A 72,089-nucleotide genomic window follows, 5' to 3' on the forward strand; every position below is an offset into this window, starting at 1 on the left:
GTTCTACTTATAGCCTAGTCATGACCTTGTAGCAATCAGGTAGTGGCCCTTTGTGACTGTTACATGCGTTATCATTACGGTGAATGAATAAACGGCAGCCACGCTGACAGGAACAACGGTCGTCTGCGAAACTTGTGCTGTCTTCTGCAAGTGGTAAGCATTATTCTGCAGTGTACTAAGTACTATCTTCCAGTGTTTGTTGGCCATCGATTTGGCTATGGATATGGCCATGTAAAAAATTTGTGCTCTCCCTGCTGGTGCAACGGGGAGTAATTTCGTTCAACTTGTAAAAAAAATGTGGGGATAATTTTAAATTGCGGGTAATGCTTTGCAGATATGGGTCAAATGTAGGAGCATAACTACAATGGGTTATGATGTATCGCTGGATAGGATAACGCGCTGTTGGGTTTGACGTAAAGAAACCATTTTTGAGTGTTGCAATGAGAACCTTAAGCAGCACACATAACTATGTCGAAACCTAGTTGTCCGATGTGAAAGATTAAGAGATGTAAGAGAGTAAGAGATGTGACATATGCAGCTTCCGTATGAGGTATTGATCAAGCACAATATCCAATTCAGCAGAACTAGTACAAAACAGGACAGCCCGATTCATATTCGGTAATTACAACTGCATGGCCAGTGTCATTGCCATATGAGTAGAGCCCGGATTCCTGGGCAAATGCCCATTGTTTTCGTGTGGTTTTAATAATGCCTTTTACATAGTGGAGCACAAATTGGGTGATGAGAAATGTCCTATATCGTTTTCATGGTGCCTATAAATGCCGGCGTCCGTACCTATTTTCGCGTAGGTGCCGAAAACTCCGATTAAACATCGAAAAATCGCCCTTAAGCAGTGGTGATTCTCCGTTGTGCAGGCGAAATTGACATTGGTCACCGCGCACGTCACTTTGAAGCCATCGATATTGCTTCAAAGACGCGAGTATCTCAAAAGTACTAGAACGTACTCACGTAAAGCACTCCCCATTGCGAAGTAAGCTCAAGAACACATGTTTCATTGGTGGATAAAGGAGTGGAAGAGCGTCCTCTTGCGCTTCACCGCGACCAGCCGCGACAAAAATATGTAAGCCGAAACCTGCAATTACTGCAACAAATGACCTGCTTTGGTGGCAGATTTCACTCTAAAAGGTGTCCACTGAAGGTACCAGAAGGGGTAGTACCCATTTGAATGGCGACGACGCCGTGCTGTACATATTTTGTTTTTCAAGAAACTCATTTGGATTTTTATTTAAATAATGAGTGCCTCCCACTCACTTACACGGTGCGCAGCCTGTAGGTGGTATCGGACAGATACTTGTAAAAAAGAAAGGTCTTCGATTGGTGCACCCGTTCGCGAAGTATTTATCCCGGGGATTTAACTCAGACACCCTGTATATCGCTGGGGTGGAACCGCCTTCCTTATACCATGCCCTCCTTTACCGACGCCACTCAGTTTAAGAAATGTTTATGCGACCGTTCAGCTGCATGGTCATTTTTCAAAACTCCGTGTTGTACACTTGTGATCTCATTGTTCATCTAATCAACCGAAATGTTTCATTTTCTTTATATTTAGCTCCACGTATCAGTACAATTTGTTCTTGTGGACTCCGAAATACTTTGTATGCTGCTAATATTAACATTATATTATTAAGTGTTGGGCACTCCCCGCCGTACTTCCCACGGCCCAGAGGGCAAATTAATAAATACGTGCGTCTGAAGGTAGCACAACACGGCAATCATCCACCTTCCGAGTGTAAATCCTTTTAGGGTGCACTCTTAGAAATGAACATCACCACATACCACTCTCATAGCCAACCATCATTCCGAATGACAACGTTCTCGCCCCTGATTTGTCGAAAACGGGAAGCGCAGCCTATGTTGTGCCATTATGCACGTAACAGATAGGCTCCGCCTCCCGTTTTCAACAAATCAGGGGCGAGAACGTTGTCATTCGGGATGATGGTTGGCTATGAGAGTGCTATGTTGTGAAGTTCATTTTTAAGAGTGTGCCATAAACGAGATGCGTTCGCGTGACATACGTGACATACATTCGCGTGGCATGCGCGACAACTGAAGTTTATTTGTTTTTCCTTGCGATGGCGCGTTTAGGATGGTTGGCTGTCGTTTGACTTGGATGCAGAGTTCAAACGTCCAAGAACGAGACGCCGCGCTCTCAGCCAATTGCGCAGCAGGAGGAGAATCACGTGGAAAGCAGTTGGCTTTAAAAGGAGACGACAAATTAGAGCGTTAACCATGCAAAAGTGTCGCGCTTTTCCCCAGAGAGAGAGAGAGAGAGAGAGACTCATAAAAATTAACTTCACCGCATAGCAGGCTCTTAGCCAACCATCATGTCGAATGATATCGTTATCTGCCCTGATTTGTTGAAAACGGGACGCGTATGCCTTTTTTGTGACAATTATGAACAGCATAAGTGTCACAAAAAAGGCATACGCCTCCCGTTTTCAACAAATCAGGGCAGATAACGATATCATTCGACATGATGGTTGGCCGAGAACGTGCTATGCGGTGAAGTTCATTTCCAAGAGTGCATGATGACGATGATTTGGGGATGACTTCTGCTCATTGACCATAATGCCGCTTTTCTCAAAACGCCTGCACAACCAATCTAAAATCAATCTGCTCATGATCGACCACCGCAATTTATTCGTGGGCATTGTGTTGCCGTCCTACACATTATTAGACAAGCAACAGCAGTAGTGCAGAATTAACCGAAATATTGAACTTTGTTAACAGCGTTGACTGAGCCTGCTGAGACAGGTGCCAATTAATTTTTTGGCAAATCTCTGCGTGTGGTGCTGATGATCTGTTCGTGCCTGATAGTGAAGCGCGGCCTCTGCGGTGAAGCATGTTCCTATTTTGCTCGCAGTGTATAAGTTACGGCGCTCAGTGCGGGCAATTATTTAAGTACGGTGCAGAAGAAAAATGAAGAGCATTCCCCAAAGCAATGTGCGCCTGGTTGTGCGGGTCGGTGGCGACTGACCAGCTGATTTGCTAGTTACAAGCCATGTTCAACGGCACTTTTGGACATGGAGGGACTGGGAGAGTTGGATAAAGTTAAAAGCGGCACTCTCACAGAACGGGTCCACATCCGAAGGAGTTTATGAATGTGGCAGTTTGCCTCGATGACTGGCGAAGCTGCAACGAGTAGCATGCAGTGCACAGAAGAGCTTGGTCTAAGCAGGCCACCCTGGAGCACTGCACGGGCTTTCGGGTACGTCCGGCCCGCTTTCTCTTTGCGGGTCGGGCACGTACGTCGGCGGGCCTAGATTGAGCTCGAACCTGTCGAACCCCACTTTGTGCGAGCCACGGTCAACTTTTACAGTCCGCATCACTGGGTCGGACCGGGTAGGCTACAAATTGGTCGGCCTCGGGGCCGGAAACCTAGAAATTAATCGGGCTTGGTACGGAGTCCTCCGGCACCGAACATTCCTAAGCCAACGACGCTTCTCAGACGTGCACGTGTGACGGAGGTGAAGGTCATAAGCAATACACATGTTTCAGACAATCTTCAAAGTGCGACTGACAAAAAACGGCATAGATAGATGCTGGGTAGCTGGTAGACGAAATGGACTTGAGATGATGCCGCCATTTGGGGAGATTTATGTTTGGCCAAGATACGCGAAGAGGTTGCTATGCCGCTGCTGTGAGGTGGTTGCGAAAGGGCTCGCCGTTGTCCGCCTCACAGAGATGAACAACGGGCCGACTTCTAAGGGAACTGTGCCGACATATGTCTGAAAGAGTCTAAGGAAAACCCAGGGAAACCCCGGGCAGGACAGCCGGCACCGAGGTTCGAAGCTGGGTACTTCCCAGTCTGCAGTTTATGACGCAGTTATGAGGACTTGCCACCCCCCATTCATTTGGAGGGGGTGATGGCTGCTGGAGGCAGCAGCCACTGAAACACATGCGCCCGTGGGATACTGGTGGTGCCGTAGTGAAAGAGTAGCCGTCAAACAAGACAAACCCAGTCCGTGTCCGTCAGGAATCTTTGTAGACCGCTAACGGCAAAAAGCTGGGATGCTGGATTGTTTCAGGGCCGAAGAACTTTCAGGTTTAATGGGCCTGAGCTTGGGCTTACATGGAATGACAAAAGACGAACATCAAGCAGCTCAAGTCAGCAAATGACTTTTACTCAACACAGCACATAAATTGTATGCGAGTACAGACCGTGGGAAAAAGGGAAAGTCAAGCAGAAACCAAGGGCAGCTTCGAGGGCAGGTAAACCACGACTGATTCCTCACTGACGCAATACCCTGACGACTAAATGACTAAAGCTTCCCTCATCTGACGGTTCCTTTTTGCTTGTTGCAGTCTACCAATAACACACGTATCATTCCAAAGACGTTCACAATTTTACCACAACGTCGAGTGAGCAGCTATAATAAGTCTTTCTATGCTGGCCTAGTCTTTAGCCCTGACCAAGGCGATACAGGTATAAATAAATCAATGAACACCACCTCGGTAGCCATCTTGCTCCTAAGTCAGAGAAGAGACCTAAAAAAAAAAGACATGTTCTCTCAGTGTTGCTGAAATCACGTTTTGGTTGTCCTCGGTATACATATATAGTTGTAATTGAGTCTTGTCGTAGCAAGACAGAAAGGTGGGTGAACAACCTAAACCCAACCTACTACCTACTAACTAACTACAACCTACTTCCCACTGGCCGGGCGTATTTTAAAATTCTGGTAATATCTAGCATGTCCATCATTCTAATACAGCGCCGTAGCTGACACAGTGCAGAGCATCAACCAATCATGAAGGTCATTCTCCTGTTACTCCTCGTCATTGGATGTAAGTATCCAGGGCAACGTTTCCGAAACATGCCCAAATGTTTACGATGCTGTAATAATTCTATTGCAGTGGCAGCAGCTGATGCCTGGCCTGCGAGGACATATAGAAGTGCTGATCCCGGTGAGAACATCATTTTACACATCCATCTTCGATGAATACAAGTAATATGGTGGACAGCTTTTAATTAAAGACCCTCATTAGGTGATAATAGTAATAATCGATGAAATATCCAAGTGGTTTTTTATCTACAACATAAGAGCGTAGTCAGTCAGCACATAAGAAGTTATCCAGCAGACTTATCTATTTTAAAAATTGGAAAACAGTCATACAGCACCATCTCGCGTTTTCTCGATGTGAATCGAGAGTGTCCTACACACTAAAAATGAACTTCACCGCATAGCACGCTCCTAGCAGACCATAATCTCGAATGATGTTGTTATCTGACCTGATTCGTTGAAAAAGGGGGGCGTACGCCTTTCTTGTGACACTTATGCTGTTAATTGTCACAAAAAAGGCGTACGCCTCCTGTTTTCAACAAATCCGAGCAGGTAACGATATCATTCGCGATTATGGTTGGCTAAGAGCGTGCTATGCGGTGAAGTTAATTTTTAAGAGTGTGGGCTGTACTAGGCTATATTTTTCCTACTCACGTCCCGTGCATCCGCATCGCGCTTAGTATACATGTCAACGTTTCCGAAACATGTCCAAATGTTTACGATGCTGTAATAATTATATTGCAGTGGCAGCAGCTGATGCCTGGCCTAGGAGGATATATAGAAGTGCTGATCCCGGGAAGAACATCATTTTACACATCCATCGTTGATGAATACTAGTAATATGGTGGACAACTTTTAATGAAAGACCCTCATTGGGTGATAATAGTAATAATCGATGAAACATCCAAGTGGTTTTTGATCTACAACACAAGAGCGTAGTCAGTCAGCACATAATAAGTTCATTAAAACATCCCATTGGGCTTGTTGGTGGCAGATTTCATAACGTAAAAGCGCTGAAAACAGGACGAACACAAGACACGCAGAACACCGAGCGCTCGATGTTGTGCGTGTCCTGTGTTCGTCCTGTTTTTAGCGCTTTTACGTTGTGAAAACATAAGAAGTTATCCAGCAGACTTATCTATTTTTAAAAAATGGAAAACAGTCATACTGCACCATCTCGCGTTTTCTCGATGTGGATCGATACTGTCCTGCACTCTTAAAAATCAACTTCACCGCATATCACGCTCCTAGCGAACCATAATCTCGAATGATGTTATCTGCTCTGATTCGTTGAAAACAGGGGTCGTACGCCTTTCTTGTAACACTTATGCTGTTAATTGTCACAAAAAAGGCGTACGCCTCCCGTTTTCAACAAATCCGAGCAGGTAACGATATCGTTCGCGATTATGGTTGGCTAAGACCGTGCTATGCGGTGAAGTTCATTTCTTCCCTTTCACCGTCACCACCACCACCATCATTTCTAGGAGTGTAGGCTGTACTAGACCATGCTGTTCCTACTCACGCCCCGTGCATTTACATCGCACTTCGATCACTTTACATCCATGTCAACGTTTCCGAAACATGTCCAAATGTTTACGATGCTGTAATAATTCTGTTGCAGTGGTAGCGGCTGATGCCTGGCCTGGGAGGGGACGTAGAAGTGCTGATCCCAGTAAGAACATCATTTTACATATTGATCGTCGATGAATACTAGTAATATGCTGTACAGCTTTTAATAAAAGACCCTCATTGGATGATAATAGTAATAATCGATGAAATAACCAAGCGGTTTTGTATCTACAACATGAGAGCCTAGTGAGTCAGCACAGATTGTTGCTTAAGAAGTTATCCTGGAGACTTATATATTTATATATAAAAAAAACGGAAAACACTCATACCGCACCGTCTCGCATTTTCTCGATGTGGATCGAGACTGTCCTGGGATGTACTAGACCATGTTCTTCCTACTCACGTCTCGTATATTTACATCGTGCGTAATTGATCCCCTTGGGCTGGGCGTTCCTTTTGGTTGCGTCCGTAGAATACGGATAAAAACGTCATTTTACTCTCCGAGAATGCATCAGTTATTGCTGAATAATAGTAATATGCTGGAAAACGTTTAATGCAAGTACCTCAGTCTATTCACTCCGCCCTTAGCTTACACCGGTCCCATCTTTGCTGCGTTGGACGTTGTACGCGTCTTATCATAGCCCACACAATGCGATAGATTACGATCCACTAATACGCCCAAGCTACGCATCAGCACAGACATGTGTCTACTGCTATGAAGACGATTATCACATTACACTCTAAATCGTTTCACACCTTTAAAGGTGTAAAATATGTGTATTAACAAAGATCACACCCCTTTCACACCCTAATACTTTGTTTTTGAAGTTCCTGAGGGTGTAACAATGGTGTACAACACCATCAGGTGAAATATGGTGGTAGTGTGTCGCCAGGGTGTAGAAAGGGAGTATGTTTGTTTTCGTTCACATGAACAAAAGTAAATATACAGTCAACCCTCGATTTATGAATTCCCTCGTTTTATGAACAGGAGCACGAGGAACCAAACTTTTTACATGCATTTTCCCCTCGTTTTATGAACCTCGATATCCGAATAATGAATGGAATTTCTGGGAACCAACTAGGAGTTGCCCAGCGTTTTTGCCCTCAATTTATGAACGGGTGGTCCCGAGGTCAACAGAAATGTTCAAAGGGATTATTCCGTGGTCTTATGAATGATGCCGGAACGGACGAATCTTTTTCCAGGTATTGCACCCAGGGTTTTTAACCCCTCGAAATCCGGGTTTTCCAGGGACGCATTAGGGACGACCAAGTGTATAGCAGAAGGCCTGGTCGAAAGCAAAATTACACAATATATTGCATTATAAACCCAATCTCAACTCGCAAATACTGTTTCGTCACCCGATAGTACTGAATTTTCTATTTATAAATCCCTCGATTTATGAACGATTTTTCTGGGAACCGAGGGTGTTCATAAATCGAGGGTTGACTGTATACAACAACAGGGAACAGGAAGTTACATTACAAAAGTGCATGCCCTGGATCTACAACACGTCTACCATCTGGTAATGCATGCAGATTTAGAAGATCTGTTGAGATAGTGCTTAAATTTCTCAAAACACGTTGATGCTCATTGCAAGACAGAACAAATACATGATAGTGCTCATCATACTCAACTGTAGTTAATGTTTGTATGAGAAAAATGGTATCAGAGTTAATAACATGTATGCCTGCAGTCTCAATGAACACGGGTAAGTCCTCCTCGGAAGATTCTTTGGCAAGCCAACAGCAAATGTGTTATCATTATCAACTGCACTTTTCACATAGACTATAGATTCTGCGTGAATATCATGGTCATGAATGTAACTCTGAATCGCTTCTGGGGCATGTTGAAGTAGTATCTCTTTGGAACTATCAGTAGATGTGGCATTTCTCATGAAAGGCTGCGACCACACATACATTTGATAAAATTGATGCCTTCTTGCTAATGAAAGGGTTATGTTCTTAAAATGTCATTTTTTTAGCAACATCTTTAAAATGCTGGTGTTTCCCTTCGAAACGCGTACAACCATACAGATAGGAAAGGACCAAACAACCTGATGAGTCGTGGATAATGAACAACGTAATGCATTTTACAAGGGTTAGATATTTGTGGGTAACAACACTGCAAAGCCTTGAAGAAGCGAATAAATGCAGCGTTCTAAGTAATGAACACGCATGTGGGGGAGGTGCCTGCTCATGAGGTCTACAGTTTCACGAAAAGCTATATACAGCTGCCATGCTTCATTGCCATGCACAGCTGACACGCCATACATGATTGTCTCTATGTCGGCTGTGCATGTTTACACATATATTTAATCACCTTGATGTGCATACATATATGGACCTCAATGTGATTATACGCAATATGGTGGTAATTGTGAAAACACAGTTACCAGCATATTGCCAGAAACCCAACAGTTTTATTCGGCATTACACCCTTTACACCCCAATTGCCATGAGGGTGTTAAAATACACCTTAAAAGGTGTGCGCCATGAACATTTTGATTTACACCCTTTAAGGTGTAAAATGATTTAGAGTGTAGTGTCACCACCTCAGATTAGTGTCCGTAGCGAACGCTGATATGCTGGGTAACCACAAGGGTCAGCGCACCGTTATCATGTCCGTCAGCCGGCTATGGGGACGTCCTGTATGTCGGTGATGATGAATCTGAGAAGAGATCCTTCGACCTTTAGATTAAAAACCTAGGAGTCTTCACATTGAAGGAAGGTGGTATGTGCTCGTTACACTCATGTTGAGAACACACAACGAAGGGTCTTAGGTTACATGCAGGTTTATGGCGTTGACTAAGCGGAGGTGGTGCTGTGTTCGCTGACCGAAGTTGGCATGGAGGAAAGATGAAAAGGAGGCGCCCCAGCGGCTCTTCTTCAGAAAAGAGAAGAGTGGACCAAATGACGTGAGGATAGGACATGAGCTGTAGCTTCTTTGGAGGCACGCGGGGGTCACGTTACCTGAATAGCCCAATGAGGTCGCTTTGTACACGACACGTTGGGGGCCACTTTGACGTGCTAGACCACAGCCCATTCCGAAACTATGCGTTGGGGGCTCCTATAGAGATGTATGTATCGAAACCGGAAAACGAGCGGTGATGTCACTGGAGTGGCCCCCAATCTCGGATTCACTTATTCTCTGAGCAATAGGACTCCCCCTCTCTTTCTTCCATGGAAGTTGGTCTCACGTTAGTGGTCAGTGTATTTGTATGCATGAACATGAGGATGACGATGGTAAATGATAATCTGGATCAAGAGACGACGCCTTTTCTTCCAGTCTAAGATACGTCTTTTCCTCTTTGAGTTGTCACGACATCCAATAGGTTGTACGAAGGAGACTTCCTCCATGACAGCCGACGTCAAAGTGACGTTCCCCATGTTCATGAACTCTCTTGAAGGTAACGAAATCGTTTTCGTGTACACCCATTGACCAAACCACAAACTGTCTCCAGTATAGCCAATCCAATGCTACAGCCCAAGTTCAGCAAGGGCAACTTTGCAGAACTTGCAATGTTTGCAAAACGCGAAGAGTACCTTTTGGTAATTTATGACACGAGAAAAACCCTGGAAATGAATAAACGCAATTAGGACAAAATAACCGCAGCATAGCTTTGGCTTCTGTTGTGTTAACTCTTTCCCGCTCTTCCGCGTACTTTCAATTAGTGAGCAGTGGCAGTGCAAGAAGCACCGTGAACTCACACTCTTACAAAAGAACTTCACCGCATTGCACCCTCGTAGCCAACCATCATCTCGAATGATATCGTTATCTGCACTGATTTGTTGAAAACGGGAGGCGTATGCCTTTTCTGTGACAATTATGAACAGCATAAGTGTCACATAAGTGGCACGCTAGGAGCGTGCTATGCGGTGAAGTTCATTTTTAAGAGTGCAGGAGCTTTCTTGGTCGCCCCTCCAGCAACGTGGGCGGAGCGCGACGCTGCACCTTGAGGGTGACGTTGAGGATGGGGTGTACGCAATCTGTGCGACTATTTTTCACGAGAACAGGTCTCCCCTAGTGAAAGATAAGAAAACAATACTGTCATGGAGAGTGGTTGGTCCTCTTGCGTAAGACACCCTTCCCTTGCCCAATAATAAGATAGATGTGCTTCATCGCTTCGGGTTCGTTACAACGTAGCAAGGGAAACCAATAGGGAGCCAAAAGGGAGTCCAATATAAACGAACGAGTATTTGCGAACGCCGCCGCCTGCGCTTGTAACACTCTCTAAAAAAAGAAGTTCGCCGCACTGTGCGCCAACCTGCGCCATGCGCGCCAACCATTGCCATGAATGATAGGGTTATCGGTTCTGATTTGAAGAGAGAGGTGGTCGTACGCCTTTTTGTGGCAACTTTCATATATCCAAATTGCCACAAAAAGGCGTGCGCCCACCTCCCTCTTCGAATCAGAAGCGATAACCCTACATTGTTAAAGCACATCAGCACGCTCGTAGCCAACCATCATTCCGAATGATATCATTCTGTGTATTGATTTGTTGAAAATGGGAGGAGGCGCCTATCTGGGACAGATTTTCTTGTCCCAGATAGGCGCCTTCCCCCTGTTTTGAACAAATCAGGACACAGGATGGTATCATTCGGTATGATGGTTGGCCAGGAGCGTGCTATATAGTGAAGTTGTGTTTTAACAGTGTAGCATTCGTGGCAATGGTTGTCGCACAGCGTGCTATGCGGTGAAGTGCTGTTTTTAGAGTGCGGGGTTGGGCACTCTTCGAGGTTCGGCGTTTTTCGTTGTTTATTCTTGCACGGTCTGGATAGATATATGAAATTCGAAGAAAAAGGCTACTGCTGGGAAGGGGGTGAAAAGATATACTCGCGGAAAGTATCGGAAGCTGCCTTGCAGAAGCCCTTACTGTTATGCAACGGACCTTGCAGAGCAGACATCTGTATTACTAGTGCGAACGTCTGGTGACGTGAACATTTGGAAATCGGAAATTCCTCGATGTATTTGCGACGTAACTTTTGCTCGCGCACGATCTTACTGCGTTGAGAAAACAACTGTCCCTCTAAGACGATCCTCTGTGTTTTCCTGTACACTTTGAGGAGGGCGCGAACCGCGATTCACAGAAAAACAGGAAGAAAAACCGTTGGACATTCCCCAAGAATACTTGAAAAAGGCCGAGATGTCGTCATATGGAATAGAGTGACCTATGGAGTGATTCCGGGATACCTCAGACAGAAGTAAATATAACATAGGCTGCTGCAGAGAGTCAAGATATCCTTTGTCGTTGGGAGGAGTAACCCGCTCGCCGCCATTAAGGCGATTAACGAGTCCTCAGGATATGACTTTTCTTGCTGACCTCTCGGACGCTAAAGGGTACTACAATACTATTTGTTACGTACGCTACCGTCTTTACGTACGATGTACTAAAGCTCTCTAATGAAGCAAGTAAGCTGCGGATAACGAACAACACATGAACAACGATATGAGAAATAAGAAGACGACAAGATTGGGAGCGCGAACTCTCATTGCAGATAAGTGATTACGAAGCAGACGACAGCGTCGTCCTTGACACAACTCTGTTAAACAATGGTATGGGCACTCATATGAAGGGTGTCTTTTTTTAGGCGATACAGATTTGTCATAAAAAAAACTATAAGGGCTATAGACATGCTGTTTTCACTTGTATCATCTCTGGGCCGGCGGACGTTCTTGGCCATATGTTGCTCAACCGTCAAATCACTAATTACCTAAAAATTGTTAATTAACGTTTTAATTATAAAAGCTACTAAGTTGTCCCAATGAGAACATCTGTTCCTTTCGGTGACCTGATATCGTAGCCGTTTTCAGAACAAAAATCCGTTCGGTAGATCGTCAGCAAAAAAAAATCGTGAAGGAACACCTTTTTTTTCTTATTTTCTTCATTGCGCATATTCCGAGACGCGTCTTTCGTTCACCCCCAATGTGAAATGGTGAAGGAGCCTCATGTGTCGAAGATTCCGCCACAGTGCCGCCTCTTGCGTCGAAGATGAGCTTTAACTTGAGGAAACAAAGCAAAAACACATGTATCGGGCGACGCTATCGGAATGCCCTTATCTTGGGCAGCAATTTCTGTTAATCTTTTTCTAGGACGCGAGAGGCAACAGTGTGCTCTTTACCCCTCTCACATTGGGGGTGAAGGAAAGACGAGTCTCCGAAGATGCGCAGTGACCAAAATAAAGAAAAAAAAATGTGTTCCTTAACGATTTTTTTAAGGCGATCTACTGAACGGATTTTTGTTCTGAAAACGGCTACGATATCAGGTCACCGAAAGGAACAGATGTTCTCATTGGGACAACTTAGTAGCTTTTATAATTAAAAAGTTAATTGACTATTTTTAGGTAATTTGTGACTTGAAAGTTGAGAAACATATGGCCGAGAACGTCTGCCGGCCCAGAGTTGACAGAAATGAAAACAGCATATCAGTTTGGGGCCGAGTTCGCTATCTGTAGCAACAACTTATCATTGAGCATCAAAAGAAGAGCTCTTACTTAGAAAGTTTCTATCAAGCAAAACAACTGATGGAGCACAAACACACCGCAGACCGAAATGTTTTATTTCCAATGGCTCTCTGTATCATAGTGAACATACTTTTTTTTCTCCCGTTTAGATTTCTTAAAGATATGCTTCGCACCCATGACAATGCCCACGGAGGAGAAGTAAGGAGACCGAACTCGGCTGGAAAACGACGTCCCAATTCCTCGAGTCAATTGTTGGCCGCGGCGCGCGTTCCCTCCGACACTAGCTCCGCGAAATCGCCTGCACGGCAATGCCCCGTTTGTGCTCGAATACTCTACTCAAAAGTGTTCAAAACGAATGTTTGTTTGGTAAGCATAAACAACGGTGTCTCCAGTAACGAGTTAATATTTTCTGGTCAGTTACAATTCTTACTTTTTACTTTTACTTTTACTTTACTTTTTCTTATTACTTTTTTTTTCAGTTTCTGTTACCTCGTTCTTGTCTCATAGATGGAAGCTACCTGTCGATAAAAATGGAATCGGAATGGGAAATAGGAAGAAAAAACACGAAACTTTAATGCGTAAGAGAAACGTCTGACATTGCAAAAGGTGTAGTTGGCCTCCATGGTTTGCTGCGGCTTCTCCGCTTTTCAGGGAGGAGACACCCTTTAACCGTGCCAACGCCGCCTTTCCTCCTCGCCTTTCCGCGGAGCGCGCATTTTGACTCCCAACTTGCTATGCTCTGCCCATTGCCGGCTGTGCATTTTGCGCGTTCGAGCGGCCATCCTGCACATATACACGCAAGCGATTGAATTCCTTCGGTGTCTTAGCGTAATTGTACGTTTTGGGAACAATCGCAACTCATCCCTCCGGAATTTTAAATACAGCGTGCAACAAGCGTGCCAGAACTTCCTCTATAACTGCTGAAATCGGTCGTTCCACGAGTTATTTTCTCGGGTAATACCAGAGTTCCAGAGATTTTTTTTCTGCGTGTACCACGTTCGGGTCACAGTTCTTTTGCATCGGAATTTACGCATGAAAGAGCTCCTTTTTTTCTTTTCTCTATTTCTCTGAACCACTGCTAGGGCTCAGTTCATCTCCGTATGGTTGGCATGGGGTCGTTGATCTGTTGCCTAAAGAGCTAGGTCGCGAACCAGTGTTCGCTTTTGTTTGAGTAGTTCCTACTTGATTGAGCAAATACATTCGTTGGTGGACGAAGACAAGCGTGCGTGGAGATCTGCAGAGCGCGTTGCTCGTATGGTACGTCGTGCAGCGAAATGCCAGGGTGCTGTGTGCGCAAGTGTGCCAATCGCTCTCGGAAAGGCGCGCGTTTGTATCGCTTCCCGGCATCTAAAAAAGCGGAAAGGTGTTTCGCTCGCGCAAGTAAAGAGAGCAGAATGGGAACCAACAGGGAGCTGGTGCGTGTGCGAGGTAAGCAAGCACCTTTGCAGCGTGCAGTGGGTACCGTGTATTCTGGTAGCTCAGTGGTCATTTACGTTAAAGTAAATGAAATTGCGTTAAATCTCCGCAAAGCCACAACAAGCTCATTGAGCTTCGTGAACACGTACGTGCAATGGATCTTCGGTATATTTCGGGCAGCGTGAGAAATGTGCTACACGTTTCTTTGTACAAATGTGAAGAGGCATTCGTCTTTTATTCATAATGACGTGGACAATAATCTTCCGACTTGTAACCAACACAAAGAAGAACTGTGTCATGTAATCGTGGGCAAATTTGTACAACTGCGATTAAGGGTGCAGTTGCGACAGGAGCATGTCGGTAAAACGTCGTTTTCAAGCACAACGGCAGCTGCCGTTGCACTTGAATGAGATGTTATAATAAAATCTGCTTGCAGTTAACATATTTCTGTTGTCTATACACATTCCCATATTTACTATTGTAATTCCCTGGTCGAGACGCGACCGCGTGTGCAGGTGCAGTGACGAGTTTAGACAAACGTTACAAAGCATTAACAACATATTTACAACCTACTACACATATCTACAACCTACAGCTCTACTAGCATATATGACAGTTTTGCTACGCTAGTATCCTTCATTCTGCTTTTACAGCCTCCCTGACGCGAAAAATCGAGAAAAACGCAACCCCGCCGCTGACGCCCAATGCGATGTGGGAGTCAAGATGCCGGCGCTCGTAGCAGACGACGGAGTTGTCGCCTCCCTGAAAAGAAGACGCACATGGAGGCTCCCTATAAAGGTGTAGTGTCGAATGCCTCTGACGGAATCCTCTGTCGCTTCTCCCCCGCCGTCTCGCTGGTCTCGGGTATCGTGCCGTATGTAGAAGCTCTGTAATCGAAAGTCGCCGGATGCAATCTTTCCGGAGTCGCGCGTTATGCGGGTCGTCGCATAAGCTGGGACTGAGAAAGTTTGATCTTCGTACGTGTGAAGCAGTTAAGAAACCTTTGTGTGTGTGAGTGCAAGGAGGGGCAGGACGCTCTGATGATGGGACACGGTGGGGTTCCGAAGGTTCTGGCACTTAGTTTCTTATTTCTTGTCATGCATGCCAATCGCTCGGTTTTGGGAACTGCAAAGGGAAGTCGGGATATAGTCTCTAATGTATGTTGACGAAGACTGACATGTTGAACAACACTGACTTCTACATTATACACTATCGCTTTGGTGTTCAGTTTCAAGTTACTTGAGCACAAGCATGCTGCTCAAAAAGTTGCACCAGGGATTTTACCACCACCACCCCAAAAAAGGAACAATATTGCAACACCACCAATATATACCTGCCAGAAAAGCTAAAAAGCCCTAATTCCAGTAGACATGGGATTCTCCGCCTTTGAACGACGCTATATCCAATTTTAATATTCTACAAAGGCACCACTCAGTTTTAACATAGTCGGAGCGTCTAGAAGGAATATTCGCTAAGCCATCTCGCGTAGCTTACCACCGTTGCTCGAAATATTCGGCAGCACTTAGTCAGCGGTAAAGTCAATAAAACGCAACTTACGGCCGGAGGCTGCAACCCTTGCAAGGGATGAAGACCATAGGCACTGACCACAGCACAAATTTAAAGTTTTGGGTTAAAGTTAATGACGATTTCGACTGCAACTCAAGCAAAGGGATTTTTTTATTAGGATGTAATCTCTGTTTTTCTTGTTATTGTAATCTCGGATTGTTACTGGTCATTAAAGATAAACATGCAGCTCAGCCCTGACACTTCATTCAGGTAATGGAAACAGACAGGTTCCGAAATGAGAATTTCTATATCTTTTAATGTTGTAGTGCGGGTGTGCCTTTTCTAGTAACGAACACGAATGTTCCCGGCCTTTGCACTATATTCAATGTAATCTCTGTAAATCACAATGCACTGACCAAACTGAAACTACTTTCAGGATTGGTTTTAATAACAATAAATCGGACATAACAAAACAAACCAATTCTCCACCTCTCCTGACACTTCTGAACCTGGTCATTCTTTTAAAGACGTCAGCCGATTCTTCTTACAATCGAGTTTCCCTTCCTACCGCAGCAGACAACAGCGTAAATCATACCTAATCCACAAATTTAAATTCACGATCAACGAATACCCAGCCATTTTGTACACAGTGCGCAGCCGAGGTTCATGACCTAGGTTAAACTCACCTACCCGTATTCACCAGTCGACTTAAACCATTGGTTTAGTGACGTCGGGTTTAAAGCGATCACGTGCTCTCTCCGGCTATGAAGCGCCATCCAAACAGTTGACCACAACGCATGCGCATTATTCACATTGTCACGTGACGGCTGAGGGGAAGGAGAAAGTAGCAGACGACAGGACTGCGAAGGAGGGAAGGCTCCTGTTTTATTTTTTTTTATTATGAGGTTGTTACGGAAGAAAAGTTGAGATGGCGCTGCTGCAGGTGGTTGCGGATCAGGGTATCGGGTATCGGTAATCGGTGGTTAGATCTACCTCTGTATCTGTTAGTGACAAGCTCCGCGAGATATGGTTGTTGTGGTCACTAAAAAGGTGTACATAGTGAGCGTTTGCAATGTTATTTGAAAAACAGAAGTAGGTATCCTCGCGGAGGTGATCGTTGTGCTATTGTCAGTGTTTCGTCGTCGATTGTGACTGCGTGTAATAATTTCATCCGCATCGACCATCGCTTATTTATCGTCTGTTGTGCGATATGTGTGGTGAACTGCAACGACCAAGATTGCCTCTCGATTGCTGGGGCATTCCAGCAGCGTCCTTTATACGCTTTCGAGCCTGGTGTCATGAGCGCAACGTGTGTGCAAGTGTTTGATCACTGTGGGCTATGAAACAGTAAACAGAAAGAAAGTTGATGCAAGGGTGGCCTTATGCTGCATGGGACTCCCACACGCACAACTTTTACGGTGTTATCGTTTTAAGAAATCGACGTGATACTTTCAACGTGTCACAAACCTGTAACGCGTTAGAGTATCTCCTTGCTGGCTGTGTTTCTTTGGAGCGCGACTGATACGGAAGACGTACTCAGGGTGCTGCCTTGTTTGCGTCGTCGTCCTGTGTGTCGTCGTGGGCCGTGTGTGTGTGTGTGTGTGTGTGTATTTCGTTTGTTTGTTTAGCTCTGTTTTCGTCATGTTACCCAGGGCGTCCTTGCTTGTGAGCGTGGAAGTGTTGTGACCCCCGTGTCAGTGCGGTGCGTTGCTGTGCTTAACTCTGACCTCTTTTATTTCTGCATTTCAGCATATCAGATTATTGTAGAAATCACTAAGCACTAAATTGATTGTTCTGTTCAGCCCACAAAGATTCATCGTTACGTTGTGACTGTCTCTTGCTCTGATGAAATTTCACGAAATAGGAACATACCTAATGTATATATTTGTCATTCATTGCCGTTACTGAGCATATTTGTCATTTGATATGACGCATTCGACATTGTTAAAATAAATGGCCACACTTTAGTGCCAGCACACTACGTCTGAACTATTCAGGATTTGTAGTTTAATGAGACCACGTACACAAAATACAGATGTTAAAATGAACCAAATATCTCATAAAGAAGGAGGTGTTATACCAGTTTCACGAGTGGTGTTCAAAGGATAGAGCAAACAGGAATGGACCAAAGAAAACACATACAACAGCTGCAACATCAGCTACAAATAAGCCTGTGCTGTTATTTTGTTCAATAATTGCATTGTGCTTATTTCTTCAACTTCATCTATTATTGAGGGAACACTTTTATGCAACTGGTTCGGGACTTACACATTTTCCGTGCTAATTCTTTACAAGCTTCTCTCTCAACTTCATACTGGCATTGTAAATTTCACTAGCATTATCATCGCACCATTACATGCCAAACCATCACGATCACCAATGCTCCCCACAGCTCATGCCATGCTAAAATACGGCCAACAGCACATCATGCACTAAACAAGTGTAGCAAGGCAGGGTAGGTCATACGAATTATGGTGTGTAGACAGCCAAAAAACGTGGACAGACGAACAATGACACGGACGACTGCATCATGCACTACACTCTGTGAAATCACTCCTTATTTAAGCTTTTACTTTAGGATTCTTGTTCAGAAAGAATTTGCGTTAGTGATGCAGTTAGTTATCACTCCATCCTAACACAGATCACTCAACTTTGACTGTGAAATGACATAAGAGGTAACTGTATAATTGTTAGTTTGTTTATTTTTATTCCAGCAGATCTTCAACCCCTTGCTTTGCATTTTTTTAGTTTTCCAGCCATGGAATAGTTTTCGAACTATTTTCCCAGTTTTCCATGCTTTACTGGATTGCAGACATCCTGAGCTACAAACTGTAATTCAAGCAACTGGGCATTCTAGGATTACATGTTTGTGACCTGCCTCGACTAATTCTCGTTCTTTACACCGATGATAAAGCTCTGAAAAATTATTGCACAGGCTGCATTTCTGCACTATGTGGTTATGCAGTTTGACTGTACAGCTTTGTATTGAGAGATTGTGCTATTTCTTAAGAAACAACACAGTGGAATATCAAAGCAAGGCACACCTAGAGGTGCTCATTCTAGCATGAAATCTCTGTAGTAGCACTGATCATTGTCTGCTTGCTTTCTGTATTGATCTATAGCAGACAGTGAGATGAAGTTTGCAATGGACAAATATGCGCAATGCAAATAAGCTCACACAAAGAAAGGAATGCAACTTGAAATCACGTGCATCTTAGCTACAATGTGCTGTATTACTTTTATTAAAATTTACATGTTTGTATATCTTTCTTCCACAATTTCACTAATTTTTTTAACCACTTTGGTAGTTGTCACTTTGTAGAGGCGGACATATTCATCCAGTTGTGTCAACACAAATCTATGTAACTGGACAGTTTAATGTATTGAGCATGGTGTACTGCATCATGAAGGACAAAGTTTGGGAGCAGATGTATGGGACATAACACTGAATAATACAGATGCCTCTGCATGACTAACCACCTAACTTCAGTAACGAGTGATGAACATGCAGTCTTCAGGCAACTTCAGGAAATTAATACATGATGTATGGGGAAATGGTTCAGAAGATTTACCAGCACCCAAAGCAACAATTTCACAAGTTCCGGCCAAATGCATTATGTTGGCGCACAAGATAAGCATGTAATTATTTTGTTCCACTTTACTGAACTTTATGCACCCCTAAGAAAATGAAAATGTAGGTGGAGAGGGGGGTTCTGAAAAGAAACAGAAGTAGTGTGAATTTCCCGTTAAAAAGAAATGAAAAATTCCACACACATAACCACAAGATTTATGAACCTATGGTGAAGCAAGCTCTTACACAGACATGTCTTTCGTGTGTTACATGAAGGTCAGTTGTGTTGGGGATGGCATGGTATGCGATAAGCCTAAGCTAATGCCTGCCACATATTTGAAACAAAATAAATAACCAGGTGTGACACATATACAATCTAATGTCACAGGCATTTGGTGCCAGTCATTCAGTGAAAATAGTTTGCATGAGATGCCACATATTCTCCAGGTGACGATGAGGTGGAAGGAAGCTTTCCAGCGATAAATGTATGTCATGGTGTCGTGTATTGCAACAGCATTCAGGCACTGTTTCGAGTGACAGATCCATAGATGTTAAAACCATTTGTCATGACGCTGATGACACAGTCTTAGTTACATCCGAATTTTGTTACCGTAGTATTCCCATATTCTGTATACCCTCCACTCACTGCTTTAGGGGTGGAGTGAGAGTCAAGGCAGAGGAGAGCCGGTGTGATATGGGAGTACCCATTCTGCGTAGATATTGTACAGGACATGTCATACAGGAAAAACCGTGGACACTTAGCATGCACCTGAGCTGGTGTATAAGGAACAAGTTGTAACATAACTGAATGTACAGTGAGGTACTACACATATGCATATTAGATGTGGATATTGGTTTGGTTCCCTATTTTTGAACTCAGCTATTCAGAACACGTTGAAGACAGGCACAACACCAAATTAGAGGCATAAATATCGCGATAAATAGAAGCATGATTGCAATGTGCATGCAGGAGTATATTATAAATCATGTAGCATGATTCCATAGGAATGTGTTTTCCCATTCTTAAGATTTACCTCTACAGGATATGAGACTACACAACAAGAGTGCACTGATCACACTAGTGTAAAGCTGCAGTGTCGTCAAGCAATTTTTAACAGTCCTGCTCACAGAAATGATGCAGAACAGCATGCATACATTTTAGCTTGAAAGAAAAGCCTTGAGCTTCAGGAGACACAAAAGGGACTCTGTTTTTCTGTTTAGTACTATATTCACACTCAACACCTGAGTACATGGATAAACTCTGTGGCCATATGACAGCTATCAACAACATAAAAGGAGATGCATAATGTAAAAACCCCCGAGACTAGGGAACACGAAGAGACAGACACATCAGACTTCGTGTTGTGTCTGTCCCTTCGTGTTCCCTAGTCTCGGGGTTTTTACATTATGCATCATCTTCACCAGCTCGCTTGCTTCCTAGCCATTTTTTCATTATAAAAGGAGAGATAGTGTAACATGGGTGCATGTTTACCCTGCTTTACTACTGTCATCAATATCCACACTGAACACGTGCACACAGAAATTAACTATGCAGCATTACGGCAGCTGTCTATAACGTAAAAGAACGATAGCTACTGTTAACATGGGACCGTGCTCTTTCACGTTCTCGTGTGCTCAGTGTATATACAAACAGCTGCACTGGCAGGACAAATCTGTACCCATGCTAACAGAAGCTAACTTTCTTTTAAATAGTTGACAACAGTCACGTGGCCATGTACAATATTTCCATGCACTCATGCTACAGTTATGACAGAACCACATTTTCATTTTGATGTTGTGTGTACCAGCTGGCTACTATTATAATTGTCAATACCATCTATTGATAAGTCTGTACCCTATGTTTTGTTAAATCTATCTGGAAGGTGTTATATGCAGTAATTGCAGTTGATCTAATTTTCAACTTCCAGTGCAATGCAATAATGGGCAAAAGAGCTTAAAGTTTCTGTACACATTGCCCTTGATTCCTATGCAATTCAGCTCTTTTCCAGTACACCTCAGACATATTAGTGGAGTCAGCATGTGGAATGTAGCAAGGAGTTTTTTCCTTGTGCACCATTGCTTACTTATGTTTTCACGTGACCTCACCATCTAATTGAGCAGGGTATCGAGAGTGCATGCCTCTATGAAAAAAGTCATCCTTGTGGAACTACGTAATAGCCTTTATTGTCTGAATATAAACAAAAATCTCACAAATACAAAGTTGTTGTGACAAATGAGTCCACAACAGAGATTTTTTAAGCAATGATCTCCAGAATATCTGTGCTTATACAATGCACAAAAACTGTCATTGATTGGTTATGGTTATGTACCTGCAATAGTTAACCTAAAAAAGTAATGATGCATCCAAAAGGTCTCCAGCCTCCTTTAGCACTGTCTTTTGCAGAAACAGCCCTACAAAAGCAGATCTACTGTTACCATACAGTAAATCAAAATAGAAGTAAGCAGCTGTTTTTTTTTAATGTTTTCCAATGTAGCAGTAGTAACACAATACCTGAAGAACTGTTTTTCATTGGTCTCCTCTGCTGTGGCATGCTGAAATAAGTAAAACACACATTTCAGTTTCATCTATGTGAATTATTACAATACATTATTATTATTACATGTGAATCCAGGGAAAATGGGGACCTCGTTCGGTTTTGCTCCGGTATTTTCATAACCTGGGAAAGCAAAATCTGCTCAAATTCCGTGTTCAGTGTAGTGCAACAACATGCATATTTCCATGCCTAGATAGTATCCACACAACGGCCGCAAGACGCTATTGCACTTCATGATCAGTCCTATTGCACGATTAAAGGTCTCTGGAGATAAGACACGCTACAAAGAGATGACAGATACTGGGACGGTTAATAAACATGCGAGTGGATAACGCCCCTCAATTTCTCAATCGGGGCTCGCAACAACCATCTAGCACGTTATTGCTCTTACTGTACAATGACGGGGTGCTTACAGTTTGCATCACAGGAGATGACATCATAATAAGCGCCAGCACTATGCTCTGTTTTTGATGATGCACATTGACGTTCGCCCATCCGCACGCTCTATCGGTCCATTGGATTGGTATCTGGATTTTGTCCAGTGGCACATGTCGATGTCACTCACTTTGACCACACTTTGACGGTGCTTTTTACCTTTGTCATGCAAAAGTTCGCGATAGCGCCTTCGAAAAACAACAGCCGCATTTCGTACCCCCGGCCAAGCGTTACGCCGTTTTCGTTTATTAACCGTGCATTTAAAACGATTCTGCTTAATTTTTACCAGTTAGATTTCGAGTTAGTGAAACCTCACCTACCACAACCACTCTACAATAGTTTTTTCAGCACACGTTCACAGTTGCAACGTACTTAGGCCGACGTTAAACTAGCCTCTCCCCTAGTTTAAAATACGTCCCATTCAAATACATGGGTCTTAAACCACCGGTTTAAGTAGCTTGGGTGGATGGTCGAAATGGAATATTTGAATCGAATATTCGTCCCATTGCGATAAAATCCACCTCCTGGGCGCTTCTAGTAACTATATCAATCAAAACTTACCCAAGATTTGATGAAAAATTCTTCGTGAACCGAGGATTAGGCCTACCGGCCTCCATCGCTTCTGGCAGACTCTGGCGAAATGCGCATGCGCCGTGCAGGAAGCCCGCTATGTGCGGTGCCATTGGCTTCACAGAAGCAGGTTGTAGAGCATGGGTTGGTGATCCAGGATTGGCGAACGAAGGTCTCACGTGATCGATTTAAACCCGACGTCACTAAACCAATGGTTTAAGTAAGTTGGTGAATACGGGTAACCGACACACTGTTTTTTGTCTCCCGTTTTCTTTTACCCTTACAGAATCCACCTATTGACCAAGGACGATACTCCTAGAAATTATTCCCTGGCACATCTCTCCCAAGAAACGCTGACCCCTACCATCAGAATACTAACGTCCCCGCAGTTCACTTTTTACTAGTTGGGTTGTAAGGAAATATTTTAAGTGCATTCTTTCGCAGCGCCTCCAGATATAGGCGTATTTGGGGAATTATTAGTAATAATAATAATTGGGTGTTTACGTCGCGAGACAACTGAGATCATGAGCGACGCCACAGCGGTCGGTCTGTGGATTGCGAGAGAGAGTGTGTGTGCGTCCACTTCGGGATAAAGTGCTGGAAAACGCAGAAGAGGCTTCCAGATTCCATTCATCAAAGAATGCAGTCAGTGCCGAAGCATCTTGTCATCAGGGGCATCGGTATAACGGAAATTGTACTTCTTTGCGAACTTTTGTATCTTTCAATAGTGAGTGGTAGAAATACTACAAGTGTTTTTATATTGCGTCGATGATAATTGTATTACAACCATGTACTGTACGACATGTCCAAACTTAAGTCTGTAACCTCTATCTTGCAGGGTGACGAGCGACAATAAAAGCACCTCGTAATAAAGCTGGAAATTATTTTTTGCTCTTTTTCTTCGTGTCAACTGGACCATACAAGCAAACAGTACATGGAGAGATTACTAAATTCAGTGTTGCTAATTTGAGTGCATAGGTACAGCCTGCGACGACTGCAGTGTGTGTACACTGTAAAGTAATAGAATGTCGATGAATGTGTTATTTAAACAACTGCTACACGGAACACTGGTGGAGAGAGGTCAACGCCCTTTAAGACCGCCTGCTGAAAATTGAGAGATCGGAAACGTTACTTAGTGCAGAGACAGTGCACGTGAACCACCGAAAGCAACCACAAGTCTTGGGTATGGGCAGCTTTATTGTGCAAAGGCACGTTCATATTCTGGAGTAGTCATCTATTTGGAGTGTTGTGAACACGACGCGCTGTCACCCGCTTGAGGTAGGTCATGCTGCGAGGAAGGATGTGGCCAGAGGGCATCTGTGTTATACGACGAGCTCGCTGCAACAACTATCGTTAGAAAATAGCCAAGAACAGTATAGTGAAATCTGCCATCAGATCTTCTCTCTCCAAATCCTGTGTGTGCCTCTGCGCAGAAAGCACGTACAATATTCCAAGTAGGCAGACTTTATTCTGCAGGGTACTCTGCCTACAAGTTCAAACTATTGCTAAACGTTGCTGGCGTTAAAAAGGAACACATCTGTTCAATCTGCAGCCTGTTCTTAGCGTACCATACTCCCACGGCCCTGTAAACCACAAACGTCTATTAGACATACCAGAAAGATCCAAACATCTAAGACATTTGGGAGGTCTAGTAGACATCCGGATATGTCCAGCTAACGTGGAATGCATTTACTATGGATCGTCGGAAGCACATCCATAACTGTATAAATGGATGTCCTCTGGATGTAACAGCTGGACATTTGTCACGTCCAGTGGACGTGTTTGTGAGGCATTGCTACGTCTGGTATACGTTCAATCGATGTTCCTACAGAATTTGCATAGGATAGTATAGACGTACGTTTGCGAAACGTTGTTTCGACTATCAATTCAATGGTAATTTTTACGTATAGCGCTAGAAGAATCTTGCGAGAACTTGAGAAATTGGAGAACAAGTAAAAGCAAGTTTTTTTATTTGTTCGCGCCCTGCTCTCTGCAAAGTATCTACGTTGCACTCTTCCATCAACACAGGAAACCTGTCAGTTTGACAGCTCCACCCAGTAGGTAACCTCATCATTGACAATAGCCTGAATTACAAACACAATATTTGTTAGGAAGGAATATCAGAAATGTTAACGAGCAGTTTGACTCATTGCAGACGTACATATTAATTGCAGAATCACATCTTCGTCACCGTTACAAACGATTTCGGCCCCACTACACTTGACAGACATCCCGCAACTATTACTATTTTAGTATATGTTTCATCCAGTAAGCCAACAGAAATGCCGAAGCCGTGTCTGGTGGGGTACGGCCACGGCATTGACGCTGTTCATGCACAAAAAATAGCTGAAAAAGTAAATTTGCAATCCGGTCTATATATTGTCGTATGTTAAACCGGTAGGAACATCGACAGGACGTATATTAGACGTCGCAATGCCTCACGAGCAGGTCCACTGGATGTGACAAATGTCAGCTGTTACATCCAGAGGACATCCATTTATACAGTTATGGATGAGCTTCCGACGATCCATAGTACATCCATTCCACGTTAGATGGACATACCCGGATGTCTACTAGACATCCAAAATATCCACGGTGTACCATCCTCTGGATGTACATTAGACGTTTGTGGTTTACTGGGAAGCTTGCGTGTCTCATACAAGAAATATAAATACACTACATGCCAACAGTTTGTGCGATGGATGTTGCACAAACTTGAAAAAAAAAAAAAAACATGAGAATGGCTATACTAGCAACAGGGTACGCAAAGACATTCCCATAGTAGCTACTACATGCTTTAGATACCCAAGATTCTAGGTGGAGGTACATCTTACCACAATTTACCTCATTTCGTTCATATTTAGGAAAAAGTGGACTCAGTAGATGGACAGCTTGTGTTTATAAGCAACTTAGTCCAGTACAGTCACAGTCATTCATGCCATACTATATGAATATTCAGACTATAACAGCATTTGAAAAGTCTTTCAGGCACTTTATAGCCCAGATTTAAATTGTGTACCCTGCATGTAGAATGTCACAAAGCTGGTGCTATTAAACATATATTGTAACTTGAGTTGTCCAGTATGTGAAGACGAAAATTGATTGCCACATTAGCTGTAGTCATATTTGTACTTCATGGTGTTCTAGCATGACAAAAAAACAACATGAGCTCATTTTTTAAAACTTTTGTGAGTCACTTTGTCAATGTCTCTTTTGCAAGCAATTGCATTGTAAGAGATTGGGCTCTCGAATGTGAATGCAGAGAGAAACTGTGGTGTATACCTTCACAGGAGCAGATACACTTGCAGACAGACTACTGTGCACAGACACGTACCCCGTTTTTTTCTGAAGAGTTGTCCTATCTTGGACAGCATGCTACTATACCACCAAAGTCAATTAAAGCCTGTGTAACGACTGAAACTGAGGAGGGGGTCAGAACGTCTGGACCCCTCCATAAATCCGCCAGTGATTGTGTATTTTGTGCACCTCACATTAAGTGTACTCTTTCCTGTTCAGTGCTGCATAAGGTATTGCTTTGGCGTTCTGCAAGCTTTTGTCTAGACCTGTACATATTGGTCAAACATGCATTACTGACATTGTCCCACAGCTCAAATCTAGTGCACAGACAAAGAAGAGGACCTCAGTACTTAAAGCTAGAAAAAGTTGATTTTTTCTCTTTCTTTTTTTTCAGAAACAGTGTCCCTTTGTGTGGCCTCCGTCGAGAAGCGATGGGCGAACAGGAGCACACCTGTAACCACAGAATGTTGTCTGGTGTGCACAGTGGCGTCACTAGGGGGTGCGGGGTATGCATTCCGCACCAGGTTATGCGACAGAAGGGGGGTGACATGCTGCACCAGTACCGCCGCCGCCTCTCTTTTTCTGTAGCGAGGTGACGGCAAAAACAACATAAGAAGCCCTCAGCGAGCATGCGATTTTTTTTTCCTGCGTACGATATGCTGTTGTTTATCGTGCATCGCCTCGGATGGAAAAGGACACATTATTGCTGGAGGCGACGGAGCCCCCGCATCGGGTGACGCATACCCTAGTGACGTCACTGGGTGTGCACATTAATTGGTTTTAGGGGTTCTCCCTTTCTTAGTAAGAAGCCTGTATTGTTTATGACAATGTTTCTGAGAATTGTAAAGTGTGGTAAAGGGGAAATTGCAGCAAGGCTGCAGAGACAAGGGGGAGTATGAAACAAGTGGAGCGGGTGAACGGATGTGTGTTGAGATCAGGTCAACGGAGTGTGAAACTGTAAGAAGTACACTGGGCTCTCAATTCCACCACCGACACAAATTCAATCCTGTTCTGACGCATCCCTTTGTCCACCCATTCAGTCAGCATGTCGTCAGTCTTGTTCAAACTCTTACGGTCTGATAGCACACACCGCTTCAGAGTCTGTAATCCGCTTCCGAACCGGTTCGAAGTTCCAATATGCTACAACATTATCGGTAGCCACTAAAAATCATGCAAGATCTCTTGGTTACCTTTTTTATGCATTTATTTCTGTTTTTCGACCAACAAGACCCCCTTTCATCCCTTCCGAGTACAACGTGTATATCGTGTATATTTTTGTATATCGTGAATTTGGTTTAGTTACTGTCATTTTGTATTGTTCCTGTACGGTGTACATAGGGAGGGGAGCCTTAGTCAAACCTCCTCGACTTTTTTGCTTCTCCTTTCAAACGAAAGGAAAATAAATATAATAAACATGATGTTTCAAGTTACCAGCCAATAAACACGCTCCGTTATCAGCTGCAAGGCGGAGTGTTTCGTTTGTTTGTGTGGAACTTGATTCTGCGCTCCGTGGTCCCGAAATTCAGCGTCATGATATCGCCAACATTTTCGCCTGCCGCAAACGTCAGCAGTTGGGCTGCTATCATTTGACGTCATTCGAGCCCGGGTTCCTCCCGGTCACGATGTGACGTCGCCCGCACGCTAATCACAGTACCGCGCGAGCTGGTGACGCGATGCCGCTTGAGTCAAACCAAAGTACGGTAGCGCCCTCGTTGGAACCACTCGAAGATGACGAAGACGGCCCATCGCGCTCCTACCTAGGATTCCGGAACTGTAGTACCGCATATCCATTCTTCTTCTTTTCGAGTTTGAGATTGTAACTGTTTTGATATTGAATAGAAGAAGACTCACATTCATCTAGTCGATTTCTCCAAGTGGAATAAAATCATACATGGAACCTTTGATCGTAATTGGTGAGGAAAGGGCCACAAGAAAATGACTTGAATTAGAGCGCAAGGCGGAGCTAAAATGCGAAAGAGTGCAGCGAAAATTTCATCCGCATGCGAGCACCTTTTGGTTTTGAGCGCTAGAAATATCATGGAGCTTTCACTGCCTAAGTTGCAATAATATAACGCGGAGAAATGTGCACCTTTTATACCTGTGTACGGCTCCTTTAATGTATCGAAAGTCCTTTGTAAGCGACTCTCTGCACGATGCTTGTCATCGCCCTTCCCGGCCCTTTATCAGAGGCAACCTCACGACGAGCTTGTTGTTAGCAGAGAATGTCCACTGCCGGTGTCACAAATGGAGCATGTTGGCTCCGGGCCGCTCACGCGAAATGAAGTTCTTGCGCGCCTATCTCCTCAATGGCGAGCAGAAAAGTGCGCCGGCATTGGCGACCTCCCAGTTGAGTTCTATAATTGATTCTAGAGTGTAATAGCCTCTTGCATGACCCGGATTTTTAACATCAGTTAGCTCAGGGGCTGCTATGCCCTAGCATGCAGAGTGGTGTTGTTGTCCTCCTGTGCAAAGACAACTCTCGAAAACTGGACACAGATTCATATCGTCCGATGACTTTACTGACGAGCGATTATAAGATCCTAGCTACAACTCTTCTGTTGCGCGTTTCACCTCTGTTTGAGAAGGCGTTAATCCTTGCCGAGCATGTTCCCTCCCCGGCAGGTCGTCAGACCTTCATAGAATCGCTCCTCGCGATGTCATCCACTAGATTAATAGTGGTCATGCCCCCTCTGTGCTGGCATCCTTCGATTAATCCAAGGCATTTGCTCGTGTGCGACACGCATACCTGTTCTCTCGGCTGGGGGCATATGGGTTCGCCAATGCGTGGAAACGTTGTACAGGGGGCACTAGAAGCGTTGTCTCTGTCGCTGCCGGCCTGTCACTGCCCTTTAATGTAACGTGTTGGGTCCGTCAAGGATGCCTTCTCTCTCCCACCTTGTACGCCATCGTCATCAACCCTCTACTCGAGAGACTGTGTTCGCTTCCTGTTTCACTGATGCTGACCAATGGATGCCCTCCACTCCCCTCTGGCGAGTGTTCCCTAGGGCCTGTTCAGAACGCGTTTGAAGATTACGGAGCCATTTCAGGGGAAACACTGAATAGATCAAAAAGTGCAGCACTGTTTTTAACCTCCAGCCTTCCTGCGTGGCTCCTTTCTGTGTTCCAGTGAGGCCAGAAGTCAAAATTCTTGGCGTGACTTTTGATTGCACTGGCATATCTACCGTAAATTGGCCACGAGTGTTTAATCGTTGCAGAGCTGTCCTGCGGCAGCTTATTAAATTCGTTGATTTGCCCATCACTTTTTGCACTCATCTGCTAGTGGCCTGGTACTACAGTCGCGTGTGGTTTCTAGGGGCCGTTGCCACGCCGCCATCACTAATTCGTACTGCCATCACTAGGGACGCGTGCCGTTTCCTCTGGGGCGGTTCGGTGGAGTGGGTCGCGAGGTCCAGCTTGCACCGTACACGTGACCGGGACGGCTTAGCCTTGCCGGTGGGGCTCGACAACTGCCTTGCACTTCAGTCACGCGTTTATTTCGATGCATTGCACACTCCCGAACACCCAGCGTGCGCGTTAGTGCAGTACTCTCTGGGATGTGCTACCAGATTGTTCGTTGAGAGCCCTAGGTTTCGGCCTAGGTCCGAAGTCCTGCCTCACCAATACAGTACCTTTGTTGATATTGTACGGCGTTTGCGACTCCAGCTTCCGGACGCTGACATCCAGTTATGGTCTGAGAGCGATTTTGATACAGCTATCCGGGAGTTGGAGTCTGGTCCCCCAGTTCCTTCGGTGCCGACGAAGCTGCCTTGGCGTCGAATCACTGCGGGCTGGCTAGATGCGCGCCGCGCCAGTCTTCAGTGGCAGTTGGCCCATGACGTTCTTCCTCTTCGTGAGCGACTACACCGTTTTCACATCTCTCGCTCTGACAGTTGCCCGTCTTGCGGGATGTGTGAAACCGCAGAGCACTGTTTCAGGCGTTGTCGTGTTCCTCTTTTGCTGTGGCGCAGAGTAACCCAGATATTTCAGCTGTCGACTGTCGCCTGGGCCACCGTACAGTTCCTGGAACCGTTGCCTTTCAAATTTGGATCCGTGGTTGCCGGCTGGCTTTCGGTGGCCAAGACTTCGGAGACGCAGCTATATTTCAGGCTGTCAGGGCAGGGCTTCGTAGCCATATTGTCCATGAGCAAGCACTGTATGGTCTTGTGCAGTGCTCTCGCCGCTGGCTGACGTCTACTCGTCTTTTCCGCCACGTTTAGGGTGAGTGGCAATTCATGTTCTAGCCAGCTCGCTAGGACCGTACTGCACTCTGCAGCGGCTCTCCCGTGTTTGGATTGTTCGCTTGGTATGGTCAGAACGAAAAGCAAACTCTCCTAGAGAGTGTTGTTATCTAGCTTGTAGGACTGTAACGTAAAGTTAGTGTCTGTCCAAAGGGGACTACTTCCATGGGTAGCTCTCCTGCTTGATGACAATACACACACACGCACACACACACAATATACACGCCCATCACTTGTCCCATCCTACAGTTCGCATACGAAATCCAAAGCATTCCATGACAAAAAACAGGTAATCATGTACGACGAGGACGACGAAGCTGAGCTGCGGTGAGTGATTCTGTCCTTGTTCTGATTTTCTGTAATATCTATACAGGGTGTTTCAAAAAACGTGTCATTCGGACTTATATAAAAAAACGGGGCGACGGAAAAATACGGGGTAAACGGCACTTGTGTGGGAACTGAATTTGCCATCTTGCAAAAATATTTTCATTTGATTTTAATTAAAATAAAACGGATTTCTTTAATTGAACTCCAAAATTTCCCACGTCAACCTGGGAAGAGACAGAATCTGAGAGCCCGTAGCGAACTTAGTCAGATACACCAAGAAATCCGCTCGATATTGCAAATGGAACTGCCCAGAAAAATTCCCGAAATTGACGCGAGTTTCGGGTATTCAACGGCGCACCAAATCAGTCGCAAAGATGCGCAGGGAGCAGCACATGCTCCTGCACCCTTAAAGATAGAAGGTCGAAAGAAAAGTGGGCGGGAAAAAAGAGGCGGAATCATTTTTTTTTTTTTTTGCCGCTTATGAACGTATGGTACAATGTCAACCGCCTTGCTATCGGCACGTCTTGTGCTGCACGCCGGTTCGGCGATAAATTGTACTAGCTTCGTGGGGGCAGGAGCATGTCAGGCTCTCCGCGTGTCTTTGCGATAGATTTTGTGCGCCGTTGAATACCCGAAACTTTGAAGCCGCAATTTCGGGGCTTTTTTGGGGCAGTTCTATTTGCAATATTGAGCGAATTTCTTAGTTGATCTGACTAAGTTCGCTACGGGCTCTCTAATTCTGTAAAAAAAAACGTTATGTTCACTTGGGAAATTTTGGGGTTCAATTAAAGAAATTCAATTTTTTAATTAAAATCAAATGAAAATATTTTTGAAAGATGGCAAATTCAGTTGCCACACAAATGCCGTTTACCCCGTATTTTTCCGTCGCCCCGTTTTTTTATAAAGTCCGAATGACACGTTTTTTGAAACACCCTGTATATCTGTGTGTGTTTTCCTTTGTGTAATTCTGTTGATGATAGGCTAGTGATATTCTTTTGGCGTGTGTTGTGTGTGTGTATGTGCCATGGCCAGCTGTGGAATTCCTTCTCGCTCTGGTGAAGAAGGCTCCTGATGGCTGTGTTCGACCTTTTCAGCACCAGGATGAGTCAGACTATGAGCGGAAAGTTATGTCCCTCCAAGGGGTTGCAAGCCTGAAAGGTTTGGCATCTCTAGATGTAAATGTTGTTGCCATTCCTTCGGTTTCTTTGGAAACCAACCTCACCGTAGTTACGGTGTGTACGGCACCGGTTGGTATGGATAACGCGCACATTGTTGTAGTACAGGGCCAGTATGGCACAGTAAAGGACATTGTCCGCGAGACATGCGACCGTCCGGACTGTTGTGTTGAAGAAGATGCAGACTCCAGGGCTGCCGCGGTGTACGCGTTTATTGACTGGTGTGCCTCCTTTTATACCCATACACATGGTTGCCCGATACCAATATTCCACTTTATGTCATAACATTCTCCTCCCCTTAAATAAATTCCTTTCCTTCATTTCCCTCCCCTTAAAATAAATTTCCTTCATCACATACAGAAAACAAAAGTTCACAAGGTAAACAAGGTAATCTCTCACTGCAGTTTTGATTGGTCGCTTCTCAAGCACAGACAACTGCACAAAGTATATATTTAGACACCGTTAAATCTTTCTATCAGTCCGTTCGACTGTGAGTAATACACAGAAGACACAGAATGCTTAATACCCCGTTCACACAAGAAGTCCTCAAACACCAATGGTAGAAGTGCAAGGGTGCAGGCGAGTTGGTACATTGTAAAACGACGATAAAAACCGGAGGCACGGAACGGAAAAAAAGACAATACGACACGAACTCAGAGAGAACGTCAGAACGTGTCGTGTTGTCTTTTTTCTGTTCTGTGTCTCCGGTTTTTATCGTCGTTTTACGTCCTCAAACACTTTAGACTTAAATTGTGGACCATTGTCCGTTATCTCTTCAGGATCTCTCTTCCGGGCATGGCCTAATCTCTTCAGGATACCCCTCTCTACTGAACAGTGAAAGTAAAAAGTCGATAACAGACTGCGATGTGACACTGCTAGTCAAGCATACCTCTGGCCATTTTCAATGGTAATCAATTACAGTAATAGCAAACTTACAACTAAGTTGTGCTTTCTCAAGTGGCCCTGTGCATTGCTAACTTCTGCCACGGTTGATCAGGAAACTGAACTAGTAGCAACGGTGCGCATGTCGTCTTGGCAGCTTCGTATAGCGTGTTCAACTTGGTTGTCCATTTTTGGCCACTAGAAAAGATCCCTCAAGCGTTGCTTGGTCCTCACTATTCCGGGATGCGCCTCATGTGCGAAGTTAACCAGTACAGACGTTAACGCTTTTGGCACAACAATTTTCTCCTCTCTGAACAGTACTCTACAACAGATAGTTCCTTTACGTTAAAGAAGGGGAACAGGTCGGACGAAAGTGTTTTCCTTGTTGGCCAGCCTTGCGAAACATACTTGATTAAGCTTTGTAATACTTCGTCTTTGCCCACTTGATCCCGAAGTTGTTTCTTATATAGTTATCACGATGAGACAAGAGCTATAATCTCTTCCTCCATTTCTTCCTGTGATCCAGCTGCCAGTGGCAACCTCGATAGGGCATCTGCGACTACGTTATCGCTTCCACGATGATATTCAATGTCAAGATTATAATAAAGGAGTCGCGCTGCCCACCTTGGTACCCTGAGTGGTCTTCTGCCTGATCCTTTTGAAGGCCTCATGATCCGTTCTCAGTAGGAATCGTCGTTCCCACACTGCCAGAGTTCAACTGCAAAAAGACAAGGCAAGGCTTCCTTCTCTCCCACGGAGTACTTGCCCTCAGACGGTGACAAGGTTCTGGAAGCGAACTCCACTGCGCTCAGTCCGGTGTCTGTGGGCTGTTGAAGAACCGCCCCGAGGCCGTGGTCCGAAGCATCTGTGGATACCACTACTGGCGATTTGGGATTGCCTTTGCAGACGTTGTTGAACCTCTCAGGGAACTTCTTCGACACAACGTACCCTTCAAGTGGATTGAAGCAGCACAGAAAAGTTTTGTAAAGATCAAGGAGCTAGTCTCATCGACAAAGGTGGTCAGCTTATTCGATCCCATCCTCGTCGCCATGTTGTGTTGAAGAAGAAGATGCAGACAGCAGGGTTGCCACGGTGAATGCGCTTATTGGCTGGTGTGCCTCCTTTTATACCCATACATATGGTTGTCCGGTACCAACAGTAAATAATCCATTTTATGACATAATCTCCATGGTAAGTTGTGCCGAAATATGCCGAAGTGCAAGTCGCGCCTCAACTTTGGAGAACGGCGATCGACGGATGGTCTCCGGCATCTTGGACTGCAGGGGACGTCGGGGCTGATGACGCAGTCCGTAGAGCGTCCATTGAGATGTCCGGGTCACCAGTTTGTAGGTAGCGTGTTCCAGGAAAGAGACAACGTCTGACCAATCCACGGGAACAACTGGCCGAGCGACGTGCACTTTTTAGCGCGACCACGCGAACGAGCGCTGATGGCGATGCAGATGGAGCGGCTCGCTACAGATGGTTTACAGATCTTTGCACATACATTCACAAGTTAAGGTGCGCCTTCAAATCACATCTACCAACTCGGAGGTAAGCTCATGCTCCTTGAAGTGCTTGGATTACCGCGTCCCCTAGCAGAAATTCTACAGAAACCAAAAAGAGAGTCTACCCTATCAGAAAAGCATCTGCCTTTTTCTTCGCTTCAAGCTTTGTCCACAATCCTGCCAACTGTCTATGAAAGTGCTGAACCCCTATTGATGAACTTGCCATTTCGCTAATATCAGGTTATGTTTGTTTCTTTCAGCTAGCTTCTATCGCTTATATGACTTTGTCTTTCCTTCCATTGATAGTCTATGTGTGTTTTTCGTTCTTGTTTTTTTTTTATATATCTCGTACATCCTACAGGTGGCGCTGCGGAGCCTTGCAAACTAGAGCCCCTATAGTTCATGGAAATAATCGCCGCTTTCGCCGTAATCGCCGGAAGGATCGCCGCTTTTTCCTCCTCTTACTTTCATTGAGCGTTCGCTATCCAGTGGCGCTCAACAATAATGATAATAATGGTAGTGTGATGTTACACTCTAAAAACAGAACTTCACCGCACGGCACACTGTGCACCAACTGCTGCCACGAATGATAGGGTTACCGCTTCTGTTTCGAAGAGAGAGAGGGCTCACGCTTTTTTGTGACAATTTGGATATACGAAAATTTCCACAACAAGGCATACGTCTCCCTCTGCCTTCCAATCACAAGTGATAACCTTATCCTTCGTGGCAACGGTTGGCGCACAGTGTGCCATGCGGTGAAGGTCTGTTTTTAGAGTGTACGTGTAAGGTTAGTCTGTCTATAGGTTGGCGACATGTTGCGCGTGGGTAGGACGGCGGACAATTTCGACTACCTGGGTGTTCTGTCGACGGGTGCCGGAAATCTCCGACAGACGGTGCCGGAAGCAATGTTTACCTCCCCTCACACGGCTATACTGCACTCGGCTGTGATCGAACCCGCGGTCTTGAACTCAGTAATGCACGTTACCGACTGAGCCACTGGGGTCGGTACGTATAGTGCTGAGCGTCTTTCGTATCCGCCAGTTTGGGCTGTAATATATTATGCCCAAGGGTTACTTTGTTGTACATTTGCTATGCCCTGTTCCTAATATTAAATCTATAGCGTGAGGGGTTTCAGGGGTATTTACCAGATGCCCCTTCATGAATGCTATACATCTTGCGCCTAAGGTCTACATTTTTATACCATTGCTATTACCTATTCTTGGCCTTAAATGTACACCTTGAGGTATATTTAAGTTATATCTTACGCGTACGTGGTATACATTTTGTACCCCATGCTCTGAATTTTTATACCTTCCTGGAGGGAATGAATTATTATACTTCACGTGGAGGTATAATTTTTGTCGCTTTGGGGGATGAGTCACAGGAGAACCCATTTATACATTTAAGGAAATAAAGTTGGTTGAATGCGTACCTCTTGTGAGAATGCATATTTATCCCCAGGCTTCTAGTCTTTATCTCTGCAGCTCCTGAAATTTTTGTAGTCCTTCCATGCTCAGTTAAAGTGCTCTGAAGTCTGAGTACATGGTAACCCTCCCGGTATATAGCGGAAACCACATGACTAATCAACTTCTACCATGCTACCGAATTCCTGTTTGGATGTATGGGATCAGTAACCATGCAGCTCCCGTTGCACAGTACCTAGGGCGACAGCTGTCCGCGCAAAGACTGGGAGGCGACGCGGGTTGAAATTCCCTGTCATGTCTGAGTTTTGCCCTGGACTTTTCTCCAGACCTTCCAGACACACAATGTCGGCACAGTTCCCCTTGATGTTGGCCCAGGATGTATACTTGCCCACCCCCTCTCCTTTGTGCTGTCTTCTCTTCATGTGTCCGCGTCTGAACACCGGAAGCTAACACGAAATCATAAAAATATTAATAATAATAAAATGTAAACATGTAACCCATAGGTTGTTCAGTGCAATACGAAAGGTTCTTCCAGTATTGGGAATGTCGGCTTTTCTAAGCATAAATATGTGCGACAAACGTGTTAGACGACGGATTCCACTATTGGATTTGTTTATGCTTGAATGGAGCGCCCTGTACCCACGGCCTTCCTGCCTGCACAAGATGTCTCAATCCGGTGTCATGTTCAGAACAGTCCTGACATCGAGGCAGAAGTCCAGTCACAAGGGCTGGCTCCTATATAACTATCTCAACAAACTGGGACAAAAACTAGAACTGGTGCAGTACCAACTCCTCCCTGTGAAATCACGTCACGTTAAGGATTGCTGTTCGAGCTTGTCGTCGCCATGCAACAGACCAAGACTGCGGATAACTGCGTTCGGGATAACGGCACGAAGGAAAGAAATGCCTAGTAGTGGACAACGTACATTGCATGCGTTCTTCGCAGACCACAGATGAAGTTAGCCAGAGCCTTCCGAACTCCACAGCGCCAATAACTCCTCACTCCCTGCGTAAAACTCTGCGAACATCTGCTCGAACGAGGCTTAGAACGTGTGACGGCCCACGAGCGCGACTCTTGCGTACCGCTATCCACACTGGGTAGTTTATCTCTACGGCTAAGAGAATAAAACTGCCGTCTATCCCAGTTTGGAACAAGGGGTTGAAGGAGCGTGTGACTGGTGCTGCAGTGAACCTGTGGAACTCCCTACAGCTCCTCAATTTTGTGCTACAAAGAGCCAGGATCCAGACACTCGTGAAAAGCGTGCTACGCAGTTTCATGGCTGGAGAAGAAACCACTTCTCCAAAGTACGAATGTCCCATCGTGCAAACTAAAGTGTTGTTCACTTCTCCTCGTCCATGTTCCGAGCAGGAATAGCTGAGATGTCAGATCAGATTCGATTTCATTTGCAGTAGAAAGAAGCAATGGAAACGTAGATCGCACTGGTGCGACCAGAGGTTCCATGACGCTTGATGTGTGGAACAAAGGTCCACATATAAGGCACTTAAGAGCACGTACTGGCACTACAATAGCCAAAGTATGCAAGTTTCAGAATTAGCAATACTGTTACAAGTAATGTGATGTCGTGTTGCGTGCTCCGACGACTTGGAGCACATGAAGAGCAGGAAAACACACACACAAAAAAAATCGAGCCTCACTTCAGCTTTATTACGAGAGCCTTTTCATTCGCTTCATGTGCCTGCAAGAGAGAGAATAAAGCCTCTAGTTTGCTGCAACCTAAAAAAAAGCTCTTCCCACCTCATATTTTTTTCACACTGCAGTAAAAGACTGAAATATACAATGCGCACTCCCATGTGATACCTCTGTCGATACGATGGTTTGCTGATCATTCCAAATTTGTAGCCGAGGCTGTTAAAATGCACGAGTAGAATACGCAATTAAAGAAGCGTCAGAGTGATGTCCAATATGGCGAAAAATCATAAAGCGAATTGTCATATTAAGGAGAAACGCACCCTCCGCGGGCCGGACACACCGATGCACACAACAAAAGCCGACGTGATTATGATTTATTTTCTGAAAAAAATATGTTAACAATAACTACGTAAAACAATTTTCAGTCATTAATTTTTCTAAATGGACAATAGCAACATCAATAGCGGACACGTTATAGACTTTTATATGCTCAAAAAATAATCCTTCGACCATGCTTACGAGAAAGCAGCAGCACACTGTTACCTGGTCCCGCGCTTTTTTAAGCCCTTGGGTTTTTCAAAAAGCGATACGACTATAATCCCGGGGTCAGCGATTTCAGGGGACATCCCAAACCTTGATGCCCTACTTACTTTAACACGTGTCACCCTCTGAACGAGGTAAGAGATGGCCTCTCCCGAGAGCTACTCTGAGCGTCATGTGACGTGGTCAGAATAGCGGGAAGATAATGCCTGTGTTTGACCCTACTTGTGACAGAAATCTTGGTCATTGTCCGATAAACGGATTGTCATATTAACCAGGGGATTTGCATGCCAGCAGAACGATTCCCGAGAAAAACGGTCATAAGGGGAGTATGTCAGATTAGCGGGGGTCATATTAACGCGGGTTCTCTGCAATTGCAATTGGTTTCATCTCGGAAAAAGTGCTATATATATTCATTTTCAAAAATATGTTCGCAGTTAACTGGGACACCCTGTATAGACGCATGCACATACACCACCACTGTCACTTACCCCCGCATGCCCTCTTACAGTCGTCCAGCCTATCGAAGTTGTTCCCGTTTCCTCGACAGCCACCGTAGATGAATCTCTTGCAGCTTTTCGTTGCTGAGTCGTAGTAATACCTCGGGAAGTATCCTTTGCAGGGCCCTCCATCCCGGCCTTCGTAACAGACGGCAGTATTTCGCTTTCCTGTGTGCGAACCGTCATCATAACTATGGATATTGGCACATATATTGACAATGCAATTGAAATACATATTCAACAATGAAACACAATTGCTAGTGTTACACATTTCAGAATTACGAACACGGTCTACTGCTGTTTACTCCTCTTAAGGTTCTTCTCTTTCGAACCTCTCATTTACGTAATTATATACCATGTGTTTCAACTCTTTTATGCGCCGACGGTTCCTGCTCGCCTGGTACGTGCAATGGATTCCCAGAGCTAACAGCACTGGTGTTTCGTGAAGCTACTAATAGGGCCTAAGTGTATTGTATCTACGTCGCGTGTGATCACTACTCTGCTAGGTTACTTACTCTCTGGAGGAGCGATCATACGAGGTGTGAACCAATCGTCTACAGGCACGAGCTTCCTGTACCTTGTTGCATATAGGTTTTGGTTACACATCAACGTGGAATGAGTGATTATTATCCAATGAGGGTCCTAGACCCACAAAAGGTGGAGTCAGCCGACTAATGTTCTTTCATTAAAAGCTGTCCAGCATATTATAGTATTCATAGACGATCCATATGTTAAATGATGTTCTTACCGAGACCAGCACTTCGACGCCCCATCCCAGGCCAGGCATCAGCTGCTGCCACTGCAATAGAGTTATTACAGCATGGTAAATATTTGGACATGTTTCGGAAACGTTGCCCTAGATACTCACATCCAATGACCAGGAGTAACAGGAGAAGGACCTTCATGATTGATTGATGCTCTGCACTGTGTCAGCTACAGCGCTGTATTAGAAAGATAGGCTTGCAAGATATTACCAGAATTTTAGAATACGCCTAGCTAGTGGGAAGTAGGATGTTCACCCCCTTTTTGTCTTGTTACGAAGAGACACAATCACAACTATATATACCGAGGACAACAATACGTGATTTCAGCAGCACTGAGAGAACATGTTTTGTTTTTAGGTTTCTTCGCTGATTTAGGCGGCAAGGAGATACAGAGGTGGTGTTCATTTATTTATTTATACCGCTACCGCCTGGGTCAGTTCTAAGACTAGGTAAGATTGAGTAAGTACTGAGTCAGTTCTAAAGACTAGGCCAGCATAGGAAGACTTAATATAGCTGCTCGCTCGATGTTATGGTAAAATTGTGAACCTCTTTGGAATGAAACTTGTGTTATTGGTAGACTGCAACAAGCAAAATGGAAACATCAAATGAGGGTACTTTAGTCATTTAGGCGTCAGGGCTTTGCGTTAGCCAGGAATCAGACGTGGTTTATCTGCTCTTGGCTTCCGCGTGACTTCCCCTTTTTCCCACGGCCTGTACTCGCATAACAATTTATGATGTCTTTTGAGTAAACGTCATTTGCTGACTTGAGCTGCTTCATGTTTGTCTTTTGTCAATCCATGTAAGCCCAAGCTCAGGCCCTTTAAATATGAACGTTCTTCTACGGCCCCAAAACAATCCAGCGTCCCAGCGTTTCGCCATTAGCGATCTATTGTACGATTCCTGACAGACACGGCCTGGGTTTCTGTTGTTTAGCTTTCACTATGGCACCACCAGAATCCCACGAACGCATGTGTTTCAGTGGCTGCTGCCTCCAGCAGCCACCCCCCCCCCCCTCCAGATGAATAGTGGGGGGGGTCCTCATAACTGCGTCAGAAACTACAGACAGTACCCTGCTTCGCACCACATGGGCGGCTGTGCTGTCCGGGGTTTTCCTCACACTCTTTCCGACATATATGTCGGCAGAGTTCCCTCAGAAGTCGGCCCAGGACGTTGTCCTTCTCTGTGAGGCGGACAACGGCGACACCTTTCACAAGCACCTCATAGCTGCGACCAACCTCTTCGTGTATTTTGGCCAAACATTTATCTCCACAAATACCAACATCACCTTAAGTCCATTTCTTCCACCACCTACCCTGCCTCTATCTATGCCGCTTTTTTATCAGTCGCGCTTTGAAGATTGTCAAAAAACATCACCTTCACATCCGTCACACGTGCACATCCGAGAAGCGTCGTTGGCTTACGCATGCTCGATGTTCGAGGACTCCGTACCAAGCCCGATTAATTTCTAGGTTTCCGGCCCCGAGGTCGACCAATTTGTAGCCTACCCGGTGCGACCCAGCGAAGCGGAGTGTAAAAGTTGACCGTGGCTCGCAAAAAGTGCAGTTAGACAGGTTCGAGCTCAATCTAGGTCCGGCGATGTACGAGCCCGGTCCGCAACGAGAAAGCAGGCCGGACGTACCCGAAAGCCCGTGCAGTGCTCCAGGGTGGCCTGCTTAGACCAAGCTCTTGCGACCAAGCGCCCTGCATGCTACTCGCTGCAGCTTGACCAATCATCGAGGCAAACTGCCACGTTCATAGACTCCTTCGGATGTGAACCCTCTCCCGTTCTGTGAGAGTGCTGCTTTTAACTTTATTCAACTCTCCCAGACCATCCATGTCCAAAGGTCCCGTTGAACATGGCTTGTAACTAGCAAATTAGCCGGGTATTCGCCAGTGACCCGCATAACAAGGCATGTACATTGTTTTTTTTTGTTTTTTTGGCGGGGGGGGGGCTCTTTATTTTTCTTCTGCGCCATACTTAACCAATAGCTGGCACTGAGCGGCGCGTAACTTATACACTGTGCGCAAAATAGGAACATGCTTCACCGCAGAGGCTGCGCTTCACTATCAGCGCCACGAACAGATCATCCGCACCATACGCAGATATTTGCCTAAAGATTATTTGGCACCTGTCTCAGCAGCCCCACTCAACGCTCTTAAGACAGTTCAATATCGCAGCTAATTCTGTCCACTACTTTTGCCTGTCTAAGGACGTGTAGGACGGCAACAAAATGCCCACGAATAAATTGCGGTGGTCAATCATGAGCTACAGATTGATTTTATATTGGTAGTGCATCCGTTTGGTGAGAAGCAGATTCTGCTCAATGAGTGGAAGTCATCCCCATATCATCGTCATCATGTATCTCTCTCTCTCTCTCTCTCTGGCGGCAAGCGCCACACTTTTGCTCCATGGTTAACGCTCTAATTTGTCGTCTCCTTTTAAAACGAGCGGCTTTCCACGTGAGTCTCCTCCTGCTGCGCAATTGGCTGAGAGCGCGGCGTCTCGTTCCCGGACGTTTCAACTCTCCATCCAAGTCAAACGACAGCCAACCATCCTAAGCACACCATCGTTAGAGGCGAAATGACAATATCAAAATTACAGATATCGCCGCTGGTGGTCGTAATCCCTCTCTCGCGATACTCCTCTTTCGACACTGTCGGTGTCTGGGAAAAAGTCCCCAGGGTTTCGGTTACACAAGAAGAGTGGTTGTGATTCTGATTTTTTTGGCGCAAAGGCGACGAAGGCCATAGAGCGGTAAAAAACAGTGGGCATGTGAACAAGTTAATATGAGAGTAAAATTAAAAGTAAAATGATGACGTTAAAAACAAACCATTGTGTATCATGAAAAACTAAAACTGAAATACCGTGAAGTACGAATTTTATAACTTTCCACGGTACACAAGAAGAGAAATCCTATTTTCCAAATTTGACCCTGGCTGGATTGGCAAAGAACGTAGAGAAACAACTGTGACGAACTGTACTCTCATTGCGATAACATATTACTGGGCTCCACTCCTCAGAAGTTCATGTGTCTTTGCGTCGAAACCGCAGCTCGGACGACAGATGGCGCCACGGGAACCTGGGTAGCGGGGTTCATGGATGTTGTAAGGAAAAAAATAAACATCAGTTGTCGCGCATGCCACGCGAGCGAGTCTCTTTTATGACAACCTAAAAGCATTTGCAGGCGGAAGGAGGATGGTTGCCCTGTTGTGGTGCCTTCAAACGCACGTATTTATTTATTTGCCCTTTGGGCCGTAGGAAGTACGGCGCTGTTAATATGAGCAGCATACAAAATATTCCGGAATCCACAAGAACAAATTGTACTGATACGTGGAGGTAAACATAAAGAAAATGAAACATTTCCGTTGATTTGATGAACAATGAGATCGCGAGTGTACAATGTGGAGTTTTGACTGACTTTGAAAATGACTATGCAGCTGAACGGTCCCATAAATATTTCTTAAACTGCCTGGCGTCGGTAATGGAGGGCATGGAAGGGCCAGGAAGGCGGTTCTACTCCAGGGTGTCTCAGTTAAATCATCGGGCTAAATAATTCGCGAACGGGTGCACCAATCGAAGAGCTTTCTTTTTTACAAGTATCTGTCCGATACCGCCTACAAGCTCCGCACCGTGTAAGTGAGCGGGAGGCGTTCGTTATTTTAATAAAAATTCAAATATGTTTATTGAAAAACATAACTTCTAAAGCAGGGTCATCGGCGTTAAAATGGGTATACCCCTTTTGGGAGCTTTAGTGTACACCTTCTAGAGGAAAATATGCCGCCGAAGCGGGTCATTTGTTGCAGTAATTAATTGGTTTCGGTTTACATATTTTTGTCGCGGCTGGTCGCGGTGAAGCGCAAAATGACGCTCTTCCACTCCCTTATCCACCAATGAAATGCGTGTTTTTGAGCTTACTTCGCAATGCGGAGTGCTTTATGTGAGTAGGTTCCAGTACCTTTGAGATACTGGCTTGAGCGATATCGATGGCTTCAAAGTGACGTGCGCGGGGACCGATGTCAATTTCGCCTGCACATCGGTGTAACGCCACTGCTTAAGGGCTATTATACGTATTTTTCGATGTGTATTCAGAGTTTTCGGCACCTACGCGAAAATAGGCACTAACGCCGGCATTTACAGGCACTATGAAAACGATATAGGGCGTTCCCCAGCATCCAATTCGTGTTCCAGTTTACAAAAGGCATTATTAAACCCACACAAAAACAATGAGCGTTTCCCCAGTAATCCGGTGTCTACTCATATAGCAGTGACACTAACTGTGCGGTTGTAATTACTGAATATGAATCGGGCTGACCCGTTTTGTACTGTTTCTGCTGAGTTTCTGCGGAAATTGTACTTGACCAGTACGTCACACGGAAGCTGCATATGCCACATCTCTTACATCTCTTACTCTTTCACAACGGGCAACTAGTTTGCGAGATAGTTATGTGTGCTACTTAAGGTACTCATTGCCAGTCAAAAATGTTTTTCTTCACGCCAAAGCCGTTATCGCGCGTTATCCTATCCAGCGATACATCAAAACCCATTGGAGTTATGCTCTTACATTTGACCCATATCTGCAAAGAATTACGCGCAATTTAAAATTATCCTCGCATTTTCTTACAAGTTGAGCGAAACTACTGCCCGTTGCACCAGCAGGGAAACCGCTACTTCTTTAAGATGGCCATATCCATAGCCGAATCGATAGCCAACAAACACTGGACATGTAGACAAGAAGCAGAATGGGACTTACTATTTGCAGACGACAGCACAAGTTTCGCAGACGACTGTTGTTTCTGTTAGGCCAGGCTGTCGTTTATAAACCTCCCGATACATCCGGGAGGAAGTTCGCGAACGCTGAGCTAATTGGCTTGAGAGGGTCAACTCCTACATATATCCGTATACTGATACGCTCGTGAACACTACGTCGGTTTATGTATCATCGACAGAAACCTCGGTTGGATGGATATACGGAGAAAAATGTGGATGCAAGCCTCAGAATGTCCCACCTAATGCATTTAACTGGCTAATTGTACATATTTTTCAGAACTCACATATAGAACGTTGACCATTATTCCCGGTATACCAGATATACTCTAAATTGTAGATGATTTTATAAAACACATTCATGTACTTCCCCGCACATGTTGCAGAAAACACTAAAGATCGATACTCATGAGCCAGAAAGAATATTTGGGGAGGTGTTCTGTGGGGACTTCACATGGAAGAGGAGAATTTCCTCTCGGTTCCCAAAAATATACCAAATGTACCATTTCGGAGGGGGGACACCCAGAACCCCCTCTGTCTATATACGCCAGTGTCTAACTTTACCCCGCGGTTCGCTCTACCTTTGAACAAGGCTGTCTTCTATGACCAGTTCCTTCGCCTTCAGCGCAGTTCGGTGATTTTGTTGAACGTGAATCTCATCAGGACTTCACGACAAGGTATCCATTAGATGGACCTCTTGGATAAGCGGATCCATTCTAAGTCCTGTCCCCCAAAACAACCGCAATGACTTCGGTAAGCAACGCAAAACTTGTTACTTATGTGACCCTAGACCCTACAGTTGGCGATACAAAATAACATCCAGCGTGCATCGAAAAACGTGCAGACGAGAAATCCAAAAAACATCTTTTCCTCCCCTCGCCACAGTGGTATTTTGTAGCTCAACCAATCTCCACAATATACTCAGTAGTAACGAGTCAACTGAATGACTGGCACACTGCAATCGAATGTACAGTCAACAGATTTTCTGCCAATCACCTGTCGGAAATCACTTGTTTGTGAGGCTATGAATTTTTGCTGATCTCCTGCCAGCAATAACCGACGCAATCGGCGATACCCAAGATATCACGTGTGAAATATACGTGTATATAAATTCAGCCAATGCTAACACAGGTGATGCTACACCGTAAACTTTTTTACGCTTTTCTGTTGTAAATGGCTTGTCCCATGGCGCACACCTTTTCGGTTTTGCCTTTACACTCGAATCATGGGTGTTTTCTAATGCACCCTTTATTTCAGTGTACTTCCAATAAAACACTGTTATAATGGGCGTTTAAAAACAAAAACACCCTTAAAAGGGGAGTATTCTATTAGGAACATATTTTATGATGGAATTGTTTGCTGGCAAATATTTCCTCGCAAATAGCTAGTGTACTTGAAGCTTCTGCGGCAACATGCCGAGACCAGTGGCCGAGAGATACAGTTCGACGTCTTGCTTCTATGGCAAGCACCACCCTGAACACGGCACACTTCCAGCAGTGGTTCCATCGCAGACCATAAACCGGAGCGCAATGCCCAGCGGACTGCCGAGGTTCGAAGAGACCTCGGGCACCCTCAGTAGCCTATAATGGCGTGTTGGATGGATCATATAGTGGTGTATGTCGCCTTTAGTAATGTTCTTCTTGCACCTTTTGCGGAGTAGAAAATGGTGTTCTTATAAGAATACACCTTTTTGAGCAAATAAAGGTGTAAAATGATTTACTGTGTGTTGTCCGTGTTGAGTTTAATTGATTCAGTTAGAATATCAATAATTTACTTAAGTAACTTAAGTTACTTCCAGTAAATTTTAGCTTTGCTGTCTCACCATGTAATGTGGCAGATTGTAATTAAATTACAGATCAAAATACTTGAAGACACAAGTATTTAAAATTTATTAATACTATTATTATTCATTGATTTATTTATTTCGTTTTTGTGTAACAGATGTTGTGTTGTAAAGGTGCACGGTGCCCTTTCTTCTCGTTACTTCCCCCTTCCGGTGTTCCTCGAGGCTTGATTTTGGGGCCGCTCCTTTTCAATTAATGACTTAGTGGCGCATATTCGTCATTCTTACGTTATTCGCGTTCTCACAGTTATCCACGACGCAAATGACGTTCATAAGCTACAAACTGACGTTTCTTCTGTGGTTGATTGGTGCTCTCAAAATGGGATGGCTATTAATCCAACGAAGACGAAACATGTGACTAACTCAAGAAAACAAACATAATACGCAATGCGTATATGTGTTCCGATACCATCAAGCGGGTCGATGTACTCAGTGTCACAGCAGTGGCTTGTGCCTTTGATTTCACTCGAAAATTTCCCCATGACATATCATACAGAGATCGTAGCGCCCCAGGTCTCGTGTGTAAATAGCACCCGAATTTGAAAAATCATAAAACCCGAAAACGAAGGACCCTATATAATCCGGTAACCTGACATCGTTGAATGCTGTAGCCCGGTGGTACCACTTCCAAAACACTTATGTTGGTCGACAAGCAAGTGTGCGTCACAATGGTATTTATGGGATCGTGCGACAGCAAAATGCTCTCCATTTTTGTTCGCTTATTCAATAGGCTCCTAACATTTACATTCAGTAACCGAAGCCACGTTGTTCTCGAAGGTCATGTCAATCCGTAGTACGCGAGCTAGTGAACGCCATGTCCGGGACCCTCTTATTTTGTACCGAATCCCAAGAAAAGATTCAATTCAAGAAACAATTGTTAATCCTCAACTTCATTAAGCGTAGAGATACCTTGTCTCCCTTGCGTTTATTATCAATAGCACTGTCCCACAGTTTCTTCCGAATTAACATCACTTTCTTTGAGTAGTATTCGGACACAGAAATGCTAGAAGCTTTAAGCTTGGAACACTTCCTTAATGCATCACATTTTTTACGGTAATTAAACGGTTTAGGAATCACTGGGTGATTTCCAGGCTCTCTACGTCAACCAAGCATATGTATATGCGTTCAACAGACGTCAGGTTTACACCCAGTCGATCCGACAGTTTCGTCAGCGTTCTCCGAAATCCCGTAGATGACAAGATTATTCCCGCGGGAACGATTCTCCAAATCGTCAACTTTCGCTTCAAGGTAGTTTATCGTTGCCTTGAGGGACGAAATCTCAATTTTGCATACATCGACTGCCCTTGCAACAGTAGTTATCTCTGCAAATTTTGTTGCAATAGCAGATAACCTCCCCTAGACGTCCAATAACGCTATGTCGGTATTTTCTCTGGCAGACTTGATGCACTGAATATCCTCCGAAATTTGCTCGAGGCGATCATTTGAGGAACCAGGCTTTGATTCGACATCCCCAGATAAACATAGCAGCGTGCGACAACCTCTACAACATCCAGCGACATAACAAATAGCATGTGTGTATACAATAGACTGCTCCAACAGAGAATTATCTTATAATAGTTCATGGATCATTATAATATAATAGAGAGACTATACTGAGGCACTTTCCTCTACATTCCCTTACCGTTTCGCTGGATTTTCTACACTTAAAATCTCGTGGTTGCTCGTTGATGCATTTTATTTCTAATTTATAATCCACTGCTCCGCTGTCTGCAGGACATGAAGGTAACCAGTCTATTTCTCAACAATGTCCCTGTGTCCTTGCCTCAACAGAAGACTGACAATACATAGTTAACCCGTGTCAATGATAATTGATAATAACGCGTAAATATTGTTCCCGTTTCTCGAAGGCATTAAATTCAAGTATTTCGATCACGTTTAGCGATCCTTCCTTGCGTTTATTTTCGATAGAAGATGTGTTCCCTTTATGAGCACGTAGTACGACACGTGGACTGAGAACATCGCCAGTGGGAAGTCCTCGCTCACATGGTGAATGCCGTTGAAAGATTAACGACATCGATTTCCTTTCGAAGAGTTTCGGAAACAATTTGTACAACTTCCGTAGAACTACTTCCGTTTCCACCATATGTCATTATTACTGTAGAAGGTCACGTATTGGAAGGACATCTTGCGTTAGATCGAAATTAGAAGCAGTTTGCTTTTAAAGGAAACAGATTGTACACTTCCACTATCGCTGTTCAGATAATTGGCGCAAAATGGTGCAATGATTGCCACGTGTGCTGTATAGAGAGGGGTCCTATGCACCGTAACCCTCCGTCTTTGCTGTCCTATTCAAAATTATCCCGTCATTTTAGTAGACGGAATGTCCCACGTTCAATATTGTCGGTGCATTAAACTGTGCTACGTTTACAGTGCAATTTTATAGAACGCCACAAAAGCCGCGCTGCGTTAAAATGTAGGCAGCAGGAGCACCATTGCTACGAAACAAGTAGCCCGCAATGTAACACAGGAAACATTCATCCTGTATGACGCTTGGTTTCGGCCACAGAAAAGCTGCGACAGAATTGCAAGCATACATGACATGATCATGCTTGCACGTACCTCGAGTGTGTTTTTTTTCTCGGTATTTTATAGTATCTACTCCACACTTTTTGCGACAAATATTTTTGAGGTATTTAAAGTACTTTTTAGGGTACTCAAAATACTTTCCTCGCTCACCATGCCCTATCCCGCCGCGTTTTCAGCTCCACTAAAACAATGAACAGGCGCCAGAAGTTCCTGGAGAGATTACGGAATTTTGGGTCAGGAATCAGAACATACCACCAAAGTTCAAAACACATTACTTGGCACCAAGGCGTTGCAAAAAAAGGTGGATTCCTTTCGTTTGTAGGGCCACGTTAAGAATACGCCTTTCGCTAACTGCTAATACTGAAGCATTATATAGGGCCATTCCACGCCAAGTGATCCAGAGGTGCCGCTCGAGCTCCCCTAGAATTTTATGTGAATTTTTTAGTGGTTCCTTATGACTCCGAAAGCAACAGAACATTGGTCTTTTCTAAGGAAACTGAAATTTATGGGGTGCAGAGCCCCTCAAAGATGCAATCAATAATTTGCGATAACCTATGTCGCTTTAAGCAAGGAATACGGCCCTGGTAAGGCACGGAGCATGTTGAAAAGTGTCTTATTCGATGGGGGAGAGTTATTTTTACCCCATGTGAGCAATTTTTACCATCGCACTGGACGGGCGCGACGCTTGTGTCGTGCACGAGATTTGCAAAGTGTGTGCAAGTTTACCAATTTTTTTGGAATGTAACATCCTGGAATTTCTTCTTCAAAATTTTTTGTCATATAGCCTTGGTGTTGTACTTTCAACGTAAAAAAATCCAACACCGCCGGTACAATGTAAGCTGCAGTAAAAAATCGGGAAGTTCTAAAAATTCGACAAAATGCACATTTTTGAGCGAAAAATTCGGTGTGAGGAGGTCGGGATAGAAGCATGATCAAGGTGTCATTCGATGCACCGTCTCTGTACCGTACTCACTCTGTACTGTACTCACCGTACTCTGCGCCGCAGTGCGCATACACGTTAGCGAAGTTGCCTTCAACAAAAAAAATATTATTTCAGTTTCACAAAAAGTACCTCTGAGATTTTTTTGTTACGTCTTGCTAGGAAGACAGTGCATCGAATGACGCCTTGATCACGCTTCTATCTCTACCTCCTCACACCGAATGTTTCGGTCGAAAATGTTCATTTTGTCCTATATTTACAACATCCCGTTTTTTTTTTACTGCACTTGCAATACACCGGCAGGGTTGATTTTTTTGTGTTGAAACTACAACATCAGGGCATAGGCAAAAAAGATTTGAACAACAAATTCTAAAGTTTTATATTGCCAAAAAATTGGTAAACTTGCACAAACTTTGCAAATTTCGTGCACGCCACAAGCGTCGAGCCCGTCGAGTGGTATGGCGAAAACTGCTTACATACGGTAAAATTAACTCTCCCCTATCAAATAAGAGGCCTTTAAACATGCTTCGTGCCTTACGTGGGCCGTAATACCTGCTTAAAATGACATAGGTTTTCGCTAAGCACTGCGTTTTTGAGGGGTTCTGCACCCTATAAATTTCAATCTCGTTAGAAAAGAACAGTGTTGTGTTGCTTTCGGAGTCATAAGGAACCACCAAAAAAATTCTCATAAGATGCTAGGGGGGGGGGGGGGGGTCGAGCGGCACCTCTGGATCACTTGGCGTGGAATGGCCCACCACTGTTCTCTTTTACATGGTATGTTGGGGATAGCTAGAGCGTTTACTTTTTCTTTTTTTACCTGTTAAATTACTTTAATGTCTAATAGTTGGATTCCCTGAGCAGCTTTTAACAAGTTCCCTGTCTGTGCTAGAAATCATCAGTGGCCATCCAAATCGTGCACACCTGAACGGCGCGCTCAAGACCCTCCTCATCTTGGTCTAGGAGCACCTCAGGTTCTAGGGGTACGATCACGGGTACCGTGTTTTCATTATATGATTGATGAGTATTAGCATAATAAAGCAATATCGTGACCCACAATCAGCTCCTTGCTCTTGATTGCCATTCACCCAGCAGTCGTCGAGTATGAACAAGTCATGAAACTCCAGATGTGTTACAGAACAAAGGTGTGTTATTTACTCTTTACATTAAATTTTATATGCCTGCGCAAATAGCGTTTTTTGCGTTCAAGTCGAATAGAAAAACAAAATAAAAAGTACAGCAGCCATGGAAGAATGCAAACGTTGGCAGGGGAAATAAAAGTACACGTGTTTACAGGGGTGATTGATTTTATTGGAAACACAGCACTTCACAAAGCGATAATAAGAGCGAAACGAGCGCTACTTTCCTGCTACTTAATCCTGCTAAGACCAGGAGCTGCATAACAACAGCACCTGTTTCTAACTGAAGTAGCAGAAAAGTAGTGCTTGTTTTGCTCTTACTGCTTTGCTTGTGAAATGCTGTTTCGAGTAAAAAAAGATAACCCTGTAGCTGATTCTACGTAGCACAGCTAATTGTTCAGCATGTTCACCATGATAAATTTGCCAAACACGAATTCTGTGACAGAATTGGTGCAAACTAGAAAAAAACTGTTACCACCAAGTTTAATGTATAGTACTGAGAAATTTGCACTGCTTTCCGAAGGATTGAATTGCTTTGTTCTCTCCCTTGTTTTGGGTATTGTGAAGGTTTTGTTTGGGGGAGCAAGTTGGAAAGTGATTGTGAACAGTGGACTCTCTTTATGAAATTACTGTATCCCTCCACACAACACACACAAGAAGTTTTGCACTGTTAAGTAAGGAGGAGGATGAGTTTCGTAGGGGAAGCGTAACATTTGTAATTTGGCTAGCACAGTACCCTCACTGTTATTGCTGGACCAATGCATGCAACGTGCGTCTGTAAGGTTGGCTTCCCGCATTGCTTGGAGCCATTAAATGAAGCCCGTTTTACAGGTGGAGCGACCACAAATTTATTAGAAAATATTCGAAAAATTCGAGTAATTTTCGGATATCGCTATGCGATCTCGAATTGAATGAAATACAGTTACTCGAATCAAATACAGGATTTTTTAATTAGATATTTGAAATTTTCGGATATTCATACAGATATTCGTTGTTTTCTCTCCAGAGGTCGTCAAGAAAATGTTGCACTCCTTGAGCATAATTCAGGTTCGCCTCTTAGAACATTCCGAGCAACTGGACTCAATTGCAAAATCTCTTGCAAAGGCTTCGTGTACCTCGGATGCAGAAGTTTCCATTTCCCAGTTGGAAAGCTTTGTGGAGTATGACGGTGAACTTCAAAGGTCACCTGAGACACGGGGGTCATTGGTACGTCCTTATTGCCTCCATGTGGTATGTACAGAGTGTTTTGTGAATATCTCTTGACTACATGACTTGGCCAGAAGCAGTTTCTGTTGTCGAAGAACGACAACTTCTGATAGGTGTCTCTGGAGCGTGGTAGCCAATGGCACATGGGCATCTTTCTATGGCAATGGGAAAAACACTGGAAGACTTGTGCTTTGATGTCTGTGTTTGCTCGCTGTGCCCAGCGGCCGCACGGATAATGTAGTTGGGAGGGGGTATGCGGCCATCTCCAAAATTAGATTAAAAATGAATGGCGAGAAATACAAAAAAAGATATTCGGAAGAGTGGTCAGAAGAATCACAAAAAAGTATACGCTATCATCCGTTTGGTTTGGGCCTTCTGGACTGTCCTCTTAATAGCGTGACCTTTTTGTTGTTGTAAACGCTAGGCAAAAAGAGTGGAAAAAGAAAACAGGAGGCTATCAATGCTTCTTGAGTTAGAAACACGTGATACTTGTTATGTAGCACCTGTTCGTAACTCCAGTAACAGAAGAGTAGCGCTCGTTTGCTTTCATTGCTCTTTTTATGAAGTGCCGTGTTCCCAATAAACAAAAGAATACACCCTGTACATTTCTGAGTAGATAGAGCTGAATTACTGCATCATGTCCTTTCCTAGTGGCATATATTTTGTCAGCCTTGCCCTCTTACTTTCAAGTCTGTTTCTCCCTGACATTGCTTCTACTGGACATTGCATTATGCAGCATTGCAGAAGTATAACTAGCTGTTTTAATTTCATTCTAGCGCCGGTACATGATAAAGCTTGGGGAAAACAACATCGGGGACCGAGTACGACGAATCCTGTATCACCTGTTGTCTGACGAGATGTCTGTATGCTACAACTGGACTGGGTGTGGAACAAAGAAGTGCTTCAAGACACTGGAGTTTACAGGCGTCATGCTGAGTGCGTAGATACGTGCATCTCTATTCTGTGCATGGGATTCGAGCTGCTGTGGCCTTAACTTAATCATCAGTGTTTTTTCGTGTTTGAAGGAAGGCAGTACTTTTTGTGGCATTTTCTCTATATGTCCATATGAATGAACAAAGGTGAAGTTGTTCTCGTACAGTTTTGTGTTAGGCCTGGACCATCTAATTTCCTGCAGATGCTATGAGACATGAGGAGTGCTACACTCTAAACATTTTCACACCTTTAAAGGTGTAAAATTGGTGTATTCTCATGTATTACACCTATTTTACACCCTAGAACCTTGGCTTCAAAATTTTCGATGGTGTAACTATGGTGAATTACACCCTTTTATGAGACATTGTCAGGAGGGTGTGATGAGGGTGTAACAGATGGTGTATTTGGAGGTGGGACAGGCTCCATTTCACAGGCTAAATGTATTCATGTTCCTGTGCAGTGTTGGAGTCCTTGTGGTACTCAGAACATAAGCTTGTGATACAAGTTGTGATATAAAGACCAAATGCACAGTTACTCAACATTTGGTACACTGTCATCTAACCCCTCAAGGTTAGATGACTGGAAAATATAAAATTACTACTATGTGATAAAGCTGTATTAAGTGATACGTTTGAATACCTTCATGCCTACGTAATGTAGGATATGTATGCTGCATGGCATAATGTCAACCTAATAAAAGCATAACTATTCAGTTCTTGTGATTGTGTCTGATAAGTATGATGCCCGCATATACCCACATCAATCACCTATAACATGTGTGTGCTGTGCAACATGTGTCTGGAATGTCCTATTTTTGCTTCACACAGGGTACAGCTGAGTAGTGTACTTGAAAAGTATTACAAGTTCAGTGTGAGAAAAGTATATTCTTGACTTTTAAAAAAATATTTTGCATGGTTGTGATCGAAGAGTGATGCCAAGATAGCCACAATGACATTCCAAGCTACCAAGCATGTGCCTTCTGTAAAAACTAGAAACACTATATTTTCGCAGTTAAGCTGTAATAACTTCCAGCTGCCTCTTCTATGGTCTGCAGGTTACATTACACCCTTCCATACAATTACACCCTTGATTTCTTGATGGTGTTCCGTTACACCTTAAAAGGTGTGCGCCATGCACATGTTCTTTTACACCCTTTAAGGTGTAAAATTATTTAGAGTGTACTTTTATGCTGTGTCCAATTGTAAATTTCGTGCAAGCATTCCTAAAGCATGTATTTTTGTATGGCAAAAGGGAAAGGCTGCTTGTCTAAGTCAATTTCTTTTTCTTCTCACTATCTGGAAGAAATGCCTGAAATTGTGTCTTAGTGTGAGGTTATACACACTTCATTTCTTCCGTTGTTTTCACTCTGATAGAACACAAATCCCAATCCGAAATCCCCATTTTACAATTCACCGCGAAACAAGCTGTTTATCACAGAAATTAAGCTACCTAGCTCAGAGAGTCGGGCGATAAATTCAAGTGCAGTGTTACTGTGGAGCTTCATATGAGAAGGAAAAAAACGGAGTGTGATCACTGCATGCAAATATGGCTTCAGTTGTTGCAAAGGCTCGTGTAACGTGGGCCTCTTGCAGTACTTGTATGCATGAGGTGAAGCATGATCTGTTAGCAATCACATCATGCTATAAAAAGAAGCTTGAAAGCCGTGAACTGTTTACGTATACTACATGAGATTTTCTGCTGTTCGAACGAATATATGAAAATTAATACATATTCGCGTCACTAGAAATCGCCAATGTGTTCCAATGACGAGTTAATTTCTCATGAAACCTCCCAGAAGTTTTTTTTTTTTCTTTCTTTTACCAGTGTGCTTACAAGCCCTTCAACACCAGCAACCGCTGCTGAGGTGGAAAAGATCGCTCAGACATGGCTTAGGCACGCTTCGGAGCGACTACAAAAGAGAAGACACCGTCAGCGCGCAGAAGACCTACAGGCCGACCATTCACCGTGATGACCCAAGGGCTGGACAACAAAACTGCCGTCTGTAGAGGGTACCGTTACACCCTTGTGATGTCGCTCCTGCGGTACATCGTGTTCCCTGGAAGGGAATGCTCATGCCCTCAATCTTTATATATTTTTATCTCATTTCGTGTCCTTGTTCATTATTCACAGCAGATTATCAGCCCATCTTCTGTACACGGGCGCTTGCCCTCCTGATGGAGTGCTCTTTTTAATTTTTTGGAGACTTGTGTTTTTTCTCTTGTTCGTTTCATGTAAGCATGTTGCTCCATGTGCAATTCTTAGCGACCTCACATTGTTTGTGATTGTGGCCTGCTGTACTTTTCAGACAATATAACATTTCTTTTGTGTTTACAGAGAAGTAGAAAATGAGTAACATCTACTCGCTGTTTTCTAGTCATATTTACAGGGTGATATGTCAAAATGTAACCACCCTGTAATTTTTGCTGTCAGTGATATTTGTATCCTGATATTTGTATCCGAAGCACACTATTACTTTCAACAACTTGTTATTGCCTTGTTTCTCTTGTATCCCTCTGACGCCTACATATTTTTACATACACTTACTCACTTTTTAATACACTTACATATTTTTGCATATTGCTGCCAATTGTGTTTCCTACCGTGCTGAGACAGTTATCCCTTGTGATATCCTTGACATCGTTGTGAAATTCTTTAATTGCTTATGTTGCGCTATATTTTACGTCTCAGTGTCAGCTTTCACATTGCATTAATATATTCAAGAGCAGTGTGATGTTCACGTCAAGGGTAACAAAGTTCTTTCAGACCTCAGTTTTTTCCCACATTGATACAATGAGAATTAAGTGCAATAGAAGTGTTTCAGTCTTGTGAAGTTTGTTGTGATGCTTCAACTTCTTAGTGAGTGAGTTTTGCATGTGTAACCACGTCTGGGGTCGTACCCAAAAATATTCCCAAATGACTCCCAAAATCACACTGGCTGCATCCAAAGGTGATTGTCTGAGGAAGCCCTGAGGATGGATTGGGGAGTGTCACTTTGTCACTTTTCTGACAAATTGACGATCTGGTGAGGACTTCCTGGGGACATCATTTTTGTCCCTTAATGGCATCCTCGGGATCACCTGAGACGGTCCATGTGTTGTTGGGGTGGGGAGATGTCAGGTACCGGGCGTTGTACCCGCTGAGTGGTACCAGCTAAATGAAACGGGAGAGCGGCCCTTCTGTACCTGATGAAGATGACAAAATTTTCGTCGATCTGTATGGACTTAGAAGCTTGGAAACTTCTTTTGTGCATGCGGCTCTGTACCCGTTGCAGAGTTCCCTTCGTGTTTGCGTGTCAGTTGTGTACCTTTTGCAGCGGTGCCCGGCACTACAGCGCCAGTGGAGGTGCGGTACCCGACGAGGGGCCCATTTAGAGTGTTCTCCATTAAAAGAAACTGATAAGGTGAAAAGCTTAGTAGATTCCTCGTCGGAGTACTCAGTGCTGTTGTTCAAGACATTTAGTTAGGTAAAGATACTGCAGTGCCACCACTTATAACTAGTATACACGACTTTTATGTCGACATGAAATATTAGAGAAGAACGAAAGCACGAAATTAATGTTATGAAAGAACGTTACGTCGCGACTAACAGGCATACTCTCTCTTCTCATACTGCTATACACTCCATCGAATGCGCTTACACACAACAAAGCTTCAGCCTATATTCGGTTTTCCACTGTGCTCACTTTATACTATAAATATTTTAATGATCCTGCAGCGTATTCATCCCATCGCAAACCGGAGACACGAATCGGCAGCACAACCTCACTTTCATTGAAAGCTTGGACTATGCATAGTCTCACATTCTCAAAAGCAAGGTATGTAAACGTTCAAAGAACTTGTACACTGCTTAAAGCCATCCAAAGTGGTGGTGATACTGCAGAAAGCGGTCGCCGTTGTCGGCCTATAAAAAGTGAGCAATGTCACGACTAACGCCCAGCGGCAATGTGCGTCCTGGGCTGGCTTCTAAGTAAATTGTGCCGACATACGAGTACGTCTGAAAGCGTCTTAGGAAAACCCAGGAAAAACCCAGGCACCAGGATTCGAACCCCGGAACCTCCCACTCTCGAGCAGACATGGCCAGCACGCTAACCACTGAGCCACAAGAGCTGGTATCATCATCCAAAGGCACCTAAACAGATATATCGTTTACTTTCCAGTCATCAGCCGTCCAATAACACGCTCTGAACACGAACTAAATCAGGTTGTAAAATGATACATTGCAGTCCCGTCATTCTAAGAGATTCGGACGTACCACCCCGAATTATGAATCCCTCGTTTTATGAACAGTTTTCCGAGAAACGCGATTCATAAATCGACGGTTGACTCTATGTGCTTGTATTGCATGTATGTAAAAATAAAGAGTATAAAAAAGTAGAGAAAAAGCTCTCACGGTCAAGCCGTCACGGTCACAAGCCGTCACGGTCCGAAGAAGTGCAGTTGGAATGCGGGATGGTTACCTCGCCACACAAGACTTACGCGACACAAGCGATGGAAAAACATAAAGAAACAGAAATAAAAACAATCCTGCTCTGAACGTGCACTGCCTAGCGTGCGAGTTAATCCCAGCGGATCTCGTGCAATATTTTTACTAAAGATCGCGTCCCTCTAAGGGACCATATCGTAATCCCTTCAAGACCGTGACTTTCGGGCGCGACGTTCATCTCCTCTCGCTTCGAGCATTCTACATTCAATTCTACAATTCTGCATTCAGTTCTTCAAAATTTGTGGCGCTGTCGAACACTGTGACGTCATTTGTTTACAAACAGGGATAGGTCTATCGTTGGACATAAACGAAAACGATCTAAGCGTATTGCACTCCTCCGCAAGCAAACTCAAGGTCAAACTCAACTCCTCACCCGCGCTGCACCTCCGTAATGCTATTTTGTATCCGAAGTAACTTGGAAGTAACCCGTTATTTTTTAAAGTAATTGAGTGACTGCGAGTTACATCTTAACTTAACTTGTAATGAGTTTTTTTGACGGGTAATTTCTCGATATATGCTCCAGAGATTGCCGTATTGCCAGAGATTGCTACGAGAAACTGTTACAACGGCGGTCACCGCAAACACGAAATTCGAGTCTGGCGACTGCTACATAGCATCAGTGACAGTTATCCAACTTTGCTGGTGTGGCGGATGCGATTATAATCAAAATGTTCGTCACTGCCGCTCCCCTCGCGGTACGCGATGACGACGACGCTTGATTTAACTGGTGCTGGTGGCACCATTCCGTGAAACATTGTGTCGAGCCAGAAAGGCTCTTCTTGCCCCAAATATGTTAATCAAACATTTGGGAAGATAATACCCCTGTCAGACGGACTAATTTAGTGTCACTTTCAGCGAGTGACACTTGCACTTAGTGTCATTCGTGTGCTGTCATACGACATCTTTTAGTGACACTCGGCAAAAAGTGCACTAACGATTTAGTCAGTTCCCCAAACTCACTTCACTTCCCTTCGGCTGACGAAGTGTGTAGCCTCGACGGCAGGCTTTGTGGCATAAGTAAAAATAGTGAGAAAAAGCGAGGGTCCCGACACCACAATATTTTTAAACAAGTATTTTCAACAGCGTGTTTATTTTATTTAAGTATACAGTACGAGATGGTGCCAAAAAACATGTCATTACTCTCGTTAACGGCCTATGACAACTTCGCGGTCTCGGCGATCCGGTGGCGGCCATTTTTGTTGTGGAACATGTTTGAGGCCAATTTGTTTAATGTTGGAAGAAGATTAACAGGAGGTGTTTCTAAATTAAAGAAAAACATTTTGAGGAAGGTGTTGTGGAGCGCGCCTAAAAATTTTGCCCACCTTTATTCTTGTCTATCGTAGTTGCCATCGCTGCCATAAGTGACACTTACTTAAGCCGTGTAGCAAGCACGTAGTGAAAGTGACATTCGCTGGTTGGAGTGTACTACACGAAAATGACACTAAATCATCCCGTGTGACAGGGGTATAAGATACCAATAGCATAAGTTACCAATGACAGTAATTTGGTATAATCACGCGCCTATTTTAACCCTGGCAAGAATCATCATATTTTTAACAAAATGATTTTTCAGAAGAAATCTTCTGGGAAATATCCAAGAAAGATCCGAGACGGAAACCCCGAAAAGATGCGGATTTGCCTAAAAAAATGGGAAGGCCAACCTCAGGTGCCGGCTCCCTGTGGCATCTCATACATATTTTAAACCAGACACTCGAACGGAATCGGAACCGAAAACCGGAATTAACTGGAATTTCTGGAACTCAACAAACTCTGAACCGTAATTACTAGCGCCACGTTCGAGATGAACCGAAACCGAACCGATGTAGAAACTTCTGTTACCGGTTCGGGTTGGTGTGTCTTGGGGGTGATGTGGGGATTCGAGCGGTCTGCCTGCCTAGGTTGGCGGCACGTTGCTCGCGGAAGGGATGAAAGGGGGTCCTTTTGGTCGAAAAACAGAAATAAACGCACAAAACGCAACTAAGTGATCTTGTATCATTTCTAGTGGCTACCTATAATTTTGTAGCATATTAGAACCTCGAACCGGTTCGGAACAGGATTACAGACTCTGCACCGGTTAACCGAACCGATACGCGTGAACTCCGGAGCTGAACCGGAACCGAACCTTTATGGCCGAACCCGAACCGGAAACAAACCGAAAAACGTTTACATAGTATTCTGATCCTGACGAAGCAGTGAAGAACTGAGCAAATTTCGGAATTGCATTCGTAAAAACAATCATACTGAGGCTGAAATGAAAAAAGAAACCGAACGCATGTGTTAAAAAAATCGGAGCATAATTTGCATGGCGAGCAGAGCCGTATCTCATGCAGCATGCCTAACTCCACCGCTGTCAATGGAGCTGCAGTCAACGGCGGGCCACTGCGACAGCTTCGCGGCCGCGGCAAGTGTGTCGCCACGGTAGTATCGATTGGGGCGCCAACCCTCGGAAGACTCCTTCATCACGAAAACAAACCCCAACTTAATAGGTGACTTAGGTGAATAGGTAACTTCTTCTACAAAAACTGAAGAAAGTGCCAGCCTGCCTTTCTTTGAGCAAACTCGTTCTCTAGACAAAAAAGTAGAGAACTCCGACTTAACATACAAAATAACAAGGTTTACTCAGACGTTTCGTCAGTTATGTTAAGTCGGAGTTCTCTACTTTTTTGCCTAGTTATGTCGTCTCCCGGCTTTTGTGTGGCATATGTGTGTCACGTGGTCACGTTCCCTCAACTGCCGGCAAGCAAACCGAACCTTTGGGAGCGAGCTTTGAACCGTTGACCGTCGGAGTGGAAGCAGCGGAAGGTGGAAGCTGGTGTGTTAGTGTATCGGTACGGATGTGATAGACAACAGTTCCGGTTATACGCAAAGCAAGCGCGCACTGGTAAGACTAGGAATACTCGTATTTCTGCGAAGGTAGTTAGTACGTGCAGAAACTGGAATTGCAGGATTCACATTTGATCGATTAGTTTGAGGTCCTTCGCGGTGCAGAAAACCGAAATTACTTTCCAGGAAGCGTTGTGTAAGTATGGAAATCCACATTGAAATGCCAAGGAACGGGGAAAATATACAAAAATCAGAAAATGCAGAGGCTTGTTTCGAAGAGACGCTGTGATGTGTCTGTTAACTATGTAATTATACTTTGTGCAACGCCTGTACAGCGATATCGAGAACAGTATTGGCATCATATTTGCATATCTATGAATCAGCTTGATGAATACAGTGCTTCCATTCCAATATCTGTGTTTGTCACTTTCTGACGTCCGCCTCGTAAACCAGTAGCCAATGAAGGGCACAGCACCACCACCACAGCGCGCTCCGCCATGTTGGATAAGCATGAAAAACAGTGTCCTCGGACAAATGCGACACCCGCCGCCCTATCCAAAATCACAGCGAATGCGCATGCGCAGAATTGGTCTTGCAACCTCTGGGGTAACATTTGGCGCTGCTGCTGCCCGAAAAACGTCCCCATGGAGACTACGGGATTGTCCTCCCGTTGCTCCAGTCCAGAAAAACATGGAGGAAGGAAACACAGGAGCGGCCCTTCCAACTTTTTGCCATTGGGACGGGCGTGCCAGCTTCGCACTGCATTCTGGGACGCTCCTGTGACTCTACCATGTGACAGCTCACGTGACCCCAAGAGCATGCGCAGGCCAGCTCCTAAAGCACACGATGGGAGTCCTGATTGTCTTGCAGTTCACTCAGTTCAGCGACGTCGCCACGTTTTGTGTGTTTGTTGCTGAAGTGGTAAACCATGCTAGTAATCAAATTTGTACAATGGAGGAAATCAAATGAATTTGCAGCCGTAGCACAGCGCCAGTTTGTAAAGGAACGATTCAAGATGACTCTCACAGACAGGAGTGCGAAACAACCGGTCAAGTACGTACTTACGAATGAAACGTTATTCCCGTAACATAACTGATTTCTGTTGAACGGCAGCCGCAACGGCGGTTAGAACACGTTACCAAAACGTTGTTCCCGCAATGGTGCTCACATTTTAAGAGTAAATGACTTTCGAAAAGCATAAAAGCACAGAAAGCAGCGCGAGCAACAAAGCGTTGCTAAATCGAAACTTTAGAGGGGATCACGTGGTGGACAGGAAGTAATGGCGGCTTTGACAGGGGCGACCGCCAGAGGGGTCCCACGGAAATCTGCTTGAAACGGCCGCTCCTGTGTTTCCTTCCTCCATGCAGAAAAACCACTAGTCATCCACAGCGCATGCGCAGACTTGTGGATTATTTCCCCTTCCCTGAGTCAACGGTAATATCTCGGGTGGACGCGTCAGCTATCGCTGTTGGTGAAATAGCGCGAATCATTTCCGTGAATTAAATTTTAGCTGCCTCCACGTGTGCACTCAAATTTGAAAAAATAAGATAAATAAATAACAGAAGCCACATGACAGGGACTCCTACACCCAGACGCTTGACTGCAACCGGACAAATGTTATCAGTTCCTAGAGTCCTTTTCTGTTCTCGTAATCCTACGTTGACACAACGGCCTGTTTGGCGAATGTACAGAGTGAGACTTGATGAGAATCTCATAAACAACGCCTTCGTAGCATGGTACATACTTGTTTGCGTGCGACGAACGACAACCACGACAGAGCAGCAGTACATTACAGTTCGGCTTCCCTTTGCACAGCAACAGATATACGGACAACCTCAGAGGGGTAGTTGAGGGTAGAGGGGTAGTGTGCACGTATGGCAGAACAGCTACCTTCCTCCTTGTTTCTTCCCTTTCACTGACAGATGCCCAACCCGCGTTAACCAAGTTCATGATTCGTTCAGAGACGTCAGGCGATGGGAGTTCAGCATGTTCCAAATGTGCGGTGGCGTTCAATATGCTGCTTAACGCTTCTGTCAAAGAATGGAGACTACGCTTAATAACAACTGATTTCAGGCACGACATAATAATCCCACACTTTAACAGTGTTCAGTGTGTGGACACAAATTTAGGGAGTAATTTTTGGAGAGCGATCGAGAAACGACCAGCTGAATTGGGAACGTGAAAGGCCTAACCTAAGATCCAAATTTTATGCTGTAGACTCATTTCCATTTACGCTGTAGACATTCCTTTAAAAAAGCATTCATAATGTCAGACAGCAAGACTATGTGATGTCAAAAAGAACTTCTTTTGCTAATTGGGTGGTTTATGTGCTTTCCTACAAGCGGATACATCGCGCGGCACAAGTCTACATTCAAGTGCCCGCAACACTAAAGCAGATGCTATAGGGCAGGGGTGCCGAAGTGGCAGCCCTCGTGGCCCCCAAAGCAAACAAAGAAAAGAAAATGGATTCGGCTCAAGCACCATGAACAGTTGTGTTGTTATCACTGGGATCTGTACTCTTGCAGTTTATCTTGCGTTATCTAGCGGTAGAAAACGGTTGCCACTCATCTGTAACATCCGATAACGCTCTAAGAGAAGGGCGAGGCCGGTTGGTACATGGCAATTAACAACGAAGACGACAAAGGTAATACAAAGACAGCCAGAGAATATGGAACTTTCAACCTTTGGTCATAAGCAACCTTTAAAGATGAAAAATTGTTGAATGTTCGACGTTCCCTCTCTGTCTCTGTGTTGCTTTCTTCGTCTTCACTGGTGACTCTCTGATCCTGTCCTTGCGTCTGGTTTTTACTTGATTGGTATTGCTAGTACATTCCTACCAAAAGTTCCAAAGCCCTGTCCAAACCCCACATGGACTATTTGTAATATAGTGCCTCTAATGCCAAAAGCAACAGTCTAATTCAGTTACAGGCTTGGTGATCAGCCAAGGAAATTTGAGTGAAGATCCTCAGAGTGCAGGGGACTTGAAACCAGGGTGTCGAACCGAACCCGAACCCGAACCGAAAACCGTACCCGAACCGTTATTTTTGCCGGAACCGAACCCAAACCCGAACCGAACTTTTCATGACACTGTTGAACCCGAACCGGAGCAGAACCGTACAAAATAATAGCGGTAACCGGTTCGCAACAAAACGGTTCGGACATAAAAGAAGTCAGCATAAGAGTTCCTCTCTATCCCCGAACGAAGACACATTGGTATCATCATCACGCGCCTATATCATGGATTTCCGAAATTTTCACCTAGCAGTCAGACGACGACGTATAGTAAGTATACTTCCAGCGTCTTTTTAACATGTTGAAGCGCAGTTGTCCTTGTGAGCGCCGCGGCTAGCGCCCCGCACGCGTTGCGGCGTCTACTCTTCAGAGACGAGGTGCCACGCCTAAGAATGAAACAGGAATGGAGTAGGCCAGTTATATAGCTCTACAGGACGAATATGTGATCAAATAAGCGCCCAAGATTTCCCTTTACATGTGAGCAGTACAAATTAAACAAGTCAGAAACATAAGAAGTAGAGAAGGAGCGTACGCAGAACGGTGCCTGTTTGATTGGTCGTGGTTTGAAAAGTAAATGTGGTTCTGCTTATTGGTAGCGCAGTTATGTCGTGACACATTGCCTTTGTGTTGTCGATTAACTAGTACACTGCTGTGAGCTCGACAGGCTCATTTTCGACATGCTTCAGTACGGTTTCAGATCGATTCACGCTGCGAAGGCAGTGTGCCGGCAAGTACTGTCGGCTATGTTACGCTGTCCATCTTATTAGGCTTCCTTTAAGTGTATCTTGCTGGCACTGTGCGTGTGAAAAAAGAGATTTTGGAAACAGAAAGTAGCAGGACTACATCGCTTCAACAGCGTGGACTCTATTTGCAATAAGTGTTCATCCATTTCTCATTTCTCTCGCTAAAGGGCTACATCACCGCTAAAGACGTCAATGCAGACAACAGCAGTAAGCTATTAGCCACGCATTTCCTGATAAAATCAGTTTTATGGAACATATAAAACGGAAGCGTTGAACCGGTTCGCGAACCGGTTTGCGAACCGGTTCGAGTTTTGGCGTGGCCGAACCGGAACTGAACCGGAACGAAATCAGAACAACGCGAACCCGAACCCGAACCGAACCCGTATTTTTTGCGGTTCGACACCCTGCTTGAAACGGAGCTTTTTGGTCGTCGTTTTCCGCAGTTGTTAATACGTTCCTGATGAGTTGACTAAGAAATGTAACTGACTGACCTGCAATGCGACCCACCGATAAGAAGTTCGCTGATGTTGGTGCGGCACTTTGTTCTTAAGTTGGACAAAGGTACCTCAAGGTAGGTATGTTGTAGCGGTCCATGTACTCTATAACATACGTCTAACGATAATAATTCGATTTTTAGGTGGGGAGACGACTGTGTCAACATTCGTCTGCGAGCAAGCGTTTTCTCTGCTCACAAGTATACCAATTGAACATCACAACATCGCAATTGTGCAATCACTTTCACACGACGTAGGCACACAGGAAATAAAGAGGACTTTCTGATCCTCTGACTGAGCAACGCTAAGGAACCCAACGATATACGTTTGATATAATTTTACGTTCTGTGTTGTGTGTCATGTAAATAAGAAACAAGATACAGCAAAGCCGCGACAGCGGCCCCCGTAGTTCCTTCATGGCTCAATGCGCCCCGCAGACAAGAATGAGTTTTGCACCCCCTGGTATAGGGCGTGTGTGTGGAGGTATACAGCGGCATTATGGGTCCTTCTATGAAGCGTACGCATAGAAGAGTCCCTGCTTCGGACCACAATCGACATGACGAATCGGAGTAAACTGTCGTGGAAATTGTCCCTGAAAGATCGGTCCTGGAACAAATTATCCCAGCTGGCATGTGAGGAAATAAATGGTCCAGTGCTCACGGAAGCACATCTAGGCTGCATATGTGCACACATATGAAAACACAAGGGAGATACACACACAAAAGGAAAATCGTGTGTTCCATCTTAAGGTACCCGTATGGTTTAGTGAGCCTCGAGCAGATGTCCACAGTTTAGCGAGTTCCGTTTTTGCGAAAAAGGGCTCGTTTTAGTTTCAAGTTTCGGTTATCGGAGTGGGGGGCGAACAGCCGGTATAAATTGGCAATGTATGACATTTCCCGGGCAGGCCGCGCATTATATTTATTCATTCATTATTTCTATCTGTAACAATGTGATAACTCCGGACAGAAAACCTCCAATCTGCAGCTTGAAGACATCCGGGCACCATAATCTACATTGCGAGGGCAGACAGTTGTTAGATACCCAATGTAGAGACAGAAGTTATATACGTACTAACAAATGATAAGATACTAACAATCTTTGGAAAATGAAAACATCGTGAACCATATACAGAAACAAATTAAATAACACAGGCTACGAAGATAATTACATTTGGTATTTACCGTACCACGCTGTCAGTGTCACTTATAACTTGTGGGTTTTCAGAACGACTCGTATTTGTTTAATGTTACTGGGAGACGCGTACGTGTTCCGAGTGACTTTCGAGAAGGGCGTATCATCCGAACCGCTGTGACTCATTTAGCTAGATATTTACCGGTGCATTGATGTTCACAAAAATATGTTTACACAGGCTCTAGTTACGGGCTAGTGCACAAAAAAAAAAGAGAGAGAAAAAGTTTCGCATGGTGGTGGTGGTGGTGGTGGTGAAAGGGCTTGCCGTTGTCGGCCTCACGTATGTGGGCAAAGTCACGACTGACGCCCTGGGGAAATGTGCGTCCTGGGCCGACTTCTAGGGGAACTGTGCCGACATATGTCTGAAAGCGTCTGAGGAATACCCAGGAAAAACCCCAGACAGCACAGCCGGCACCAGGATTCGAACCCGGGTACCCCGGGTAAAAGTTTCGCATGCTATTAGGTCCAAATACGGTCCACCAATGCACACCGAGTTAACAAAGGTTATATTGTCGTAAAAGGAAGACGAGGCTCACCTTTGCCTCCCTGCACAACGCAGGCAGACGTGGTGTGAAGCAACACTGTATTTTGTTTAGTAGCATATAATACATAACCTACCTATTAATGTGACGGTATATCTTCCGGCAATTGTGTTCGAGGTTTCCTTAAGTTGAACAATAACATTGCTGTCATCTTCACCACTGCAACTTGAACCACACTTCGAGCCAAGCGCAGACGTTGCTTCCCTTAAGTCGTTTTGCCGAAAGTATACAGGGTGTCCCAGAAAACGTGTCATTGAATTATAATAAAAAAACTACACCACCTACAGTCATGCGGTCAATGGCATTTGTTCTTACTGGGTTTTTGCCACCTCCTCATGTGAATGTCGTGTAACGTAAGTTTAATCATGTAAATTTTTGCGAGCTTAAGTCGGAAATTTGCCTAGTAAAGGTCACTTTTTTACCCCACCAATGTGAAGAGCGTGTCTAATTTAGTCAAATTAATAATAATTGACAGGGATATTCAGGAGCTATCCCATCGGAAAAAATAGCCGAACATCATGCTCTACGGAGGTCGCACAGAATAGCGCACGACGAATTTTTCAGCGCAATCGTTGTCAGTCTGACGAGAGGAGGTTGGAAACCCAGCCCTCCCCGACATCGCAGAAAGACATAAAACAGGCACGGTTTATCACGTCCGACTTTCGCTGGGATAATGCTTTCCCTCTCCCAATTTTAGGAACTGTTACTTTTTCTACTATCACTCTATGGCCTGGCTTCGGAACCTCCTTTCGTCGCACTGAGAGCGATTGCGCTCAAAAAGTCATCGCGCGCTATGGTCCGGTGCTCCGAAAATCATGATATTCGGCTATTTTTTCCGACGGGATAGCTCGTGAATATCACTGTGAATTATCGTGAATTTGAGTGACTTCGTCACGCTCTTCATATTGGTGGGGTAAAAAAGTGGCCTTTACATGGCAAATTTCCGAGTTACGTTCGCAAATATCTACATAATTAAACTTGGAGTACATGACATTCACATTAGGAGGTGGCAAAAACCTAATAGGAACAAATGCTATTGACCGCATGATTCCAGGTGGCGTAGTTTTTTTTATTATAATTCAATGACACGTTTTCTGGGACACCCTGATATCGTGACACTTGTTGCCCCTGCAAGGGCAATAGTCAATTTTCTGGGAATGTCTTCGCGCACAAGGGTCCTTTGGTTTCATCCGTCAATGGGTCCCCTGAGGTTACTGACAGGGATAGCAATCCAGTTCACTTTGGTGAACTCGTTCATACAGTTTACTTTAACTAAACCGTTCAAAAGGTTCGTTCTTTCGTTCTCCTTTCCGTGACGTTATGACATCATGTGACCGATTCCAACGGCGAGTTTGGCGACCACCTTGCTGAAGTCGCGTGAGATTTCTCCGGCGCGCCATGCCGGCGGGTTTCGGAATACGGCGTCTACATGTCTCTCGGTGACAACATGACACGGTCCATGACTTGAAAACCCGAGACGAGGTAGGGACAAAACCAGACAAAACACAAACACGGTGAGAGACCGTGTTTGTGTTTGTCTGGTTTTGTCCCTACCTCGTCTCGGGTTTTCATGTCATGGATCGTCACCACCAGCTCGCTTGCTACCTAGCTTTCCTTTCGTTATGACACGGTGTCTACATACATGTCTTCTGGAATTTTATTGTAACGGCAGCTACACCTACATCTTTCAGACTGTTATTAGCGTCGGAGCGGAAATAATGAGTGAGGCAGAAACAGCGGCAACCATTTATGTCCAGGGCTGTAGACGGCAGCATAGTACGAGTTTTCAGTTTATGGTTTAGAGCCTCAGAACTGAAGGGTGAGTGTGTTGATTGAGTACCATGGTAATAAACAAGAAACATGAACAGACAGAAGACACGTTTTCTCTCCGTCCGTGTTTCGTTGCGTTTGTTACCCTGACCCTCCGAGCAATTACTTTCTACTGAGTAAGAGTGTTTGAGTATGTAACTAGATACTTTTTCTGTCTGTTAAGTAATATAAATTGTATTTTCGTATGTGTTCTTGTATCTCTTGGTAATCTATACTTTTTTCTCTATGTATGATTTTAGAGGGTGAAGGGCAAGTGTTCTGTGATTTATTTGATTTTTAGTGTATTTTTGTCTGCGGGGTATCAATATCTGTAACTGTAACTCAAATACCTTTTAACGTACACTTTAAGGGCTCTGCTTATGTGTCTTCAGCTGCTGAATTGATCAAGTCATTGCATACACGCTGACAATGTACAGTGCTGCAATTTTTGCACTATGTAGTGCTTCGAATGTATAGTGGTTCGTGTTTCGGTGCCGTGTACCCGGTGAACATGACCCGAATTGAAGTTCTGAGGCCAGAACGCATAGAAAGCACAAACACGTACAAAGCCTCGTTTGTCTAGGAAATTAATTATGAAGAAGGAAGACGCAAATACAATCCCTCTGCAAGGTTATGTCTGTTTTCTGTGCCTCCCCAAAGTCAAGGAAATGTTGCCTTCATCGAAACATGCCTATATAGTGTGTATATTAGAAACAGCCTCAGAACTGAACTGATACCCAAAGGACTGCGTCCTGTCGCATATGACGGTAAGGAAAAGAAGAAAAATAGGGGGCGTGTGTGACAGGCACACACACACAGACAAAAAACGCTTTCCACAGCATGCGATAAGGAGTAAGCTTTACTGCATGCGAAGATATGAAAAGCAACGTTGCTGGTGCACTTTACGCAGTGTACGAAAAGTGATAAGAAAGTACGTGTCTGCATGATTGGTACCAAACGTACACAGACATCATTGCTGCATTATCCTCCTTTATTTTTATGTTAACTTTTTTAAGCTCGTGGATTTGGTGTGTCGCACTTGGGGGATACTGTATGCAGCTCACTGTGCATACAGTGCTCAGTTATACGGTTTTTGTTTAATGATACCAATATTCAAGACTGGGCCAAAGCGGGCAGCCTGGCGACAGGTTAATCTGAAGGCCTTCATGACTGGCCAGTTCCAATCTTTTATTGGTCTCCCGAAGGACATCACTGCTTCGGTGGCTTGTGAGTCACTTTCTACTTCCCTGTTGACCTTTTTATCGCTTTTTCCCTTACCTGTTGGATGCAAGAAAACTGTATTTCGAGTTTGAGTCGTGTTGTGTGATTTAGCCTCCGCCAGTTTTGTGTACCGTACTCACACACCTCTACTTCTTCGCGGCTACTATACACCCCTCCGTCTTCAGCTGTACAGCCATAGCGTTGCGGACTCTCACGCGTGCGAGTGGTATCTCTTGTTACGCACGCTGGATAGTGCAACTCCGTACTGCTGGGTATAGTGCAACGCAACCCCTGCTCGCCAGTGTGGGCTACGACCAGTTATGTCTCCGCTAAGTTCCCTCCGGGGAAACGGGAGTTTCATGTGGACTCATTTCACGCCAAGCTCGGAGACACGTGCAAAGTGCAACCTCTGCTCTTCTTCTCTGCTCTTCGCAAGGGTGGTAACACAACAAACCTCCAGCGACATCTAAGGAAGAAGCATGTCGGTGTCAATCATCGACGCCTACACGCAGAGTGGGGTTGTTGCAAGTATGGATGAGGACGAACCTGAGGCACAGCACGTGCGAGTTGTCGCATTTTTTTTCTGGACATTCAGCTGGTGGATATCCCAGAGGACCATCCAGCTTCGACACCCTGTGATTCCTCTGGCTCTGCGTCTCCTCTGTGTCTGTGACCGCTGACATTCTGTCCCCAGCCATGCTGAGCATAGTTGATCCAGCGCTTCCTTTCCGCATGCCTCGACATACCTCCCGTCAAGATGCCGCATTAGTTCATCGAATACGCCTCGATGTGGCTTTTACAGCGCCGTGACTTTACTGCTTGAGGCAGATTGTGTTCCCAGCCATCGCTGCCCCTGTCTGTGACATAGTTCAACATGACAGCAGGAAACATGGAGTGCATAGAGGTTGCAAGAAATAATTATTCAGGATTAATTATATATTAGCACTTTACTTACGCCATAACTCACTGGAGTTTGCGATATGCCGAACTAAACCGTGGACATCGAACTTGACGCCATAACACTTCTTGAAACGCACACGATCGGTGACAATGTATGTGAAGGTCCCTGGTTTGCGCCCTGGTGCTGTCTGTGCTGTCTGAGGTATTTCCTGTGTTTTAGTGAGACGCTTCCAGACATATGTCACTGCAGTTTCCTTAGAAGTCGACCCAGGACGCACATTGCCACGGACGTCAGCCGTGACGTTCCCAACCTCTGTGGTGCCGACAACGGCAAGCCCTTCCAGAATCACCACCACCAGCTGATCGCTTTTGTCGTACGTGTACGTACGCATATGCCTGCACGCGATGAAACGCAGCAGTGTGAACGAAGCTTTATAGCGTACGCTGGATGGACAACATCTCTTATCACAGAATTCACGAACCTATACGCTGCGGTACCGGAATTTAGAACCACACGGACGAACCAGAACCGTCGGACTGGTGGTGCAGCTGAGGCTCACGTGTTCAGCTTCAGTGGCTTAGGAACAAATATAGAGTGTTTTTCACATCGGAAGGTCTTAACGGAAACGCTTCGGAAAGGATGCTAAGTGAATCGTTCGATTCCCTTGATGTGACTTGCATGACGTTGCGGACGTTTGATATTACAGCTTCCTTTACTGTACCTTTTAAACAGAATGCTGATCTTCTGCTAAAACACACGATAGTGTGCATCTTCTGCATTCGCTTCTGCATTCTGGAGTCGCTTCCTACATCTGTTGTAATGGCATCGCATTTCGCAGGCGCTTGGCAGTACGCCAAGGAGTACAACTTTTTTTCCCTGCACCTAGGGGGCGGGTTATATATTTATTGAAAGGAAAGGTCCCTGCACCTAGGATTCCCGCAAACGTTCCGTGATACCTAAGGACATCAGGCGCAGTGGTCATCCAGACCATGTCACCAACATCACATTTATATGATTTTGAAAACTCAATCGCCGTCGTCGTCTATCGTTAACGAGCTGGAAAGGCAACGACTTTGATCGTTGACGCTTCCGCGGCACCAGCAAACTTGTATAGCAGGTGCTAATGATACGTCGCAGTCGCCAGAAACCAATTTGCGTTTACGGCGATGGTGCCAATACACAGTTATACTTCGATCTTTCGCGGTGTTTTTTTTTTATGGGAATCAGAACTTAATTTTTGCAGGCGATTTTAACTGTACGATAGACCGCCAGCACGGCCGGCAGGCGAACAGAGAGCTGGAGCACCTGATGAACTCGATTGGTTTAATTGATACATGGTCCCACGTGCATGGTAATGCATATGAGTTCACCTGGGTTAACACACGTGCCACCACAGCCGACTAGACAGATTTTATGTCTCGCCAGGCTTGGCAGACTTTATCTCTAGTTGTGCGACCCAACCTGCTGGGGATCTTACAGATCATCACGGCGTTCTTTTGCCCCTATCTGGCCTGCTCAATTTTCGATCTGGTTGTTGTTTTTGGCGGCTGAACGTGTCCTTGCTCGAGGATCCCGACATTAAAAGTGATATGCAAGATTGGCTATCGGAACATTGTTCCGCACCCGATTTTGGGCCAGATCACTGGGAGGCTTTGAAGCAGGGAGCAGCACACCGTCTTCGCTCTTGGGGGAGACAGCGTGCGCGTGAACATGGGCAGTGTAGAGAAGCACTCAGGCAGGTATTTGCTATTCTTCGCCACCCTGGCTCTCGCAGCCATGATACTGCCTCTGAGATAGAGGATGTGCAAAGGCGCCTTGCGTCTCTTCGTATGCACTCTTGGCGCAAGTTCGTAGCGCAAAGAAACGTCGAGCGCTGGTGTCGGGAAGCTTATTGCTCCCGCATGTTATGGCGGCGCTATGTGGCAGGAAATCCGGGCTCGAGTATAGCCGAGCTCCGGTCAGCTGACGGCTCACTTGTAACCGAATCTGATGACATTCAAGCAGCGATGCGTGAGCATTGCGCGGCCCTTTACGAGGAGTCATCACCCGACGAGCCCGTTATCAGCCGAGAGTGCCCACTGCCGGAGGAAAAGATAGAGCATGTATGCTCGGGGCCGCTCACGCAACAAGAGATTCTAGCAGCTGTCTCCTCAATGCCGAACGGAAGGTGCCCCGGCGTTGATGGCCTCCCAGTTGAGTTCTACAAACGTTTCTGGCGGGAAATTGGTAACTCCTTGACTCGGGTATTTAATCTACGCTTGTCCCGAGGAATGCTATGTTCTAGCATACAGAGTGGAGTTGTTGTCCTCTTG

The 72,089-nt window shown here is 44.7% G+C and overlaps 2 long non-coding RNA genes across 3 annotated transcripts; both read right to left on the reverse strand.

Annotated features, from left to right (window-relative positions):
• Positions 1-21,491: 21,491 nt before the first annotated feature.
• Positions 21,492-22,933, reverse strand: LOC135375748 (uncharacterized). 2 transcript variants are annotated; one of them, XR_010417373.1, is made up of 4 exons: positions 22,878-22,933; positions 21,948-22,004; positions 21,839-21,879; positions 21,492-21,738 (listed from the first exon to the last, which is right to left on the reverse strand). It is a non-coding gene; the product is annotated as an uncharacterized LOC135375748 (long non-coding RNA). The 2 variants fall into 2 exon arrangements; XR_010417372.1 differs by having other exon boundaries at positions 21,839-22,004.
• Positions 22,934-39,197: 16,264 nt separating this feature from the next.
• Positions 39,198-43,968, reverse strand: LOC135375749 (uncharacterized). The gene is made up of 3 exons (XR_010417374.1): positions 43,941-43,968; positions 39,294-39,366; positions 39,198-39,224 (listed from the first exon to the last, which is right to left on the reverse strand). It is a non-coding gene; the product is annotated as an uncharacterized LOC135375749 (long non-coding RNA).
• Positions 43,969-72,089: the final 28,121 nt, after the last annotated feature.

This window comes from Ornithodoros turicata, chromosome 1 (genome assembly GCF_037126465.1).
Source record: "Ornithodoros turicata isolate Travis chromosome 1, ASM3712646v1, whole genome shotgun sequence".
Lineage (NCBI taxonomy): Eukaryota > Metazoa > Arthropoda > Arachnida > Ixodida > Argasidae > Ornithodoros > Ornithodoros turicata.